This window comes from Lethenteron reissneri, unplaced genomic scaffold (genome assembly GCF_015708825.2).
Source record: "Lethenteron reissneri isolate LAM-NWPU_2019-01 unplaced genomic scaffold, ASM1570882v1 scaffold_1930, whole genome shotgun sequence".
NCBI classification, from domain to species: domain Eukaryota; kingdom Metazoa; phylum Chordata; class Hyperoartia; order Petromyzontiformes; family Petromyzontidae; genus Lethenteron; species Lethenteron reissneri.
The window spans coordinates 267,066-338,649 of NW_026891697.1; the positions used below are offsets into that span (position 1 = coordinate 267,066).

General features: G+C 51.9%; 2 protein-coding genes across 2 annotated transcripts; both read left to right on the forward strand.

Annotated features, from left to right (window-relative positions):
* The first annotated feature begins 10,932 nt into the window (after positions 1-10,932).
* On the forward strand, positions 10,933-39,342 carry LOC133339593 (glycine receptor subunit alpha-2-like). The gene is made up of 10 exons (XM_061547715.1): positions 10,933-11,006; positions 13,154-13,305; positions 16,073-16,140; positions 16,765-17,000; positions 19,801-19,883; positions 21,308-21,445; positions 22,072-22,286; positions 24,571-24,720; positions 27,030-27,132; positions 39,278-39,342. Exons 1-10 carry the CDS (start codon positions 10,933-10,935, stop codon positions 39,340-39,342), a joined length of 1,284 nt encoding a protein of 427 aa, XP_061403699.1.
* Positions 39,343-39,387: 45 nt separating this feature from the next.
* Positions 39,388-49,059, forward strand: LOC133339594 (cobalamin binding intrinsic factor-like). The gene is made up of 10 exons (XM_061547716.1): positions 39,388-39,532; positions 40,858-40,956; positions 41,927-42,128; positions 42,671-42,860; positions 43,037-43,211; positions 43,741-43,919; positions 45,633-45,828; positions 46,059-46,257; positions 47,323-47,444; positions 48,491-49,059. The coding sequence occupies exons 2-10, from the start codon at positions 40,881-40,883 to the stop codon at positions 48,550-48,552; spliced, it is 1,401 nt and encodes a 466-aa protein (XP_061403700.1). The 5' UTR covers positions 39,388-39,532; positions 40,858-40,880; the 3' UTR covers positions 48,553-49,059.
* Positions 49,060-71,584: the final 22,525 nt, after the last annotated feature.

Below are 71,584 nucleotides of genomic sequence, written 5' to 3' on the forward strand. Positions count from 1 at the left end.
ACTCCAACCCCTATAACTACCCTTAACCTCTCCCTAACCTCTCCCATCTGTTCGCCTGTCACCTTGACTACACCACCACCATTGTCTTTGAGTTGTGCGCCTTTTGGCGTCATCTGGTCCAACCCATGTGAGACTAGGCTCTAAGGAATGCTTTCTCGGGTGTGGACCAATCAACTTCAAGGACAGTGCACATTATCAGAGTTGTGTTTTTTGTTTGCATTATGACTGCAGGTATTGTGGTCTATGCAAACATGACTCTTTAAAAAAGGTGTCAGTTTTGTTGCCAGATAGAAGGGTAAAAAATCAATTATCATATTTTTACTGGCAAATGAGGTTCCAATGGTGTAAATGCTTACCCCGAGCTCTCATACTCTGATGGTGCATTGTCTTTGAGTTGTGCGCCTTTTGGCGTCATCTGGTCCAACCCATGTGAGACTAGGCTCTAAGGAAAGCTGTCTCGGGTGTGGACCAATCAACTTCAAGGACAGTGCACATTATCAGAGTTGTGTTTTTTGTTTGCATTATGACTGCAGGTATTGTGGTCTATGCAAACATGACTCCTTGTAAAAAGGTGTCAGTTTTGTTGCCAGATAGAAGGGTAGAAACCCAATTATCAGCCCCATTACTTTTTAGTATCTCAACCACTATCATCTCACGTACAATTTTTTGTTATATAATTGCTGCAAATCACCTTACAATATACATATATATAAGACGAGCTTTACTACACGGCTTCGCCCGGGACTTGGATTCTTGTCTTTGGATTAATAGACGGCCGACGCGGAGGGTGGGGGTGGTGGATGCGTGACGTCAGCAGGCACACTGCGTGACGCTGCTGCATGCGGGTGACATCACAGATGTGACGTCACCGCTCACTTGCCGTGCAAAATATATCCATTATTGCGCACTCCCCCCCCCCCCCCCCGCAAAATACAAAAGTGTATTTTTATACTTTTTGCATTGTGTACAGTCTGGAAAATACCCGCATGCCAAATTTCAAGTTTGTAGCATGTCGGGAAGTATGCTAAACATTTCGAACAGACACACATATTCACAAATTTCCCTTTTATATATGTAGATATATGATAAGATCACATCGACATTTGGCAAAAACTGCATCTCATAAACGCTGAACATTGCCAACCAACACAGCTTGGGCGTCTCACGGCGATCACGTGACGCGCGCCTCTCCTCTTCTTGATCCTGCCCAGGGTCACGACGGCGGACGGAGAGCAGTGGTTGATTCACAAAGGGAAGAAATACGCATCGGATCCTTCCTGGCAAACAGTGGTGGTTGACCCGAAGCACATGAGCAGCAATTGGAATGTGGTGGTACGTAGCGCACACCACGACACATCATCATCATTATTACTCTCAAAGTGTATTTGTTATCATTCTGCTTGCACTATTCACCTTTTGGCGTTGTTCTCCGTGCCAGCACCGGTGCAGAGACAAGGCCACACCGGAAGCTGCCTCTGGTGTTGGCCAATCAGTTCCAAGGACAATGCATGACACTGTCATCAAAGCGTGTTCGTTTTGCATGTTTCATCACGAGCGTGATGCGTGCCTCATGTAGACTTGATGATTCGATGCGATAGCTTTTATGTCCGTTTGGTGTTTGAACATCTTAACACGACTCCAGTGTCATTTGCTGGAAAGGGGTACCGGCAAAAATGGTCCAATCGATATTTGACCATACTTCACCACGCTGGTCAGTGCGGGTTGGTGAAGGAAGGAGAATGATTTGAGAGGCGCGCGAGAAACCACAGACGAGCGGGGAGCTCGGAGAGAAGCGGCGCTACCAGCAATTGCCTAAGCTCTGGTGGTCCTATATTTGGATGTTGTGTCCACTCTAAAGTCCATTGATTCGGAGCAGGAAAGCTGCAGGCTGCTGTCATTGTTGTGATGGTGATGACGCGGAGGCGACTGCCCGACAGCGAGCGAGCGAAGTGGCTGTCAGCGGCCACGAGAGCCGCTCGGTACGAGCGGTAGGAGCGAGCGCCGCCCCCTCGCGTGCGCTTCGCCAACTCTCATTGCTGCCCATCGCCCCCCCACACACCACCCTCACCCCAATCCCCTGCCCTGCCCCTTACCGCTGCAGCCATCGTCTTGCTCGGAAGCTCTCCCCGGAGTGACCGTGGGGAACCTCGTGCGCGCGGGTCAAGGCTTCTACAACGTCTTCTCCAGCAACTGCCTGATTGCCGCCAACGACATGAAGAGATACGCTACGGGCAGCGACTGCGGGGGGCTGTTGTAGTGGGGGGGGCACTTAAAACCCGGCTGTTCTAGTGGGCCCCCCCCCCACCCCGCTGTTCTAGTGCCCCCCCACACATGTTTTAGTGGGGCCCCCACCCCGCTATTCTAGTGTAGGGGGGGGCCTTAAAACACCGCTGTTCTAGTGGGGGGTCCCCCACCCCGCTGTTCTAGTGGGGGGCCCCCCACCCTACTATTACAGTGGGGGGCCCCCCACCCTGCTGTTCTTGTGCCCCCCCCCCCCACCTCGCTGTGCTTGTGGGGCCCCCCTGGCGACCGTAAACCCCCGCGTGACCGGAGAGAGGCGCCATTTTGACCGCCCCCAGCGTCGAGGCGGCAGAAAAATCCTTCAGTCGGGCAGAGGCGTTCAGATGAGCACCCCCACCCCACCAGCACTCATTGAAGAGCCGCTCCCGCATAGTGCACTGGAGTAGCAGCGGCAGCAGTAGCAGAAGTAGTAGTAAAGGCAGTAGTAGCAGTAGAGGCAGTAGTGGCATAAGCAGCAGCAGCAGCAGAAGAGTAGAGAGCAGTAGCAGTAATAGCAGCAGCAGTAGTAGACGCAGTAGTTATCAGCAGCAGAAGCAGTCGCAGAAGCAGTAGCAGGAGAATCAAGAGCAGCAGTAGCAGCAGCAGGAGTAGCAGCAGGAGTAGCAGTGGCAGCAGCAGGAGAATCAGGAGCAGCAGCGGCACCATTTGGTGGCTATTGGCTGCTTAAGGAAATGAGCACCAGCAAGGTGTTCAATGTCTGGTCAGGGCCCGGGCCTCAGTGGTGGGGTGCCTCTCCAAACACAGACGCTCGTCGTATACCCCGTGATCTTAAGAGCCGCCAGCATGACAATGTGTTCTGAACCCCTCCACCACCTGACGACCTTTGTTTTTGTTACGGCCACGTGCGTGCGTACATACGCACGCGACGGATGGATTTGGTTGGGCCGCGTCGGGTGGTGGAGGAGATTTCTAACGATAACGCATAAATTGGGTGCAAACGTAAAACTATGCTGCAGTGGTTCAAAAGCCTTCTCCAAATGTATAGGGCATTCCTCGGGTTACGAACCTAATTCGATCCTGAGGCTTCGTTCGTAAGTCGGACGGTTCGTAAGTCCCTCCCTGTCAATCATCCTCCGTTTCCCGCTCTTTCAACTTGGTATTTCTCCCTCAAATCTCTTAAATTTCTCTGTCTCTAACCAATCCCCTTTCAGGTTCCGTTAAGTATCACTCATTCCCCATCATGGCTATCACTCATTTTCCTTTAATTCAATTCATTCATGGGGCCTGCGGTTGAGAAATAGAACATACTTCCCCTCCACATTAAACCGTCACCTTCGCTCACCAGCTTCCACTCCTTACTCAACATTCCCTGTTCCCGAGCTCACCCCACTACCCCCTTAATCTCCCCCACACGAACATCAACGCGACTCATTATACAGCTATCACTCCATTCCCCTGTCGTTCAATCCATTCGTCATCATTTACTGTCACCAATTTCGCTTTCTCCGAATCCACGCATCATCATCACAGATTTGGCCCCCATTGCTTCCTCTCGTCTATTTCATTCACCGCATCTCCACCATTATATTCCCATGTTGTACCGTTGTTCAGTTTTTGTGAAGCGCCTTGGTTAAGAAGGCGCTATTTTAAAGATGAGCGTCAATCGGAGGCGCTTGCTTTTACTTTCCGATTATCCGCACCACGCGGTGTCCACCTCGTCAGCTGAGAATCGTCGGAAGTGACTCAATCTCTACATATATATACAGTAAACCCCCCAGCCCTTCTTGAAAATAGTCGCAATCGACAGATCCGTGATCCGAACACTTGGAGGAATTGTGGGGGGCAAACGAGGGCTCTGGTTCACGGTTTGTAATGCGACACCCAACCCCTCCGTCGTGTTTTATGTTGTGACCCTTAAATCAGGGGGTTGGCAAACCGAAAATGACAAGAAGAGACGAAAAAATCTAATTCGGTAACGAACACAAACATTTATAAATCCATATTTCTAGAGCCGCAACGCGACGTGGTGGATACGAGATGGAGGTCATTGATGAATAGAGTGGATCATCGATTATCCGTCTGCTTCCAACATTATCCGGCAAACCGCTCCAAAGGTTGTAACCAGTCCGGCGATCGGCACCGCGTGCGTGACAAAGTAGCTACGCTTGATTTCAATATTATGTATTATATACTCTACATCAGGGGTCCTCAAACTTTTTAAACAGGGGGCCAGTTCACTGTCTCTCAGACCGTTGGAGGGCCGGACTATAGTTAAAAAAAACTATGAACAAATTCCTATGCACACTGCATATATCTTATTTTGAAGTGAAGAAACAAAACGGGAATAAATACAATATTTAAAATGAAGAACAAGTAAAGTTAAATCAACAAACTTGCCAGTATTTCAATGGGAACTATGGGCCTGCTTTTGGCTAATCAGATGGTCAATGTCCGGTTCCACATTTGTCACTGCTAGTCGTAACAAGTGATGCAAGTGTGCATCCATTAGTCTAGATCTGGTTGGAGATTTCAAATGTTTCATTCTGGAAAAAGTCTGTTCACAGACATAAGTGCTGCCAAAGATGGTTGCCATTTTGAGTGCATGGTTCCTGAGATGAGGATATGTCTCAGAGGGGAGAGATGCATAGAAATTATGAAGGCTGCTTGACTTGAATGCGTCTTTCAGAGAGTCACAATTCTGCAGTTCAGCCAGTTCCATTTGGTAAATTGTATCCACATTTTCAATGTCAATAGAAAATGGGTTACGGAAAAGCTGTATGTCCTGTTCATGGAGATGAAGCTCTTTAAATCCAAATTGGAACTCCTTTTGCAATTTTTCCAGTGAATCCACACGTTTTGTTTGGGTATGCAACCAATGGTTTTTCCGCTAACAGATTTTTAGTTGTGGGGAGATGGCAGAAGTTTTCCTCCTTCACTTGTTTGATGAGGAGGCCTAATATTACTTCAAATGCTTTGACATGTGATTGCATATCACAGATGAGCTTCCCCTTTCCTTGAAGTTACACATTGAAACTGTTGAGTAGCTCTGTTACATCTGTCAGAAAGGCAAGGTGCCATTTCCATTCTGCATCATTGAGCTCTGGTACTTCTTTGTTTTTTTAAAGCAGAAAAGCTGTAATCTGTGGAAGTAAGTCATAGAAACGTTTCAAAACTCTCCCTCGACTCAGCCAACGGACTTCTGTGTGATACAGAACATCTTCATAGTCAACATTTAGCTCAGACAGAAATGCCTGAAATTGTCTGTGGTTTAGTGCATGAGCTCTAATGAAGTTAACACAAGATACCACAAATTTCATAACCGAGTCCCACTTCAGTGATTTACTACACAGCGCTTGTTGGTGGATGAGGCAGTGTATGGCTATTGGATGAGAATGGTTATGTTTGTCCATCTCTTGGTTAATGCGAGCAATTACTCCTTTCTTAGACCCACCATGCTAGGAGCACCATCAGTTGTCACACTGGCTAGTTTAGCCCAGTTCAGCTCCAAACCATTCACAGTTTGGCAAACCTTTTCATAGATATCCTCTCTTCTTGGTTCTTTCGGTAAAGTCACGTAGAAGGGAAGTAATAAAATAATAAAAATAAAACATAATAAAATAATTCTCACGACGTTTCGGCCACAACGCAAGCAGCCGTCCTCAGGTGAAAGCCAGGTCTGTCGGGGAGACAGCGTCTGAATGAAACAGCACACGAGCTTGGAGCATTTATAAGCTGGGTTGGAAACGGGGGAAAGAGCGCCTTGACAAATAGTTTGCATATCAAGAGGAATTTAGCATATTTATGGGACATGCAGGAATGTTATTAGTACTACATATGCAGCACGGGCATATGTAGTACTAATCACATTCCTGCATTTCCCATAAATATGCTAAATTCCTCTTGATATTGAAATTATTTTGTCAAGGCGCTCTTTCCCCCGCTTCCAACCCAGCTTATATATGCAGAATCACGAACATCATTGCTTTTGTCGAGTGCCAAGGAAAAATAGGAAAGTTTCTTTGTGGAGTTTTGCAAATGCTGATGCAAATTCGTCTCCCATTTCTTCAATCCTCCGTGTAATTGTAGGTCCTAAAAGACTCACTGTACTAAATAAATCGGCCTTCTCTGGACACATCTCTTTGGCAACAGAAAGAAGGCATTCTTTAACAAATTCTCCCTCCACGAATGGTCTGCCAGTGCATGCTATTAGCTTGGCAACTTGAAAACTTGCTCGCAGTGATGAAATATTTAGCTGCTTCTGCTTCACAAAACTATTTCGCTGAGTTGTTAATGTATTTTTCAGTTTTAATATTTTATCTTTTCTCACGTCTCCGACCAAACAAGCATATTTATCTTTATGTTGAGTTTTATAGTGTTGATGTAAATTGTATTCTTTGAACACAGACACTATATTCTGGCATATCAGACACACAGCTCTTTCCTTGTACTGCATGAAAAAGTAATCATAAGTCCACTGTTCTTTGAATATCCTACACTCCGAGTCAATTTTTCTCTTTCTTGACATCATTGTTTCCTAGGGAGTCAAAATTGCTATTAGTAAAATACTAATATATACAGCGCTACAAAAACAATATACCAGCAATAACTTTGCCCACACAGAGACATACAGACTGCACTGCCCATCAATGCAGTCTGATTGGGGGGAACTCCGCCCCCTCTCCCTCTTCCACCAATGACCGTCCTTCTCATGCAGAAAAAAAGTAACAGACAGGCAGCGGCGGCAAAAACACCCGGCGGGCCGGATAAATGTCCTCGGCGGGCCGCATGTGGCCCGCGGGCCGTAGTTTGAGGACCCCTGCTCTACATTATACACTACATACAACTTAAACAATGAAAATGCTGCATATATATACTTTGTCATGACTACCTTATTATGCTCATGAGTAGATTTTAGAATAATGCATGGATCAATAAAGAATTAATCAAGTGCTGCGATGTGCGGGAGTGAACATGCACTCAACACCGCCACCAAGTACTACCAACAGCACCGTCCGTTTCTCCACCATTTTTCTTACATCTGAGAGAGCGCCATCTAGTGGGCGCCAAGGGGTAACTGCACGAGCACTATCGGGTAACCGTCATCCAATCCTGAGCGGGGATTCTATCTGGGCCAAGGCTAACGGGCAGAGGCGGAGAAAACATTCGGGAACCATCGGGAAGGTTCCACGAGGGTTGCGTGGCTGGAGGCGGAGCTTAGCTCCGCCGGGAGGAATATCAGCAGAGAAGCCTCGAGTCTGGACCGCGTCACTGCTCAGCCTCTCTTCGCCATTGACCACGTGGTGGATCCCCAGCGAAGCTCGCCTCTCCTCCTCCCGGGCACGCCGCCAACCAGCGGCGGGATCGGAGAGAGAGGGAGGGGAAGCTCGAGGGTGGGATGAAGAGAACACCTCGTCCACGGCGGTGATAAAGAAGGAAAATACCGGAGGGAGAAGGAGCTGTGCACAAATTAAGTTAATAAAAGACAACATTCAAGAGTCGTCGTGGAAGTCGTTTATTACACATGTTATAGAGATGTATATGGCAGTGCCTTAATGCAAAGTGCTTAAAAACAAAAGTGAGTTATAGTGAGTAGTGTTGTTGTTTGACTTGCATCCCACTGGGATTTTTGCAAACTGCGTTGGTGTACGGTGTTTTTTTCTGCAATATGTTGCTGTCTTTTCTTGGATTTTCTGTTTGCACTTAGTCACATATTCACTTTAAGATGTTTTTTGTTCATGTTTTTTGTTTGTTGCGGTTGCACCCGATTCAAGAGCCGAATGGCTCACAGGGCTATACCTAAGAAATTAACTTGAACTTGAACACGCTAGACTCACGTTGTAGTGATTAGTCCGTCACACGCCAGACTCACGTTATAGTGGGGGCCGGTGCACGTGAAGCGAAAGACGTCCCATCAATGGAAAAAAACGTGTTAAAGTGAAAACGCGGAGTGTGAACTCCACGCGTTAAACGGGGACTTGCTGTCCTAGCCAGCTCCTCTAGCGCACCCATGCCCGGCCACACATTTGCTCAAATCGTGCGGAACGGCAATTGGGGCACGTGCTCTAGCAGTGTGGCCTGCACTCTCAAAATGTAGATGTGGATGTTGAACTTCTTTCGCACCGTATGTAGCCCACCCGTGACCCGAGTTCGACTCCCACTCACGGCCAACACCAGTGACGAGTATCTGCACCGCACGTGGGCCTCCCCTAGATCTTCCCCTAGATCGACTCGGCCTCAAATGAGTACCTGTGGAGGGGAGTAGAGTGCATGGCTCAGCGGTGTGTATTTAAACATCAGCGTGTGAACCTGGGTCCAATCCTGCACGTTGTGTCCAAATGACTTGCTGTGACCCGTGCAGTTGACAAATCGTTCAGTGCCTTAATGTGGGGGGGGGGGGGGGATAAATGGGTGAGAAAGGATAGAGCGTGGAGGAGAGTAGAGTGAGATGAGAGAGGAGAGTTGGGAGAGTGTGTGGAGGGTAGAGTGAGTTGAGAGGTAGGGGAGTGTGTGGAGGGGAGTAGAGTGAGATGAGAGGTAGAAGAGTGCGTGGATGGGAGTAGAGTGAGATGAGAGGTAGGGGAGTGTGTGGATGGGAGTAGAGTGAGATGAGAGGTAGGAGAGTGTGTGGATGGGAGTAGAGTGAGATGAGAGGTAGGAGAGTACGTGGAGGGGAGTAGAGTGATATGAAAGGGGAGAGGCAGAAGAGTGTGTGGAGGGGAGTAGTGAGATGAGAGGTAGGAGAGTGTGTGGAGGGGAGTAGAGTGAGAGGTAGGGGAGTGTGTGGAGGGGAGTAGAGTGAGGTAAGAGGTAGGAGAGTGTGTGGAGGGGAGTAGAGCGAGTTGAGAGGTAGGAGAGTGTGTGGAGGGGAGTAGAGTGAGATGAGAGGTAGGGGAGTGCGTGGAGGGGAGTAGAGTGATATGAGAGGTAGGAGAGTGTGTGGAGGGGAGTAGAGTGAGATGAGAGGTAGGGGAGTGTGTGGAGGGGAGTAGAGTGAGGTGAGAGGTAGGGGAGTGTGTGGAGGGGAGTAGAGTGAGATGAGAGGTAGGAGAGTGTGTTGAGGGGAGTAGAGTGAGATGAGAGGTAGGAGAGTGTGTGGAGGGGAGTAGAGTGAGGTGAGAGGTCGGGGAGTGTGTGGAGGGGAGTAGAGTGAGATGAGAGGTGGGGGAGTGTGTGGAGGGGAGTAGAGTTAGATGCGAGGTAGGGGAGTGTGTGGAAGGGAGTAGAGTGAGATGAGAGGTAGGAGAGTGTGTGGAGGGGAGTAGAGTGAGATGAGAGGTAGGAGAGTGTGTGGAGGGGAGTAGAGTGAGATGAGAGATAGGGGAGTGCGTGGAGGGGAGTAGAGTGAGATGAGAGGTAGGAGAGTGTGTGGAGGGGAGTAGAGTGAGGTGAGAGGTAGGAGAGTGTGTGGAGGGGAGTTCTCTTTTTAACTTGGTATCTCGGTTTGATGTTGTAATTGAACTGAGAAAGTGGTGGTGGAAGTTGTGGTCCGGTGCTGTCCTTTGGGTTTGAGCCTTCTCATGAGAAAGTAAAGTTTTTCTTAATCCCAACCAGAAACTACACCAACCGCATACACTCACAAAAATCCTGAACCGAGATCTGTGGGTGTGAGAGATGTCGATTTTTTTTTTATTATTAAAAAAACACAATTGGACCTGATATTTTCCACGGATACAAAAATTGTTTTAAGTCGCCCTTTGCCACGCAATCAATTAACCCGACTCCATCTGACAGCTACACCAGATTCAGCCCCCACAAAGCGAACGCAGCAACAGATAATTACCTATATTCTTTGGTTCTTTCGGTAAAGTCACGAAGGTAGAAACAACAATAGATCACGACGTTTCGATCGCAACAACAAGCGACCGTCTTCAGGTGAGAGAATCAGACTTCTGTGGACGAGGCATTATATTGGCCCGAGAGGGGGAGGGAGGGAGAGGGGGAGGGAGGGAGGGGGGCTGCCACATCGCGCAAGAGGGTGGGGCCAGCGATTGTGAGGAACCTGTGAGCATGAGAGTGCAATCCAAGAGGAAGGACGTTATTAAGCAGGTAAAGTCTTAACTGACTGTGATGTTTCCATCCTACTTGCCTATGTCAGCTGTTATTTACGACTCTCTGTCTCTCTCTCTCTGTGCATCTCTCTTAGAGCTCTCCCCCAATGATTCAAGTGCTGCTGCAGAGTCGCATTTTCTACCCCCCCCCCTTTTCTCTCCCCCCTACAGCCGATAGTTAGTCTACGTGCAGTGTTAGTCTACGTGCAGTGTTAGTCTACGTGCAGTGTTAGTCTACGGGTTAAACGTAGTGCTATGTCCTTAGCCGATCTTGGCCCAGCGTGGCTCAAAAACTCAACAAATGAATGTGAACATTTTATTTACCTTGTGGCTACCAACCTTCAGATCGACGACTTTCTTGAGGTTTTTTTTTGTGGTCATGTTTCAAGAAACAGTTTCAGTTCGTGCTTCACCATCGGTACTTTTTCCGAGTTACGGGGAATCACCGGTCCATTCCACAGCACCCCCCCCCCCTCACTCGCCCCCCCCGCAACATCTCCCATATATTTAGAGCGATTGGGGATCATTCGACTCCTCGCCTGTCCCGCTGGAGGCGTCAGGCACACACCCTCTTCGCTGGTCCGTGCATCTTGACACGAAGGTCCTCCATTACTTTAGTTTGACAGGCAGAGCGAGTGGCACCATGGACCACGCTGGGTTGCTGGATCCCGTCTCGACGATGCAGCTGCTGCTGCTGATGCTGCTGCTGCCTCTCAGGTGAGACCGATCTTAAATGGGCGCCACGGTGGCTATGAGATGTTAGCTGCCTCGCCTCGTATACAGGAGGTCGTGGGTTCGATCCCGACCCTGACGCCTGTTGTTTATTTGGAGGTTGCATGTGTGTCAGAGTCTCATCATCATCATTGTGGCCTTGAGATGTCAACTATCTTGCCAGGCATACAGGAGGTTGTGGGTTCGATTCCGACCCGGATGCCTGCTGTACATTTAGAGTTTTAGTGTCACGCATTTAAGAATATCTGGCTGCTATAAATGTCCACGTGATGATGAGCCACTTCGTTGCGATATCATTTGAGATCGCCAGGTCACTTCTGAAAAAGAGCTGCATGGCTCAATTGGCCTTCCACCTGGTACAATAAAAATAGCTTCGTTTTTAGTTTAGTTTAAATGACACCTGGCGCAGCGGTGAGCGCTCTGCACTGTGAGTCTGGTTTATACCCGGGTTCGATTCCTGGCCACGGATGACGTCATTGGCGACTGATAATTATCAATCCTATCTTCCAGCGTAGTGAAGTATGGTTGAACGGCCCTCACAATCAACGTGGCACGCGGAGACCTTATCCGGCCGTGGATTCACAAAAGACTGTAAATTACTCTCATCATTCGCTGTCAGAGCTGGACTTTTTCCAGAAACCAATATTAATGTCATTGGGTTTTTTTTATGAGCCATATTTTCTAAGCGTGACAATTTTCTCAAAGGAGGTAACAATGTCACGAATATTATTGGTTCTTTCAGTAAAGTCACGTAGAAGGGAAATAATAAAATAATATTTTATTTCTAATATTTATATTATTTTATTATTTCCCTTCTACGTGACTTTACCGAAAGAACCAAGAATATGAATCCCTGCAGTCACGAAAGCTATAAATCAAAATGTCACGAATCTTCCTCACCGGAGACAATGCAATAGTCGGATATGTATCTTCTTCTTCTTTGGCTGTCCATCGCAAGTGTTGTTGGCTGCGAAGAACAGCGAAGCAGTTCCATTTTTTCCTGCGCCCCGGTGCGATGAGGGAGTCCAGCCCTTGGAGCGGAAGCATCGGCCGCACTGTGGCCAAGAGTTTGCTGCTCGTCTGCTGAATGGGATTCGTGCCGTCGCGGCTGGTGTTGACGATGCCGCGAGGGCTTTTGTCCTCGTTTTCTTCAACCGACTTGGCCGAGTTGGCTGACAGCATCCACTTTCTCCACTGCTCACGGTTGGCTGACATTTCCTCCCCACGTGTCCCAGACATTGATATTGGGCTGCCTCGATGTGTCTGTCTCTGGACGCCTCTGTTAGCACAGTTCATGGCCACCAGGAACACGCTTTGCGTGCCCTCTTTTGAGTGCACCGTGACAAAATATTTTAGGAAGCCAATGTTCTGGCGTTACGTTTCTCTGGCCATCCCAACTGAGAGAATGTACAACTCTTGCCTCGACACTGGGAATTCTCGCTCTCGCCAGATACTAAGCGTGGCATTTGCACCACCACCACACACACACAGATGATGCGCGTGGGCGGTCGATTGGTCAGGACCGACAGGTGACGGTCGTTGGGGCATAAGACGTTGTCCCTTCACTGTGTGCTGATCTTAAAGGTGCATTGAAAAATGTTGACACTCCGACTGATTCTCCTGCTGTTGTGGAGTGACTCGTGCAGCCAGCTATGGCTGCAAAGTTTGGTAATACATGTTGTTAACGTCGTTTATTGTGAAAATTCGGTCACAGTTCCTATGATCACTATTTCATTGCTTTTATGGCTTTATTTTGGTGATTTTAAAAAAAGTTTTTCGGTTTGGCCATGTTTGTTTGTTGTAGTACATAGTTACTGATGGCCTTAATCTAAGTTGTCTTGTTGTTGTTGTTGTTGTTTGACTTGCATCCCAATGGAATTTTTGCACACAGTGTTGGTGTACGGTGCCTTTTCTGCAATATTTTGCTGTCTTTTCTTGGATTTTCTGTTTGCATTTAGTCACTTTAAGATGTTTTCTTGTTCATGTTTTTGTTTTTTTGTTTGTTGCAGTTGCACCCGATTCAAGAGCCGAATGGCTCACAGGGCTATACCTAATAAATGAAACTTGAAACTCGGCAGTGGCACAAATCCCTCAATGTGACGTCGTAATGGTCGCCATCGCCTCTCCTGCAGCTGCAGCCAATACGACGATGCCCACCATGACGGGCCAATGGACTCCATTCCCAGCAATGCGGAGCTGATGCAGAGCCAGACGTTCACGGACATGGAGAAACTCATGAAGAACTTCCGCAGATACAACAGCATGATCCGACCCAACTACCGAGGTCAGTGCGAGAAGAATAAAGAGCTGAAGGTTACGACCCTACGATTGCCTCCTCCTCCACTAGAGGGAGTGCTGCAGAGTACCGGAAGTACTGCAGCGTACCGGAAGTACAGGATCAATCCGTTTGCAATCCGTTTGAACGACAATGCATCATACACTACCAGAGCATGTGATTTGTTTGCATGTTCACCACAAGTATGTGTGGTTAAAGCAGACGATTACTTGCAAACGGTTTCAGTTTGGTATTTTAACATCTTAACACCTCCTGTATTATTGCCAGAAAGGTGAAAAGCTATTCTTATACAGCAAGTCCTCGTTTGACGCGCTAGATGCGTTCCTGAAGCATCTGTGTGTGATGGTGCAAACACTATTGTTTGTACATGTACGTGTATCACAAATCGGACACGTTCACATCCCCGACGATTGCTTTGTCTCCGTCAGGCGCGGTTCGTCCACTAGGGGGCGCTGCCCCACCAAGCAGTTGGAGATGAGGTCTTTTTTCTAATCAAAAAAGACTTTTCTATTTAAAAAAATTGTTTAACATTTTTTTAAATTGTATAATAATTATTTCAACGTGAATTGCCTAATGGAGACAACATTTAAAGGCGTTCACATTAGAAACCGCTGCAGCACCGCAGTCTGATTTGTGCCTCGGGGGCGTCTCGGGGCGGCTGTGAAGGCGTCCGAGTGAGACATTGCCCTTCAGTCACTGCAGTTAGCTTCGCATTGTAGCCGTGCCGTTGGAGACCCATTCAGGGCGGTGAAAAAGGCGCCCATGGCTGTAATGAGACGATGTCACAACGCGAGGTTGCACTGTGCAATTATAGAAGCGCACGGCCTACACGCTCTAGGAGGAAACAACAGCAATGTCTATGGCAGCAGGTGTGTGCTGTGGCAGAGGTCGCAAACGGGTTTTGATTCCTGACCCGTACCCGTACCCGGCCGCACCAGGGTCGCAATCGGGTACCCGTACCCCACCCGATACCCGGCTACCCGTACCTGGCCGGGTATCGGGTAGGGTACGGGTACCCGATTGCGACCTCTGGGATGAAGCCATGTTGCAGGTGCAGGTGGGTTGATTCTAGGAACTTGAATTGTGAGAAGAGACAAGACGTTGGGAAATGAGTGACAAACGGTGACTCACCAGTGACTCACGGCCTACCCGTACCCGTACCCGGCCGCACCAGGGTCGCAAACGGGTACCCGTACCCGGCCGGGTACGGGTAGCCGGGTATCGGGTAGGGTACGGGTATCGGGTACCCGGTTGCGACCTCTGTGGTGTGGGTTTGATGGTCATGGGGATAGCATTGGAGTGCTTCGTTGTTTTGTTTAGTATTGTTTATGAATGCCTACCGTTGGTAGATAAGACAGTTATATCACTTTTATGGGACGTCCAATAACATGACGAGGCTTTTCTTAATTAGAACACCGTCTTTTCAGAGGTCACTCACAACAGCCCCACCTCGTGGAAATGTCACGAGCCGCCATTGATTAACATTGTGACCTCCTTTGAGAACATTTGTCACGCTTATAAAAAAAAAACAATGCCTATACCGAAATAGCAACATAAAATCTAACCAGAAAAAATTATAGACAGACATATAAACCCAGAGAGAGAGAAAAAAGGTAAACTTGGAACTTCCCCGTAGAAGTGGTTCAATCTTAACTTCTCTCTCTCTGGGTTTTAATTCTCTCTCTCTGCCTGTTTATTTAGTGTAAAATTTTCTGTCTACACTCGTTTTTTGTCGTTCTTAGGTTCTGCTTTGTCTCCGTTCCTCTTGTTTTTATGTTTTGTCTTTCTTTGAAATTTTCACACTTAAATTCTAGCTTAGCAATGTTTGAAATCCGTAATCGACCAGGCTATGTGTTAATTGTGTGTTGACCGACTCTCTGTGTCGTTTTACATAAAATTTCGATACTTTGCTAGGTAATTTAATTTTAGTGTGTCTCTTTCTCCCCTAAGCCTGCTCACTCCTTTTTGGTGCACTCATTGACATGTAAATTTTGTCTCTAACCCCTCCCTCTCGCTTGCCTCCGCCCCCCTCTGTCTATTTAAGGCCACCCCACAGAGACGATCACCCCTCTCTGTACCTGTGTTGCCCGCTGTGTGTATCTTGGTGATATCTGTCTGCTTACATGTCTGTCTATAAATTTTTCTGGTTAGATTTTATGTTGCTATTTCATTATACCTGATGATGATTGCTTGTGTTGCAATCGAAACGTCGTATGTTATTATTTAATTTATTATTTTTTCTTTATACGTGACTTTACCGAAAGAACCAAATAATAATTCCTGCAGTCACGAAAGCTCCAACGTTAAGAATGCCTATACCCCTGGGCTTTCCCGAACTCGCTCACGCAACTCTGAAACATGCAAGACTGTGGGTGGGCGTTCCGCCTTTCACATCTGCAGATCCCACGGAGTGGAATGCACTCTGCCCCCTGTGTGCCATAGTCAGTGTCTGAGGGTAATCAACAATCGCTCAGGCAAGTGCAGCAGTTTCTTCAGTCCCAGTGCAAAAAAGTTAAAATCACAGTTCCTGGTGCAAGATTCACAGTAACAAAGGCTCAGCTCCGGCTGATCGAACCCCACATAAAACACCCAGATCTTCCCAGAAGAACTCCCAGAAATTTAAAGGGCTTAAATCCTTGCACCACTCTTTGCAGCTGGTCAATGTTCTTGCTGGGTGCATGGTCGTGGATGGCAATATTTTAGTTTATCGGTAGTCGTTTATTCATCTCGTTTTTTCATCTCTCTAAACTTACAGATGGACCCACCATCGTGAACGTCAGCATGACTGTCAAGAACATAGCCTCCTTCGACGTCTCAAACATGGCGAGTATTTAAAAGGCACACAGACACACACCGGGTATCATTTTTGCCATGAAAAAATGCGGTAGTTTTAAAAATTAATATAGTCAAATTTTGGCAGTTGTATTGTTGTTGTTGTGACACCGCTAACATTGCAATCAATCCCACTAAGAGGAAGATAACAGAAAAGCTATTCAGAAACAATAGCAAAAAGAGCTGGAGGAGGAGGAGGCTGCATTTGGGCGTCAACACTGATGTCCGGTAGAGCGGCGTCTGTTTTCACAGTGGGCGGTGGCGGGCAGAGGCGATGGATTCACAATGGGGGGCTGCCACACGGAAGCCACGTGATACACGGGAGGCTTGAGCTGGTGAAGATAGAAATGTGCTTGAGCTGATTACAGTCTGTGGGCTCCTGATGTACACGTCATTGGTTTAAACGTGCGACTTCCACATGCGATGACTTGTTACGTTCATCGCAAAATATCACGTGGTGATGATGACGCTGATGATTGCCTCATCTTCACATGACATCATTCCCCCTATTTCATCATCCCATTGTTCCCTCGTCATGTTCCCATCACTTCCATTCACCCCCCAACCCCTCTGCATCTCCCCCCCCCCGCCCCTGCCCCCGCATCAACAAACCAGGAATATAAAATGACCATCTTCCTGGTCCGCCAATGGATGGATCACCGTCTCCACCTCCGTCGCAAGTGGTCTGGAAGAGAGGGTTATATCGACATACCCAACGCGGCTGCAGTAGGCTACCTGTGGAGGCCGACCGTGTTCTTCAACAATGAAAAGAACTCCGTGGTCCACTCGGTGACGGCACCCAACACCATACTGAAGGTTTACAACGACAGCAGAGTCGTCTACTCCATGAGGTGAGCGCACGCTCGCGACATTCCCCTTCGAGCACCGCAGGGCCAATCCGATCTTTTGTGAATTGTCTTTGTTGGCGATTTTCATCCGGATTTCTGCCTCCGCATCCCCACCGCTCCGCGAGTTTTCTCCCAAATAGCAGTGCGACCCTTCGTGAAAAGGAGAGACAGCCACCCGAAGCCGATTTACAGCTACCTACGAGTTCTCCACAAGCGACCTTTCGTGACTGCAAGGATTCATACTCTTAGTTCTTTCGGTAAAGTCACGTAGGCAGCAGCGGTAGCAGCAGGCCCACACCTGTTCTGCTCCACAGAGGAAAGTGTGTGTCCCATCAAAGCCATCTGATTTCAATGTGATGGTGGACGCGTTGTTGTTTGTGTACAATTTCAGCCCAGTGACCCGGGGCTGTGATCATCAATTCACCATGAACTATGAACCCAGTGTAGAGTAATAGCACTGGCAGCTGACTGAAAGTGGTAACTTCCGTGTACAGCAGTACACACGTCAGCAGGCGACAGTTATCCACGGGGGGAAGACAACTAGGGCAGAGTTCATGGAGGGGTTCATCTGGAAGCCCCTGGAACCTGCTAGTAGGTTCCAGAAGGGGGGTGTGGCCATGGCGGAGCAAGGGCACGCCGGGAGCATAAGAGGCAGCCCTGAGCGAGAGCTCGGGGCTGTTGCTGGAAATCTACCCCCTTGCCATGCTACTGTTCGCCAACATCGCCGCCGCCGTCTTCACCATCGCGGGACGCCGCTAGCTAGACAGCCGACTGTTCTAGTTAGATAGTGCCGCCGGCGATAGACGGTTGTGTGTGTAATATATATAAGTGTACACCCACGTAGGGTGTGTATAGTCCCCATTGTGTGTGATAATAAAAGGTGACTCCCACTACTACTGTCTCCGAACTGCGTCACTACAACAGTTGAATCGTAGGAAAAACATTTTATGGATTCGAATCGCAGAGATTTCAGCGGTGCAGCTCAGGGTTCTTACCACATGGCCATCTCCGCTCATCCACTTTACACGACAGATGCTCAATTCCACTTTGTCGCCATTGGCTACTCTGCTCAGGGTTAACCAGAAAGAAAGAAAAACTTGGCCATGATCAGGAATCAAACCGAGGTATATGTGTCCAGAGCACAGTGGATGAACTAAGTCAATATTTGCATTCACATTTATAGACAGGGGAGGATTTTCCACACAACTCAGACATGACTTCAACCGAGAATATGGATGCAAATCTAGCAATCTTTGGAAGGACGTTGATCAACCAGGTATAGTGTTCACTGTTGTGTTGGCCGACTATCTGAGTTGCATTACATTTCTAAAATTTCTCAGTTTTTTTTCTCACTCTCACCTTGTTCCCTCTTTGAATTTCACCCCCACCCTCTCGCCCGTTGCGGGAGCCCCTCATTTGTGGTGACCTGAAACTCTCCCACTCCGACGGGTTCTTGTGGTAAAATCAACGGCGACCTCGCCGAGATTATCGACAGACACGATTTAACCCGGCAACGTCAGCGGTACGACACGTTGCTCGGGGAATATACCGGATCACATCTTCTCATCCGCCGATACGTAACTGTAACCGACGTTGTTGTCGAAGACGTGGGTATTTCAGATCACAGCCTCGTGACGTGCACAGTGGCATTGCTGATTATTCGCCGACCGGTCACAAGGATATCATACAGAGACAGGAAACGACCAGCCCACGATGCTTTCCGTCAGAAGATCCGGTCGTCATTGACGTGTCTACATCCTGCATCGACGGTCGATTCATTTGCAGCTCAATTAGAACACGACATCGCTGCTGTTCTTGATGAACTCGTGCCCATCCGAACAACGATCGTACAAAGAGAATGGGGAGAGCGCGCAGTAGCCGGCTGTCACCCGAGGCGATCACTGCAAAACAGATGCAGAGGAGACTGGATCTTTCAGATGCACTTCTGCGGCTGTCTGGAACGCTCTTTCTTGCAATATTAGTGTAATAAAGGTCGTGTAAGCGACTTCTGGAATCAGGGTCTTTATTTGTCTTTCGTTCACAACACTCCTCATATAAATTCCACTCCTGTCTTACTCCTTCACGCTGCTAACAGACAGCGTGAGAGGGATAGAGAGATTCTTGCTGCTACGTGGCACGCCTGGACCCCGCTCCTGCGTGGCCTCACCCTTCGTTCGTTCCAGATCTGACCACGTGTTGTCCGTCTCCCACCCCCCCCCCCCCCCCTTTTAATACCCGGGTCACGCGGTACCTTTCCACCAGTCCTGGTTAACCTCCATGGAATCTTCCAGACTCCATCGTACGATCTCAGGACCATGCCCCTGACTCGTCCCCCCATTGGCTGTGGCTAAAGCCAGCAGATCCAATCATCTACTTGCAGATGTCACCTTCCCATTACGTCAGGGCCACGCCCCTAGACTTCTCCCCATTGGCTATGGGCCAGGACCGGTAGAGCCAATCATCGTAACGAGGTGTGATCAATCAACCACCCGGATATACCCTCACATTACATTAGGAAGCCACTGGAGCTATACACTTTGAAATCTCGATTGAAACCCCATTTCTTTAGAACTGATTTTTGCGTTTATATTTGTTGTCCATCATCCGCACCTCCGATAAGCACAGTTGGCTACGTACAGTGTGAAATAAGTTCAACATACATACAACTAGCAGCAAGTAGATATGTCATTCGGACTTAGTGGCGAATACCAGTTGTTGTTTCATACTCGTGGTATGTGTCACCACGTGTCTCATGCTGATCTTTGCGCGTGTCCACGTGTCCCAATGTGTGTTTGTGTTGCAGAATCACGCTAACCCTCAGCTGTCCCATGTACATCCGAAACTACCCCTGGGATATCCAGTTTTGCCCCATGACCCTCACCAGTGGTAAGTCACACGAACAAAAGCCCGGGGTTCATGCCAGAATTAAGTTCAGTGGGCCATGAATCAGATATCGAAGTTAGCAGGTCACGGGTAACAATTCAAGGCCAATTGGGGATTCCTCCTGCATTGTAAACAAAACAAATCTCCGCGTGGGCTTGATAGAGGCCATTTGTAAATGTTATTTCTGGCAGCTATTTAACACAAAACTATTTCTGAATGTACTGAACACTGATGACTCTCACAAGTCCACAATGAGGACCAAACTAGCCTACGCTTGTCTCTCTGCTGACTGATGGGACGGCCACAATGTACAACTCTGTGCAGTTGGTGGAACACACAGCAACACAGTCACTCTCAGCTCTCTTGGTAGCGGGGTTTGCCCAAGACTAAAATTATTTCGTAATTGCAATGTGGCGGTCGCGTGATAATGCGCGTAATGCCTTCCCACTGCCTGTGAGGACATCTTTGCCTAGTGCGGTAAAAACAACCCCCCACCTCCAAGATGGGGGCAGTCGGAAACAATGTGGTGACTGTGAGCAATGCCACTGAGGGGAAGCCGATTCCAATCAGCTGTTCCCCTCGTGACAGTCGTAAACGTCAGTGGCCAACGAGGGCTCTGGACAGTTGCGAAGGGCAGATGACCCCTCCAGGTTCAATTAAAGTGTATGCAAAACCACAATTTGAAGATAAAGCTAAGCTTGTTCAGGAGGCACTGAGGGTACAGGCGACTTTGAAATCTCCTTGTCAAATCCCATTTGGTGGAGCCAGGAGACTGAATCCCAACACTCAGGATTCCTCCAGAAATGGCAAAAAGCCACTGCGAGTGGCCACGTGGAATGTTCAAATTCTCACTGCCTCTCTTCTGTAAGTAGCTGGACTAGTTCTGGCTCCAGTCACTTTGAGGGGTGGATAGTCCTCGACTCGGGGTAGGAAACTGCCAAACACGAACAAATGAATGGAGGCGACGTGGGAACATGACGGGGAAGTGTGGTAAGCTATAAGTCCCAGGCTACTGTGGGCTCACCTCCCCACAATAGGAGGTGAGGATTAGTGGAGGGATGCTGACAATGCCAAATAATTAATCAGATGCCTTCTATGACCTCCTGTCCCAGGTACGAGATAAAAAGTGGTCACTCAGAATAGAGTGATCCTGTCGGGTAACTTCAATGCCCGAGTGGGACATGACACCAGGCACCTGGGCTGGAGTGATTGGAAGGCATTGGCGAGATCAGAGAGTGGAGATGTTTCCATACCTGAGCAGTGTCCTTCTGACCAGCTCCAGTTTGACAGACATTTATGGAGAGTGTCGGATTTGAGTAATAATCACGTCGTGGTAACCCTAATGATGTTGCGGTCACCCATACATCCTGTCACTCCTAATATTACCACCCTCTGTCGTTGTTGCATGTGGCGGCTGTGCGGCCCAGCCAGCTACACGGCGAACGAAATGTTTCTGCAATGGGACAAGGACGAACACCGCATGATCGCCAAGGACATCAGCATCCTTCCGTTGGTTGTCGAAAACATCACGCTGTCCGACAACTGCACATACACTGAAATCATCGGTAAATCTACCCCAGGCCATAAGTATAATCCTAACCCTGTCCCTCAACAAGTGAACCAGGATGTTTACCGATCAGGCCAATGGAATCGCGATCAATTCTAGCAAGGCGGTGCGAGTGGACTCCGTCGATAAACTCTATTGCCATGAATGTGTGTAGCATCACATTTACGTGTTTTGGAGGTTCTCAGTAAATGTTTTCCGATGACAAAGCGGGTCGCTTTCAGAGAATCAATCCGCCCCTGCGACTTTGCCCACCACACCCCCGCCCCCCCCCCGGCTAATTCGCCGCCCCCTCCTCTTCCCCCGGCACGGAGTTTAAGGCCATTGTGGTGCACTCGGGGTTACGTTCTGCATGAGCCGTGCCCTTGAGTCGCGGCTGCTTGCCATGTGCCCTGGCCACAGGTCGCGTGCTCCTGGTGGGACCCGGGGCTGGAACTCCGAGGACACGTGCGGTGGACGCACACCGACACCTTGCAGAGAGTTGTTTTGACGTTGATTTACACTTTCAAACCCCCTCCACCTCGAAGCCACTGGATAAATCGATGATTTCTTGCTTATCTCAAGTCGAGCCTATTGTTAGATATCTTACTAACGTTGAGTCTTAACTCTTACCTACCTTCCTCCAAGGAAACCTATCGTGCCTGAACATCACATTCAAGCTGTGTCGGAGAATGAGCGCCTCTGACCTGCAGATGTACGTGTCGAGCGGCCTGCTCTCCTTCCTGTCCTGCATCGCCTTCCTAATCCCCGTGGACAAGACGCCAGCGCGGGCCGGCATCGGCATTACCACGACCATCTCGGTGATCACGCAGTGCGCCAACGCTCATGCCAACATGCCCAAGGTACCTGCAGCCTGCGCTCGAGCACAGACACTCACAACGACAAAAAACGATATACGCTGAAGTCGTCATTTTTCTCTGTCGAGCCCATCACAAGGTTGGCACGCACACAACCACATCACCTGTAGGACTCTGCAGTAGAAGCCCTCCTCCTAGCGACGTTCATTGGTTCCACGCAACCGGTCGTTTTGATTTGGTCATTAGGCGAGTATAGGAAAAAAACGATAAAGGCTTGATTCGTTCCAGTAGCATCGAAAGTTACCCCTTTTGTCACCTAAAAAACGTACTTTATAATATAAAAAATGGATATTGATACGTAAAGATACTGACAACATTATAAAAACACATCCTATTAAAAGAAACATCGTTAATCAATACATGAATTCATATTTATTGTACCTACAACAGCCCGTCATTAACAGGGGAATGGTCGGTAAGCGAACATATTGGGCTCTATGGAGGTCCATTGTTAAGCGATTAGTCGTTAACAGGGGCGGTCATTAACAGGGTTTCTACCCTGCACTGTACTTTTATACACTACAACAACAACCGCCATTCGCCACTAAGTGGCGGTGACGTCACCACGACGCTTGTGCCAGGCCATGTGCACCTTGATGCCACGTGAAGCGTTGAACGCCCGCTACACAATACACTACTATACACGACACTACTATACACTACACTACTATACACTACACTGCTATACACTACACTACTATACATGACACTACTATATACTACACTATACACTACACTACTATACACTACACTATATACTACACTATACACTACACTACTATACACTACACTATACACTACACTACTATACACTACACTACTATACACTACACTACTATACACTATACTATACACTACACTATACACTACACTACTATACACTACACTACTATACATGACACTACTATATACTACACTATACACTACACTATACACTACTATACACTACACTACTATACATGACACTACTATATACTACACTACTATACACTACTATATACTACACTACTATATACTACACTACTATACACTACACTACTATATACTACACTATGCACTACTATACACTACACTACTATACACGACACTACTATATACTACACTACTATACACTACACTACTATACACGACACTACTATATACTACACTACTATACACTACACTACTATACACGACACTACTATATACTACACTATACACTACACTACTATACACTACATTACTATACACTACACTACTATACACTACACTACTCTACACGACACTACTATATACTACACTATACACTACTTTACACTACACTACTATATATGACACTACTATATACTACACTACTATAAACTACACATTGGGCTCTTTAGAGGCCCGTGGTTAAGCGATTAGTCGTTAACAGTGGCGGTCGTTAAGAGTTCTACTGGACTGATTCAGTCAAAGTATGCTTGGAGGCTCTTATTGGCGAGTTCCAAGAGGGCGTGCCTTGATTTTTGACAATGGCTGTCTCAGAACAGAGTCTCAAATCCCGGAGGAAATTCCTCTTCAGTTTGTCCATTTACTTTGAAGTACCCTGTGAGCTAAGAAGCTCTGAAGTCGGGTTTCATCAATACACCGTTTCCGTGACACAACGGGGATTGATTGCAAGTGTTAATATTCTAGAACCACGCCCGAATCACTTTATTTATTAAATTATAAAAAATATCGTCCTTAAATACTAAACTCTTAACTGTGAATATATTTACTATCATAAAAACATCAGCAGAGCATTAACATTACTTAATCCCTACCAGTTAATATTAAAATAACAATGATACTAATAATTAAACAGTTATATTTATCTGTGTTTTAACGGAGCTGTTAATCTGTGTTCCCCTGTCCAGCATCCACCCGAATCTGAATAGGTGCCCTGTACCCTGAATTGATTAATCTACTGGTAGGCGTGGCCTATTGTGCTCTCACGTGACTCTATGGGTCCATTCCATGGTCACTATTTTCATTCACAATTATACTTGTGGTTTATTTACATGAAGCCCATACCGGCTACTTATAGTAGGATTCCTTATGGGGTAAACTAATAAAAGTGGCTCTTCTCATATTCTTGTCGTCAGAGTCATTACAGTAGTATATAATAGTGTAGTGGATAGTGTAGTGTACGTATGGTGAACTTATTTCGCACAGTACGTAGCCGAACTGTGCTCATCGGATGTTACAGGCTACATGGGGGATCTTTGTCTTTCTGTGTGTGGGTGTGCACATGTGTGCCTGGGTCGTGCAGGTTTCTTACATGACAGCCATGGACATCTGGATGTTGGGGTGCCTCTCGTTCATCGTCTGCACCTTCATCGTGAACATTTTGGAGACTTATTTTTGCCACAACAAGAAAGACAATTCAGCACAAACAGAAGACGTAGGTCAAACGCAAGCTGTAAGTAGCAACAGCATGGAGTAGGAAGTCACGGCCAATGGCCATGGTTACAAGCAGGCATCAGTGAATTGTTATCGTCTGCCCCTTCCATCGGTTCATGAGCAACTAAGGATCGTGGGCCATCTGATAACTCCCGTTAGTCTGTGCTGATTCAAACGGAGGATGAGCAAATCTACATAAACTCTCTCGTGCAGCGCTCTCGTCGTCGCTCGCGACATCTCAACATTGGCATAAATATCGTGAAAATATTGCAGAGATTGAGAGAGAGACCAACTCTGCTAACTTACACACATTGTTGTCATTCGCTGAATTAAAACCCCCAAATGAACATAGACCCACATGGTGGCATTCTTCTTCCGGACTTAGAAGAAGAAAAACAAAATCTCCTGCAGCCTGTGCACTTATCGCGGGTTATCGGAGCCACTCGTCAGGAGCTGTGCTTCCCGTGTAATCCGCCAATTTATTGCAGGATTGAAGGAGTTGGGCAGCTCCATCCTCCCGCAACCCGCGGCATTGCCACGGCAGTGCAATTTTTGTCGTAGAGTTCTCGGTCTCAACCTCTGCAGTGCACCGCAACATTTACAGTACATTCCAATACCATCCCCTCCCGTATCAATGTGGATTATTGTGGTTCTGTGTTTTAATGCATTGAAGCATCGGACAGCAGGAGGATGACCACAGCTTTTGATCTGCTGGAGATGACTATTGCGTTTCCCCCGTGGACAGCAATAAGGACCGACCTACGCTTACTACAGGGGATTGATACGGATCGATTCTTGTATAATGGCAATATTTCCAGGAGCTAAATGTAGAATGTTAAGGTCTGCTGGTCACGAAGAGAGGTTTATCGGAGAGATTTCGTGTATTTTCCTACTCCTCTGTTGAAAGAGCACAGATTACGGTGGATTGCTATAAGCGCCCTTGTTTGAGTTACATGGCCACAATCGTGCTACTGCCTGCGGCTTATCTTTAATTTCCCACTCACGAATAAGATCCACAACTGAGGTTTTTTGACTTAGATGGAAAATATTGGTCGCAAAAGCCTACGAATAAGATGCGGGCATCGGCCTAGTGATGGATGCTCTAATGTGGCTGAGGGTTACACCAGTGTGATTGAGGAATGTCAAAGCCAGGACACGTTCCGTGTTTGGGTTCTACAAACGTGGTTGTTTACTCTGGATGTCTGCTTTGTTCCAATTTGTTTGCCGAATGGCTCTTCCAGATCTGGGAGAAATTCTGGTGAATTGTGAATGCAATTCCCAGAAGGGAGAGTTCGGGATTGGGGTAGTTGCCAAGGTCTTTGCTTGATAACGGGTGGGTGGGTGTCTTCGGTAAAGGAAATCTGTACCTTCCTTGCACGTCTGTTATTTCAGTGGCAGAATTAGTTTGCTGAAAACGGTGGAAGTTTTTTTGACGAGATTGGTGAAGGGGCTAGACGGTGCTGTCTTAGTGAAGATTGAGGAAAACTAAAGAGAAATAGGCAGAGAGATTAGGATGGACAGATAGCATTGTGAATGTAACCGGGAGGAAAGAATATTGGAGTCATATTCTTGGTTCTTTCGGTAAAGTCACGTAGAATGGAAACAATAAAAATAATAAAATAAAAGATAATAAAATAATTCTCACGACGTTTCGGCCACAACGCAAGCAGCCGTCATCAGGTGAAGACCAGGTCTGTCGGGGAGACAGTGTCTGAATTAAACAGCACCTGAATGAAACGCTGTCTCCCCGACAGACCTGGTCTTCATCTGATGATGGCTGCTTGCGTTGTGGCCGAAACGTCGTGAGAATTATTTTATTATGTTTTATTTTATTATTTTTATTGTTTCCATTCGACGTGATGACTTTACCGAAAGAACCAAGAAGATGAATCCCTGCAGTCACGAAAGCTTTAAATCGAAAAATATTGGAGTCACTTTATCTGCGAGGTAATGAATGTTCAGGAATGAGCAGAATGATGCGAGTGTCAATGTCGTATGGAACCCCAGGATTGTACCAGCTATCCTGTCTGTCCTGTGAACTGTATTGGGAATGTGGCTGATGATGAGTCATGATGATGATGGATTATCATCATCATCATTATCCATGGAGTGTAAAATCACAACACTCTCCCGTCGGCGAATGACCGCCAATCATCAGCCTCTCAGTCGGAGGAAATGCCCGTACCATGTGCCCTGTGCATCAAGGGCCACTTCTTAAAATGTCTCCTAATTGCGTAAATTTTTTCTCTTTTAAGGCCACGTGCAGTGGTGTTATTGACCAATGCGTTGAGCTTTCGCTTCCGTAACGCGAGTGTCAATGCCCCGCAGGACGAAGAAGATTCCTCTCATTCAGGCTCAGCAGCTGCTCAGGAGGATGACGAAAACAGAGGAGGAGAACCCCCGATCGCCAGCAACTGTGACCGACTGGTAAGTGCTTGGCTTGTAGTGCATCCTGGCAGGCCACGAACCGACAGTTCAATCAACGGGCCATGGATTGTGGCCATGCAGCTCCCCCAAACTCTGCACCACACAGTAAACCCATGAAGACACATGGAGATGCACAGAGACACTTTCAAGTTGAGCCACAGGAGTGTGATTGTGGCCCATTGGGCACCACAGTGGCAAATGTTAACAACCTCGCCTGGTATACAGGAGGGTCGTGGGTTCGATCCCGACCCTGATGCCTGCTGCTGTATATTTGGAGTTTTTGCGTCTCTCTCCCCATGGTTTCATAGATTTTTTTCCGGGTTCCTTTGGATGTACCCTCCATTTAGAATCATCATCGCGCGTTTAGAGTATTTGGCTGCTGCTATACATTTGTGATAAGAGCCTATGTCCGGCTCACGTGGTGATCGGCTCTGCCGGTCCTGCTTTACAGCCAATGGGGGGAGAGCCTGGGAGCATGGCCCTGGCGTGATCGAGGGGTGCCAGCTAGGGTGATTGGTTCTGCTGGTCTTGGCCTCAGCCAATGGGAAGACAAGTCAGGGGCGTGGTCCCGGGAGTTGATGGGGAATCTAGAAGATTCGGCGCAGGCTACCAAGGATTGGCTGGAGCGTACCACGTGACCCAGGCATTAAATAAGGGGAGAGATGAACGACACGTGGTCAGACGAGGAATGAAGAGAGAGAGGGGCCACGCGCGAGCGGGGCTTCGAGTGCCATGTGGCGGTGCGTCTCTTGTGGTCTGTCTGCCCACTTCCCGTTGCCTGCCAGCAGCGGGGAGTACTTGTGAACTGGAATAAATAAAAGGACCGATTCCACAAGTCGTCTCCAAGAGTATTAGTACACATTTACACGTGGTGACAAGCCACTTGGTTCAGCCATCATTTGTGATAGACAGGTCGCTTCTGATAAAGAGCTAGATAGCAGCTCAGTGGGGCTTTACAACTAATAAAATACAAACATAGTTTAGTTTAAACTATGGAGCACATCGAACAAACCACTGTAGTCTGCGCTTCTTCAGCGGTGGAGGACCAGCCACGTCTGAACGACATTTGCATCTAGCTCCTAAACAGATTGCCAGACTCAAAATATAGGTGGGCTACGAATGATCACCGCCCGTACAGGACGACCCGCAGATGCCATTCACAACGACAGTGACAACCAAGGGCGCAACCGCTCGCTCCCCAGGCGCCCCAGATATTAAAACAGGTGGCGCGAACCAGCATCAGTGAGGAATGTCTCGTCCCTTCACCGTTTGGTGACGGCCCTCGCTTGCGACAGGGGCTGTCGCGTGGAGGTCACGAGTCGGAATTTGATACTCCGATTGATGCTCCTGCTGTTGTGGAGTGGCTCATGCAGCCAGCTATGGCTGCAGGGTTTTGGTAGTACATGTTTATGCCATTTATTGTGAAAATTCCGTCACAGTTCCTATGATTGCTTTTTCATTGCTTTCATGGCTTTATTTTGGTGATTTCGAAAAGTGTATTGGTTTAGCCATGTTTGTTGTAGTACAGAGTTAGACTGATGGCCTTAATCTAAGTTGTCTTATGGTTGTTGTTGTTTGACTTGCATCCCACTGGGATTTTTGCACACAGCGTTGGTGTATGGTGTTTTTTTCTGCAATATTTTGCTGTCTTTTCTTGGATTTTCTGTTTGCACTTAGTCACATATTCACTTTAAGATGTTTTTTGTTCGTGTTTTTGTTTTTGGTTTGATGCGGTTGCACCCGATTCAAGAGCCGAATGGCTCACAGGGCTGTACCTAATAAATGAACTTGAAACTTGAGTTCCCGAACTCGCACGCCACTCTGAAACCCGTGGCGGGCCGTTGCGGCGTTTTCTTACGTGCATCGTTGTCGATGGGTACCCTCCTGTTGAACACGTGGTAGTTCGTCGTGGCAGGGGGCTTTCGCGACCAATGTTAACCACAATAGAGGGTGTTTTTTTTTATTTTCTTGGGTAAGATTGCATTACAAATATAAATGCATCGTTAAATCCGCCACCACCCGACAGCTGATTAGCAAGAGGTTTGTCACGTAAACAAAACGTGCACAATTAGTTACTAGTTCAGCACTAACCGGTTGTTGCGTGTTGGAGAGTAAACCCACCACGACATTTACACAATCGACATCGTGACGTTTCCCTTCCTCATGTCACTGGTGGCCTATCCCCCCCCTCCTGGATCCATAATGTGACCCCCCCTGTCTGTGACCCCATCTGTCTGTGACCCCTCTGCCTGTGACCCCCTCTGACTGTGACCCCCTCTGACCCCCCTCTGTGACCCCCTCTGTCTGTGACCCCCCGACCTTTCTGAAACAGGGAGCTGCTGCTGTGGGGTGCCTCAAGAGAGTTTTACGCTCAATATTTTGCAAGCACAAATTCTTTGTTCCTTCCCTGCTTATCGGCAGCACACTTATCATTATATACTTTGTTTTAAATAATACATACTAAAACATACTAAAATGATACTTATATTGAACAGCAATAACGACAAAAATCTATCCCTGACCCAAATAATCCGTGTTTTATCGTTAATCACTCGTCCAATTAACGAATATCGAATCACTTGTTCAATTAGCGATTACGTTAATTACTTGTCAAATTATTGATCACCGAATCTCTTGTCCAATTATCGATGATTGTCGAATCACTTCTCCAATCAGCTATTATCGAATCACTTGTTCGATTGGCGATAATTGAATCGCTTGTCCAATCAGCGATTGATCATGAAAATCCGCTGCTGCGGGATATGCAAATGTTTAACATGAGACAGGGAGGGAGGGGGGAGATGGACGCACGGGGATGGATGGCCGTCGTGACGGAGACAAATCGGAGGTATAAAAGGAACAGGGCAAAGATGAGCCCTGCTCCATGACAGTGCAGCCCAAGAATATTGCAAAACACGCGCAAGAGAGATGAACACAGCGCGAGACGAGACAAAATAGAACGTAGGGGAAGTCATCCAGTGACGTTGGGAATGCGTCCAGAGATTGTGCCAGAGACTGCATTCAGAGCAGGGTGGGTGACAGTCTCCGGTCTGGCGATGTTGTGAACCCTGAGCAGCTGGCCGCCCGCTGTGGAGCGCCGTGGTGCAGTGGTCGTCTGCTTCTGCACTGCCCAAACAAAGCACTGCGTGCAAGGCCATGTTGTTGTTGTTGTTGTCCAATAGGCCACAGTGGGCACTGTGCCAAGGGCCTACTCACTCACCCAGCCACTCACTCACTTACCCACTCACTCACTCACCCAGCCATCCACCCACTCACTTAACCACCCACTCACCCACCCACACACTCATCCACCGACTCACTCACCCACCCACACACTCATCCACCGACTCACTCACACACTCATCCACTTACTCAATCACTTACCCACTCACTCACCCACTCACGCACTCACTTACCCACTCACTCACCCACTGACTCAAGCACTCACTCACTCAACCACTCACTCACTCAATCACTCACTCACTCATTCAACCACTCACTCACCCACTCACTCACCCTCCCACCCACTCACTCAACCACTCACTCACCCACCCACCCACCCACTCACCCACCCACCCACTCACTCACTCACCCACCCACTCACCCACCCACTCACCCACCCACCCACTCACTCACCCACCCACCCACCCACTCACCCACTCACTCACTCACTCACCCACCCACCCACCCACTCACCCACCCACCCACCCACCCACCCACTCACCCACCCACCCACCCACTCACCCACCCACTCACTCACCCACCCACTCACTCACCCACCCACCCACTCACCCACCCACTCACCCACTCACTCACCCACCCACCCACCCACTCACCCACCCACCCACCCACTCACTCACCCACCACCCACCCACCCACTCACTCACCCACCCACCCACCCACTCACTCCCCCACCCACTCACCCACCCACCCACCGACTCACCCACTCACTCACCCACCGACTCACTCACCCACCCACCCACTCACTCCTCCACCCACCGACTCACTCACCCACTCACTCACCCACCCACCCACTCACTCACCCACCCACCCACCCACTCACTCACCCACCCACCCACTCACTCACCTACTCACTCACTCACCCACTCACTCACCCACCCACCCACCCACCCACTCACTCACTCACTCACCCACCCACCCACCCACCCACCCACTCACCCACCCACTCACTCACCCACCCACCCACCCACTCACTCACCCACTCACTCACTCACCCACCCACCCACCCACCCACTCACCCACTCACCTACTCACTCACTCACCCACCCACTCACTCACTCACCCACCCACCCACTCACTCACCCACCCACCCACCCACCCACTCACTCACCCACCCACTCACTCACTCACTCACTCACCCACCCACCCACCCACTCACTCACCCACTCACTCACTCACTCACCCACCCACTCACCACCACTCACTCACTCACTCACCCACCCACCCACTCACTCACCCACCCACCCACTCACTCACCCACTCACTCACTCACTCACCCACCCACCCACCCACTCACCCACCCACCCACTCACTCACTCACCCACTCACTCACCCACCCACCCACCCACCCACCACTCACTCACTCACTCACTCACCCACTCACTCACCCACTCACCCACCCACCCACCCACTCACCCACCCACCCACTCACCCACCCACTCACCCACTCACTCACCCACCCACTCACTCACTCACCCACCCACCCACCCACTCACCCACCCACTCACCCACTCACCCACCCACCCACCCACGAGGACCGTGTTATCCAATAGGCCACAGAAGGCACTGTGCCTCTGGTCGACGAAAAAAAATACCCATGGTTTTGGTTTTTGATGAAAATGAACGGCATCCTTTTAAAGCTGCGTCATCCGATATGATCGTATGCAAGGTTCGTGTAGTCTGTAGGGTTTGTGTAGTCTGTAGGGTTTGTGTAGTCTGTAAGGTTTTTGTGTTGTCTGCACGTTTGTGTGTAGTCCGTAAGGTCATCAGGTGGTAAAGCACCTGATGACGCACGCTTGTGTTGTGCCCGAAACGTCGTGATTTATTTTCTTTTATACCTACGTGACTTTACCGAAAGAACCAAAGAGTATGGATTTTGTTTGCATTCTGACCACAAGTATTGTGGTTAATGCAGACATGATTCATTGTAAAAGGTTTCAATTAAGTGTTTTAACATCTTAACACAGCTGTTTTGTTGCCAGACAAAGGGGAAAACCTATTCTCAAAAGTGTATTCGATTTACGCTACGAACGAGGCGATCCCAGTTCTAATCCCGCTGTTAAACCGGTCCTGGGTCGTCCCTATGTCGACTCGGCCTCAAATGAACACGTGGTGCGATGTGTAAACATTGGCACGGGCGTGGTGCTGTCCACCCACCCCCTCGTGCACTTTGCAGGCGCTGCTCGCTAACAGCGGCTGCCCCAACGAGCTGCGTGAACGGTTCACGTCTTTATCTCAATCTTCGTTTCTTCATTATGATTATTATGATTGCAAGGTTTGCGTTGTCGCTTCGGTAAATTGATTCGATCTCGTGAACGCGAATAAACTACACACACACACACACAAAACCCCAAATGTAGTTCGTGTGCGTTCACGAGGGTGCCCTGGGGTGAAGTCTGTCCAGCACGATGCGGTCCCAACAGACTGGACGCGCGGGACGAGAGGAGCGACGCGGTGGCGAGGAGATGTTAACTACCTCGCCTGGTACGGAGGAGGTCGTGGGGTCGATCACGACACTGACGCCTGTTGCTGTATATTTGGAGTCTGCGTCTCTCTCGCATCACCACCATCATCATCTGGGTGGCTAGGAGATGTTAACTACCTCGCCTGGTACGCAGGAGGTCGTGGGATCGATCCCAACCCTGACGCCTGTTGCTGGATATTTGGAGTCTGCGTCTCTCTCTCTCGCCGCTTCCATTTTGGCGACAGTGCACGTGGTGTGTTTAGACCTCTCGCTTGGTGGTGGTTGACTCAAGGTGATCGTTGAGTTGTTTCCAGACAGCCTGAGTCTTTGGTCGATTGGTGCCTTTGATACGTGGGAAGCCCGCAGCTCTTCCAGCTACAGTTCCTACACTCTGCACTGGGATCGTGTTTGTTGTGTTGTGTGTTTGTTGCTGTAACGCTGTGACCCGCTGCTACTGGACATCTGTGACACAAGAGCTTCATAGCTCATCGGATTCCTCCTGCAGTCTAAATACTGATTATCATTGATTATTAGACCCGCACGCTGCTCCCCGATGAACACTGAACACTGATGAACACTGCTCCCTGATGAACACTGCACCCCGATGAACACTGAACACTGATGAACACTGCTCCCTGATGAACACTGAACACTGATGAACGCTGCTCCCCGATGAACACTGCTCCCTGATGAACACTGCTCCCCGATGAACACTGAACACTGATGAACACTGCTCCCCGATGAACACTGAACACTGATGAACACTGCTCCCTGATGAACGCTGCTCCCTGATGAACACTGAACACTGATGAACACTGCTCCTTGATGAACGCTGCTCCCCGATGAACACTGAACACTGATGAACACTGCTCCCCGATGAACACTGAACACTGATGAACACTGCTCCCTGATGAACACTGCTCTCCGATGAACACTGAACACTGATGAACACTGCACCCTGATGAACACTGCTCCCCGATGAACACTGCTCCCTGATGAACACTGATGAACACTGCTCCCCGATGAACACTGCACCCTGATGAACACTGCTCCCCGATGAACACTGCTCTCTGATGAACACTGCTCCCCGATGAACACTGCTCCCTGATGAACACTGCTCCCCGATGAACACTGCACCCTGATGAACACTGCTCCCCGATGAACACTGCACCCTGATGAACACTGCTCCCCGATGAACACTGCACCCTGATGAACACTGCTCCCCGATGAACACTGCACCCTGATGAACACTGCTCCCCGGTGAACACTGCTCCTCGATGAACACTGCTCCCTGATGAACACTGCACCCCGATGAACACTGATGAACACTGCTCCCTGATGAACACTGAACACTGATGAACGCTGCTCCCCGATGAACACTGCTCCCTGATGAACACTGCTCCCCGAAGAACACTGAACACTGATGAACACTGCTCCCCGATGAACACTGATGAACGCTGCTCCCTGATGAACACTGAACACTGATGAACACTGCTCCTTGATGAACACTGCTCCCCGATGAACACTGAACACTGATGAACACTGCTCCTCGATGAACACTGAACACTGATGAACACTGCTCCCTGATGAACACTGCTCCCTGATGAACACTGAACACTGATGAACACTGCACACTGATGAACACTGCTCCCCGATGAACACTGCTCCCTGATGAACACTGAACACTGATGAACACTGCTCCCCGATGAACACTGCACCCTGATGAACACTGCTCCCCGATGAACACTGCTCTCTGATGAACACTGCTCCCCGATGAACACTGCTCCCTGATGAACACTGCTCCCCGATGAACACTGCACCCTGATGAACACTGCTCCCCGATGAACACTGCACCCTGATGAACACTGCTCCCCGATGAACACTGCACCCTGATGAACACTGCTCCCCGATGAACACTGCACCCTGATGAACACTGCTCCCCGATGAACACTGCTCCCCGATGAACACTGCACCCTGATGAACACTGCTCCCCGATGAACACTGCTCCCCGATGAACACTGCTCCCCGATGAACACTGCACCCTGATGAACACTGCTCTCTGATGAACACTGCACCCTGATAAACACTGCACCCTGATGAACACTGCACCCTGATAAACACTGCACCCTGATGAACACTGCTCCCTGATGAACACTGCTCCCCGAACGCAGCTCCCTGATGAACACTGCACCCCGAACGCATCTCCCTGATGAACACTGCACCCCGAACGCAGCTCCCTGATGAACACTGCACCCCGAACGCAGCTCCCTGATGAACACTGCTCCCCGAACGCAGCTCCCTGATGAACACTGCACCCCGAACGCAGCTCCCTGATGAACACTGCACCCCGAACGCAGCTCCCTGATGAACACTGCACCCCGAACGCAGCTCCCTGATGAACACTGCCCCTGCACCTTCATATGCAAAACATCACGGCCACATTTCGCAATCCTGCAAGCTCATTGCCAAGCACCGGCGCTGGGGTTTACCCACAGGCAGCAGCAGCAGCAGCAGGCGGAGTGTTGACTTAGCACTGAGAATGAATGAAACCGCTCATTGGGTGACTCATCCCATTCGCTGCGTGACTGCCACGGCTGCCACCGTTCGTCCCGCCCTGGAAAATCCGGTTTTGAAAAGCGACCGAACGTGCCAGCCTCGCCAGGAACGCGACGAGAACGGGTTTGGGTGCCTCTAACTCAAATCCTCGACACAACAACAACAAACGCAGCAGCAGCAACACCAACAGTAGCAGCAACACCAAAGACAAAGATCCCCCGTGTAGCCTTAACACGCCGTTGGGGGCAAGTGCCGCGAGTAGCGAGCGGCGCCGACGGAGGCTACCGGCGCCGTGGCACACAATGCAGCTTGGGCGGCCAACGCCACTGATTTGAGGCTGAGTCGACCTAGGGGAGGCCCGGGAACCGGTTCAGATAATCGTCACTACTGCTACTGCTGCTGCTCGGGTGGTGGTCGTGGCCGGGAATCGAACTCGGGTCGCCGGGTTCGGAGCGCAGCGCGTGAACCGCGTGAACCGCGTGAACCGCGTGAACATTCCGACTCGCCCACTCGCGACATCGCAGACGCGCGCGGCGCCCACAACTCCTTGGCTGCTGGGCAGGCGAGGAGTTGCGCAACGGCTGATGTTGTTATTGCGTAACCACGTTTCATCGCGACTCTCTTAAATTGCTCACAATAGTGGTTGTTGGGTCACATCGCGTCAGTATAAATGTGTCGAAACCCTCCACCGCTCCGACACGGCCAATCAGTTTGGGAGTTGTCACGTAAACAAAACGCAAGCGTAGAGAATGGAGGGAATGACTGTGGCCGAGAAGACCCGAAGCTTCGTGCGGAGTGACAGACCAGGTAGCTACCATACACCGTTACACAACCGATGAAAAGATAATGCCGCTCGACTGATTCGGAGTGAGACCTCTGCTGTTAAACCGGAGCTGGTCATGAGCACACTGCCAAGGTATGGGAAATTCTCCACTCTCTCCACAACTGCCCCATCACCGATTGAGAGTTGTGGGGGCAGAGTGCCCGATGGTACAAAATACCCAGGCAGGTGCTTCGTTTGGTGAGGCTGATGGTAAGGCCCCACCTCTTCACTCCAGGTTCAGCAGCAGCGCCTCCAACACCTCCTCTGAGTGAGCAGCAATTACCAGGTCGTCGGCATACAAAACGTATTTGAACAATAGGGAGCCATCCCTTGACCGCACCCGGGCATCGATCAGCCTCCCATTGTATCTATACCAGATGGAAATTCCTCCGGACAGCTACTGAAGGCTTCACGAACTACGTGGTTGAAATAGATGTTAAATAATGTTGGAGCCAGAGGACATCCCTGTCGCACCCCAAGGTGAACAGGGAATGGCTCCGACTCCCGGCCACGTAGTTTTACCCGGGCCCGCCCACCATCATGAAGGTCCTTAATGATCGTGAGCAGTGGGTCAGGGACTCCGAAAGCACGAAGAACAGCCCAGAGCCCAGGCCCACTGATGGTATCATAGGCCTTGACCAGGTCAATAAAGCTGAGATATAGGTCTTGTTGGAATTTCCTACACCTCTGCTGTAGCAAACGGACAGAAGAAATGGCATCTGTGCAGGACCGCCCTTTCCTGAAACCACATTGGGGCTCCACAAGCCTCTCCTCAGAGTGCCTGGCAAGGCGGTGTTGAATAATCCTTGCCAGGACCTTTCCCGGCACACTGAGGAGTGAGATGCCCCTGTAGTTGTTACAGTCTGTGCGGTCCCCCTTCTTAAAGATGACGACCACCAGGGCATCATTCCAGTCCTGCGGAACCCCTCCAGTGGTCTAGACTGTTGTTATGATGTCATGTAGGGCAGTTTGTGCACAAACGCCACCCTCCCTCAGCATTTCGCTTGGGAGATCATCTCTGCCCGGTGCCTTTCCTGGTCTCAGACTCTGGATCGCCTTCATTACTTCCTCAACAGATGGCACTTCAGACAGCCACTCACAGGGAGTGACTTCCTCTTCCAATATTTGAGGCACCGCAGCCTCAGCAAGGTCATTCCCACTTTGTCTCCGCTTCCCACACCTCACCACCACGCTCCCACGCCCCCTTCATTATTTTGTTCCGAAGAAGAGCCACTCCCTGTTGTTTGGCAGTCTCCTGCCCCGAGTATAGGACTGTCCACCCCTCATGGTGGCAGGAGCCAGAGCCGGTCCACCGGACCTCCTGAATACCACAGAGATCCAGGCGGTACTGGTCCAGCTCCCGACAAAGGAGTGGCAGCCTCTCCTCCGCAGTGAGCGTTCGAACATTCCACGTGGCCATCCGTAATGGCTTTTTGTTGTTTCTGGAGGAGCCCCGAGGGTAAAGATTACATCTCCTGGCTCCGCCAAATGGGGTTTGGCCAGGAGACGTCATAGACACCTGTCCCCCCGGGGCCTCCGGTACAAGCTTGTTAATTACATTTTTCGGTCGTCGTTTAGTGGTAATTAATTGGCACACACACAAAGACACTCACACACACACAGACATTCACATCAAGCCTGGTCGTCATCATCATCGTCGTCGTCACACCGGCTAGAAAGGGGCCACACACACAGTGAGTGTGTGTTCCTGTGTCCGTCATTGAGCTTCACCACAACAGCAACCAATGCCTGACTGACTACTGCTGCTGCTGCTGACAATACAAGGCTGGTGGTGAGGAATCGCCTTGACAATGCGAGGCTCATCACCGGGGCCCCAGGGGTATGAGCACGCGCAGTTCCCAGCCTTCGTCGTTCACTCGCTCTCCCCACTGGCCCTCTCCACTATTCTCGTGTCATGAAGGAAGAGGATGAGGAGGCGTCATTGCCCGAAACGTCGCCTGTTATATACGTGGCCTTTTACGACCAAAGACAAAGATGTACCCCCATCGTGTAGCCTTGACAGACTTTTGGGGCAAGTGCTGTTCGCGAGTCGCAGCATCTCCGAAGGCCGTCACGGATACGCGAGGGGGTGGGTGGCCAGCACCACGCCCTCCTGCCCGCCTTTGTCTCCCCAGTGGCGATGTTTACTGCGCACGGCACAAGGTTACTACTCATTTGAGGCTGAGTCGACCTCGGGTAAGCAGAGGACCCGGTTCAGATAATCGTCACTGGTGTTGGCCGTGAGCGGGACACGAGAACACACACACAGAGAACACGTGTACACACACACACAGAACACGTGTACACACACATATAGCCAACTCGTGTACACACACAGACAACTCGTGTACACACACACACAGCCAACTCGTGTACACACACACACACAGAACACGTGTACACCCACACAGAACACGTCTACACACACACAGAGAGAACACGTGTACACACACAGAACACGTGTACACACACAGAGAACACGTGTACACACACACAGAACACGTGTACACACACACACAGCCAACTCGTGTACACACACACACAGCCAACTCGTGTACACACACACAGCCAACTCGTGTACACACACACAGAACACGCCTACGACCGAGGGGAGGCTGAGTTGGTTTTAGATCATCGCCATCACTGGGGTGGGTTGGTGGGCGTGAACGGGAATCAAAACTCGGGTTCGTAGCGCAGCGCTAGAATCACTGCACCCCCCCACCTCTACTCCCCCCCACCTCTACCCCCCCACCTCTACTCCCCCCCACCTCTACCCCCCCCCCCACCTCTACCTCCCCATCCCCCCCCCGCTCCCCACCCATCCGCTACTTCGCTCCCCCACCCCCCACTCCCCCCCCCCCCACCTCTACCCCCCACCTCCCCACCTCGACTCCCCCACCTCTTCCCCCCACCTCTACCCCCCCCCCCACCTCTACCCCCCCACCTCTACTCCCCCCCCCGCTCCCCACCCCCCCACTCCCCTACCCCCCCCACCCCCCGCTCCCCACCCCCCCGCTCCCCACCCCCCCGCTCCCCACCCCCACCCCCCACCCCCACCCCCCGCAGGAGTTGGTGTGCACGCGGCAGCGCTCGTTGTGGGCGTGTCGGAGCCGCACCCCCTGGGAGCTTAAATAGCGGGGAGCGCGGGGCTCGCTTTGGTCACAGCCAGCCTCGCTACACAGCCAGGCTCGCTCCACTGCTGCTGCTCTCTCTCCACAGCCAGGCTCGCTCCACTGCTGCTGCTGCTCTCTCTCCACAGCCAGCCTCGCTCCACTGCTGCTGCCGCTGGCTACTTACCGGCGCCGCTGCCGCTGAATTTTGGTGAGTTTAATGACGAGTCTGCGTTAGCGCTGTGATGAGCGCAGCAACAGCGGTAACGCGAGACTGGGACTGACTGCAGGTTCAAGTTGTTATGGTTCGGAGGTGACCTGCGAACCAAAACGACTCGAACCTGCAGTCTGCGTGGGTCTCGCTACTCACGGTGAGCCTGGGTTTGTCTGCAGGGTTCCTGCTCCCGTTTCTCTCCTGCACATTGATAATCGTGGCTTCAGGTTGTTGTCTGCTGCTATCAACAATCCCCAGGTGACTAATAAAGTCGCTCTATAGTCGAGTCTGCGATGTAGGCTTCAGGTTGTGTTGTCTGCCGCTATCAACAATCCCCACCACGTGAATAATAAAATATTCGAGTTGAGTTCAAACGTTTAGATTTCGACGTTTCGTTTTAATCGGAGACTGAAATTAGATTGGGAACACGTGGATTGGAGAGCACGCGCAGGCTAGATACCTCATCATCACCACATGGATCTCCATCCAGCAGTGGATGGACCCTGGAGATGACGATTACCCCGAGAAAGAGGGGGGGGGCACGTGAATTATTAATTTATCGCTGGTGAACGCCTCACGCGTTCACACTGTGGCAAATGTCCGAACAGGTTCTCTCCTAGGTCGAAATCTCAACGCAAATGGCAAGAACACCTCGTGTGGCCGTGTAATGGTCGCGAGTTAATGTCTCTTGGTGTCTCTGTCTGTGCCCGTGTCTCTGCGTGGTGCCTGTGTGAGTGGCTCTCTCTCTCGGTGTCTCTGTCTGTGCCGTGTCTCTGTGTGAGTGACTCTCTCTTGGTGTCTCTGTGTGTGCCGTGTCTCTGCGTGGTGTCTGTGTGAGTGACTCTCTCTCTCTCGGTGTCTCTGTCTGTGCCTGTGTCTCTGCGTGGTGTCTGTGTGAGTGACTCTCTCTCTCTTGGTGTCTCTGTGTGTGCCGTGTCTGTGAGTGTCTCTCTCTCTCTCTCGGTGTCTCTGTGCCGTGTCTCTGTGTGAGTGACTCTCTCTTGGTGTCTCTCTGTGTGCCGTGTCTCTGCGTGGTGTCTGTGTGAGTGACTCTCTCTCTATTGGTGTCTCTGTCTGTGCCGCGTCTCTGTGTGAGTGACTCTCTCGGTGTCTCTGTCTGTGCGTGGTGTCTGTGTGAGTGACTCTCTCTCTCTCTCTTGGTGTCTCTGTGTGTGCCGTGTCTGTGAGTGACTCTCTCTCTCTCGGTGTCTCTGTCTGTGCCGTGTCTCTGTGTGTGCCGTGTCTCTGCGTGGTGTCTGTGTGAGTGACTCTCTCTCTCGGTGTCTCTGTCTGTGCCGTGTCTCTGTGTGGTGTCTCTGCAGTGAGAGGAGGCTGCTCGCTCGTCATGGCTCGCCCTGGCCACGCTGTGGCGCTGCTGCTGCTGCTGGCGGCAGTCGCCGTCCTGCACAGCTCCGTCGCCGGTAACGGAGTGGGGGGTGAACGCGGCGTGGTGGTGGTGGAGGAGGATGAACACGGCGTGGTGGTGGTGGTGGAGATGAACACGGCGTGGTGGTGGTGGTGGTGGTGGAGATGAACGCGGCGTGGTGGTGGTGGTGGAGATGAACACGGCGTGGTGGTGTTCATCTCACCCAGCCGGTGTCACCGGTTTTCCGTACTTTTCCCGCACCTGGAGGAGTTTATTTTACGTCTTTGTTCACCCTCGCTCGGCTGCACCGGAAAGTCATCGCGCGCCGCTCCTGCAGGATTGGTCGTGACCGCTTAACACAGCCCCTTGTCAGGAGACCCATAGACACACACGACGATCCAACGATCAACGATCCCCCGTATAGCCTTAACAGACTGTTGGGGCAAGTGCTGTTAGCGAGCGCCTATGAAGGCCGGAACGGTACACGAGGGGGTGGGTGGCCAGCACCACGCCCGAACGCCTTTGTTTCCCCAGTGGCGATGTTTTTACACACCGCACCAGGTACTCTTAAGGCTGAGTCGACCTAGCGGAGGCCCGGGACCGGTTCAGATAATCGTCGCTGGTGTTGGCCGTGAGCAGGAATCGAACCCGGGTCACCGAGTTTATAGCGCAGTGCGCTAACCGCTGCACTACCGCTCCCCTACACAGACACACACACAGACTGCACGCTACTGTGTGTTCCACTTCTTTCGCACCGTACATAGCCAACCCTACGATGCGGGGTGGGGGGGTGACCACAACAAACTAAACGCACAAAGCGGCTCTAAAGTAACGAGTTTGTCAACCTCGGCGATGATTGGGAAAATGCACGTCTCCCAATGGCTTCCTATCATCAGAAGCAAGAGCGTTCCAGACGGCCACAGAAGCCGGTGCCCACCGCCTTTGTTCGACGGCGAGCCACTGCAGGTGGTGCTCTGAGACCCCCCCCCACCTCCTCGTGGCTCTTCCCCCACCCCTCCCCCTAGCGGCACCGGCGGCCGAGTCGGCCGTGGTCCTGGCCGTGGTCAAGGTGCTGCTCAACTCGACGCGACCCTCGGACGAGAGCTTCCTGCTCGACCCCACGGTGCTGTGTGCACTGCGCCTGGCACCGGTGCACAACCTGCGCATGGAGCGCTCCTTCCTCAAGCAGCTGCTGGCGCGCCTCGCTGATCTGCACCTCGACCGCAGGTTCCAAAGATAAAGATCCCCCGTATAGCCTTAACGGACTGTTGGGGCAAGTGCCGTTGGCGAGTGTCGGCGCTTAATGAATGCCGGCACTGGTACGCGAGGGGGTGGGTGGCCGGCAACCGCGCCCGGCCACCTTTGTCTCCCCAGTGGCGATGATTGCGCACGCCGCTCCACCCAGGTACTCGATTGAGGCCGAGTCGACCTAGGGGAAGGCCAGGATCGGTTCAGAGAATCATCACACGGTGTTGGTGGCCGTGAGCGAGAATCGGAACCTCGGGACGTAGCCGGGCTCGCAGGGCAGCGTAGCGCCGACCGCCACCACTCCCAGGTTCCATTCGGTGTTTGAACTTCTTAACACAACCCCCGTCTGATTGCCAGAATGGGTAAAACCTCTTATTTTTGTCTTGATCGTCTTCTCTTGTTGTCTTTCCCCCATCCCACCTCCACACCTCTCAACTAACACGATTAGGCTACGTATGGTGCGAAAGAAGTTGTACATGCAGACGCCGTTCTAACGCGGGTGATGGGATTTTGTCGCACAGCTGCCCAGGGCAGGTGACCGACTCGGACGAGGGGTCCCAACGCGACGAGGCCGTCTCGTCGGGGCAACTGGCGCTGGCGGTGCTGGCGCTGAGGGCCTCGTGCCTGCCCGTGGAGGCCATGCGCCTGGGCTGGGTCCGCGTCGACCTCCTCGGCATCCTGGACCAGCGGCTGGATGAGGAGCGGTGCGACGTGGGGACACGCTGGGGGGGGGGGTGATGTAGTGGCGACGTAGTTGGGGCGACGTTGTCAGGAGTCACGTCGCCGGGTCGTCGTGGTCGTGGTCGTGGTGGTGGTCGTGGTGGTGGTGGTAGTCGTGGCGGCGGTGGTGGTGGTAGTCGTGGCGGCAGTGGTGGACCCCCCCCCCCCCTCTGCGCTCTCCACCCTCAGCGCTGGCAGGGCGGCCGCTCACCACCTACTACCAGTACGCGCTCGCCACGCAGGCGCTGTGCATCCTCAACGCCAGCGTGGACCCCGACGCCGTGGAGAAGCTCGCGAGCTGGGCCCTGCTCCAGGGCTCTGGCGACAGGCCCCACTCCATCGGTGAGCGACTGACTCTGAGCGAGTGGCGAGTGACTGAGCTGGGCCAATTCTGCAGGGCCTACAGGGGTCTGCGGACGAGCATCGCTCCGAGAACGAGTGAGCTTGGGCTCTTGAGGAGACACGGGGCTGCCGTGAGCGAGTGGCGAGTAATGTGCCGGGTGAGCGGCAGAGCAGCGGTCGGTGTGCACCGCGCTACGAACCCGGCCACACCGAGCTGGATGATCCCCATTCGCGGAACAACCATCGGTGGCGCATCCGAACCGGTCCTGGGCGTCCCCTAGGTTCGTTTGGTCTTTAAATCCGTCGCCTGCTGTGGTGTCTAATAAACATCACCACTGCGGAGTCGAAGGCAGCATGGCGTTGTGCTGGACTTGATAGGTGCTGCTACTTGCTCACGGCACTTGGCCCACGTGACTTTGTAGGCGGTACGGGGGTGATCTTTGCCTCTTGTGAGAGCAATACGGAGGGGCTGGACGAGTGAAGAGTGGGCGGCTGAGCGAGCATCGACCCCCCCCCCCCCCCCCACCAGACGAGGCATCCCAGGCGCTGGTGGCGCTGTCGTGCCTCAAGGGGACTCTGCTCCTGGGACCCCCCACGCTCGCCGCTGCCGTGACCGCGGCCGCCCAGAGCCTCGCCACGCTGCTGCTGGGGCAGCGCTCGGGCAACGGAGCCATCGGCAACATCTACAGCACCGCCCTCGCCGTGCAGGTGGGGGGGGGGCTGGCTGGTGGGGGGGGGGGGCTGGTGGGGGGGGGCAGGTGGGGGTGGGGGGGATGGTGGAAGTGGGGGGATGGTGGGGGGGGGGGGGCTGGCTGGTGTGGGGGGCTGTGGTCTCAGTTGATTGCCATTTGGGTTCTGAGTCCAGTCACTGAGGGATGGACATTCCTCCGCTGGGGGAAGGAAACGGCGAGGTGGCTCTTGTGAATAACGGAATGAAGGAGGTGTGGGAGCGTGGCGGTGAGGAGTGGGCTCTACTCCCCATCGTGGGAAGCAAGGAATGTTGGTAGTGGCTTATGCCCCCACCACAGGTGAATATCCGTGGAGGAATGCAGGCAAAGCCGATTAGTTGGATGCCTTCTATGCATCTGCTGTATTGACCTGGCCAAGGCCAATATTAGAACAACCCCCAAGCCCTGGCGTATTCAATGCAAGTGCCTTATGAGACTCTGACTCTGCTCACAACAATTAAGGACCTTCATGATGGTGGGCAGGCCCGGGTGTAACGATATGGCCAGGAGTCGAAGCCGTTGGTCACCTTGGGTCCCGACAGGGATGTCTACATGCTCCGACATTATTTCACGTTTTTTGGAACCACGTAGTTGGAGAAGCGTTCTGTGGCTGTACTGGAGCAATTTCCATCTGGTACAAATACAATACGAGGCTGATCGATGCCCGGGTAAGGTCTAGAAAATAGCTCCCTATTGGTTAACCATGTTATGTATACTGGTGATTGCTGCTCACTCATAGGAGTTGGAGGCTCACCTGCTAAACCTGGAGTGTCTCAGTTGCACCAAAGCTCGCAAAGTTTGCTAAATACAGTGCAAAAGAAGTTCAACACTCCGCCTGCTCAACTCTCCATTGTTTATGGGGCAATTGTCCAGAGATAGTGGAGTTTTGCCATATTGGGCAGTGTGCTCATGACCAGCTCTAGTTTGACAGCAGAGGTCTCCCTCAGAATCGGTTGGGTGGAAATATATTTTCATCTGCTGCATAACGCTGTGTGGAAACTACCTGGCCTGTAGCTTACATAAAGTGTTACGACCTCCTCTATGCTTGGAAAACGTGGGCCACCCCCCAATGGAAAACCTGCGTTGGTTAGAAACATATCGGCTGGCATGCCTCCGATCCATCCTGGGTTTAACCAGGCTGGGTTGTCTGAACCGCTCGCATATCCTTGAAAGATTTGGGTGGTCCCATTGAGCTCCTCTCCGGCAGGCAAAGCTGCGTTGGCTGGGACATGTAGCCCGCATGCCCATCCACTGCGTGACCCAAGCAGCTTCTGTTTGCCTGGATAGAGGGGGCTAACCGGGCACGGCATAGGCTGACAGAAGAATGTTGAGCTGAGTGGACTTTCTGATAATCGATACAAGCGATGTCAAGATCGGCCTCTATGGAGGAGGCTCGTGAAGGACGCTACTGGGCAGTTGGAGGCAGTCGCCCTCCAGCAACAAAGGGCAGAGGAGCGATGCTCACAACGAGTGGAGCGCTGGGGTGGCTAAGGCATAGTCGAGGCACAGGTGGTGTGTCTGCAAATCGTCTCGGTCAACCCATGGCACCTGCAGGGTCGGTCCCGTGACCTCCTCCTGCACCTAGCCTTGCACAGCAGTCAACCCATGGCACCTGCAGGGTCTGTCCCGTGACCTCCTCCTGCACCTAGCCTGGCACAGAAGTCAAACACCCCCCCCCCCTTACCCCCACCAGGCTCTGCAGGCTGCCCAAGGGAGCGGGGTGAACGTGAGTGGCTGGGACGGAGGCAACGCCTCCCGCACCTTCCTCTTCGCCGCCGCCGTGGCCGGCGAGTTCAACGCCTCCCCTGGGGCCCTGGCCCAGCTACTGCCTGCGCTGCTGGGCACCACCTACCTGGCCGTGCCGCGCATCACCTGCGTGGGTGACGACGGTGAGCAGACCTGGGTGGTGGGGCCTACGTGGCACAATGTGTGTGGGGGGGGGGGGGTAGGGATGGTGAGGTGCGTGGCTGTGGTCAATGGTAGGCAATGCACAGGGACAATTGCCACTTGGGGTTGTAATTGGTGGTGGTGGTCACCCTGCTGCACTATGTGAATGGTGGTGGTGGTCACCCTGCGGTGTCACGAGAGCGATTTAATTCTCCTGCCGCTTGCTCTGCAGACAGCGTCCACGACCTGCGCAGCGAGCTGACGCTGCGCCCGCCCGCCGGCAACTCGTCGTGGCCCATCGGAGTGACCTACACGGCCACCGACGGCCTGGGCCACAGCTTCAACAACAGCGTCCACGTAACCGTGCCCAGCGGCTCCAACCTCCTGCGCGTGCTGGAGGCCGCCCAGGCACAGAACGCCCTCCAATTCAGGTGGGGGGGGGGGGGGGGGGGTGGTGAGGTGGGGGGGGGGTGGTGAGGTGGGGGGGCGGTGGTGAGGTGGGGGGGGGGTGGTGAGGGGAGGGAGGGGGGGGGTGGGGAGGGAGGGGGGGGGGTGGTGAGGGGAGGGAGGGGGGGTGGTGAGGGGAGGGAGGGGGGGTGGTGAGGGGAGGGAGGGGGGGGGGGTGAGGGGAGGGAGGGATGGTGAGGGGAGGGAGGGGCGGGTGAGGGGAGGGAGGGGGGGTGGTGAGGGGGGATGGAGGTGATGAGGTGTGGGAGGGAGGTGGCGAGAGGTGGGGGAAGTGAGGCGATGGAGGTGGTGAGGGGAGGGGGGGTGGTGAGGGGAGGGGGGGGTGGTGAGGGAGAGGGGGGGTGGAGAGGGGGGGGGTGGTGAGGGGAGAGGGGGGGGGGGAGAGGGGGGGGTGGAGAGGGGGGGGGGTGGAGAGGGGGGGGGGGGGTGGAGAGGAGGGGGGGGTGGAGAGGAGGGGGGGGTGGTGAGGGGAGACGCGGTGGTGAGGGGAGACGCGGTGGTGAGGGGAGGGGGGGGTGGTGAGGGGAGGGGGGGGTGGTGAGGGGAGGGGGGGTGGTGAGGGGAGGGGGGGTGGTTAGGGGAGGGGGGGGTGGTGAGGGGAGGGGGGGGGTGGTGAGGGGAGGGGGGGGGTGGTGAGGGGAGGGGCGGGTGGTGAGGGGAGGGGGGGGTGGTGAGGGGAGGGGGGGGGTGGTGAGGGGAGGGGGGGGGTGGTGAGGGGAGGGGGGGGGTGGTGAGGGGAGGGGGGGGGTGGTGAGGGGAGGGGGGGGGTGGTGAGGGGAGGGGGGGGGGTGGTGAGGGGAGGGGGGGGGGGTGGTGAGGGGAGGGGGGGGTGGTGAGGGGAGGGGGGGGTGGTGAGGGGAGGGGGGGGGTGGAGAGGGGGGGGTGATGAAGGGATGGCGGAGTGGGGTGGGGAGGGGGGGGTGGTGAGGTGTGGGGGGGGTGAGGGAGGTAAGGCGATGGAGGTGGTGAGAGGGAGTAAGGGGGGTGGTGAGGTTGTTGTGTGTGGTGTGTGTGGTGGTGGTGTGCAGCTTCAAGACCAAGTCGTCGAGCTTTGGGCCGTACCTGGTGGAGGTGAACGGACTCGTGGCGGACTCAGCTCTGCACCAGTACTGGCAGCTGCTGGATGCTCCCAGCACCCCGCTGGACAAAGGTGAGGAGCCGTTGGCCGCCTCAGGGCATGGGGGGGAGGGGGGGTCACCGGTTCGGGGGCCACCGCGATTGCTGCCGTGAGGCCTCGAGCCGAGGGGGCAGCCCCCCCCCAGTGGCAGCTGATTCCAGCCGCGTGCGACTCCAACGGAGTGCCGAGCGGCTTGAGCCGTGATGCCGTGAGATGTCGTCTCCCTCGCTTGGCGTGCAGGAGGTCTCGTGGGTTCCATCTCTGGATTTTGAGATTCTGCGTCTCCCTCCCCGTGGTTCAGACTCGACTTTTATTCGGGTCGTCTGTTTTTCCTTTCCCCTAATTTCGAATCGGCGTGCGTTGCTTAGATGATTCGTCTGTTGCTACATTTCCACAAGGATAAGCCACTTGGTTGAGCTATACTTTTGATAGCCACGTCGCTTCTGAAAAGGAGGCATTATCTCCATGAGCTCTCTACCTGGTAAAATAAAAGCGTTACATTGTTTATACTAAGACGCCAGGACTGCCTGCGCTACCAACTGTGTGAACAGGGAGGCTCTCCCATCCCAAGCCACTACCCTCAAGTGTTTCGCTGTTGTGCTGAACTTTGTTTAGTGTGGGGGGTTGTTGCTGCTTTAGTCGCGTTTGGTGAGAACCAACCCAGAGTTGATCGGAAAAGGAGATTCTTCCTCTGTCTCCTGTCCTGGTGTCTCTCTCGCTCTTGAGTTGTCACCCGGCCACTGAACACCAATCTCACTCGCGCCCTCATTCACGCTCATCCTCCTACCCACCTAATCACTCGCCCACTCTCGCCTACACACACGCTCGCTTACTCATTCAACCAGTTGCTCGCCATCTCGCTCACCCACACACACCCCAACTCGCTCACTCGCGCGAAATGAGACCCTTCCATCCTGCAAGTCAGGGTCGGGATCGAACTCACGACCTCCTGCCTACTAGGCGAGGTTGTTAACATCTCATAGCCACCGCGGCCCCCCTTTTATTTCTCTTGGCTCGACCCGGATCACGCAACTAAACCCCCACCCCCCCCTGTCTGTGTGTGGCGGTGCTGTGCGCAGGGCTGAGGGACTACATTGTGTCTGATGGACAACACGTGATCGCCAATCTCACCACGTGGTAGACGCAGCGTGGGGAGGGGGGGTGGGGGCACGACGCCGGTCAACGTTCAACAGACGTCAGGAAACGGGGACTTGACGTGTGGGGCTCCCTCGCTCTGCCTCGCCGCCGCGCCATCATCATCGTCGCCTCTCATCTCGACCATGCCAATGGCCCCCACCTGTGGTCTCTCGCCCGGGGGGGGGGGGGACCCCCCTCCCCTGGTGGCAGCTGTCCCTGTGCTGCTGCTGCTGCTGCGAGGTGAACGTGGCAGTGGGAGCGTCATAATCGCAGCTGTGACGTCATCGTCATAATCGCAGACGTGACGTCATCGTATTCGTGACGTCATCCTTGCTGTTATTAACAGTGGGCCATGATCGGTCCACTGCTGTATGAATTCCCCCCCCCCTCCCACCAAAGCCAGCCTCACGATCTTGGCGAGATGCGACGACCCCACAGATTCCCATTTCATATCCACAGATTATATTCGTACATTACGATGCATGTGACATAATAAAACATTTAAAAGTTTTGTCTATGCTGCAGCGTCATTCATGCGAGTGGCATCTCTGTGTAATGGGTTCAATTTAGGCGCACACACTTCTTGGGAGGCAACACTCATTTATTAATGAACACAACGGTTACTCAACAGTTACTCTTACTCTACACATAGGGTGGTGACCACCGACCTACCCTAGCTAACACACACTTGTCTCTTAGCTACTCCAGCGTGACCCAGCCAGGTGGCTGCTGGCAGTCTGCTCACTGGATTCCTTCTCTTCTTGGCATCTTCATTCTCCGCAGGAACAGCCTCGAACCTCCTGAGGCGGCTGCTTATATGGGGCTTGGCGTGCCCGGGCCCCACCCCGGCCACGCCTCCCTTCGAGCACCCTCTCGAAGCCCCCCCTGCTGTCCACGTGCCCCCCGAGGTCCCCCTGGACCCCCGGCCCCCACTGGGATCCGGTCACGTGTCCAGCACCGGCCCTGACGTCATTCCCTCCTCCAGCCGGGATGACGTCATGTGTGTGTGTGTAGGTCCACATGGTAGTAACGCTCCCGGCACAGTGACGTCATACGTGTGCACACAGTAATGATACCACAATCATTACATCACCCTCCCCCATGTAAAAAAAACAGCTGTCCCGGCAGTGACAATACAGAAAACCAGTGTGCCTCCAACAACAACATCAACAAATAACCGGCGACGATAATAATTACTGCGAGAACATATGTACACGTACCGAGAGGGGGTAAAAGGAAGAACGTATGGGACGAGGGGAACAACAACACGTACACCGAGAAGAACTGGTTAACCCGCTTATCCCTCAGCACAGCCCACCCATAGCAAATTGTACGCACACACGCACCGACATATGAAAGTCACTGTTTGACAATGGCGTAGGCAATCAAGAAGGTGTGAGAGTCATGCACAGCGGCCGGTCTTCGAACGAGTTTGCGTAGCTGAGCCCCCAGGGGAAGCAAGCATGCTCTCCTTGGAGGTCCTGGGGGAACTCGAAAAAGGCCACGGCCCCTCCCCAGGAGTTGGGCAACAAGATGAGCAAAAGTGATGTACGGGCGCTCCACTTCCCCCTTCAAGTCCACATCCGGTCAGCACAACCGACGACTCCAAGGGCAGCAGGTGCAGGAATCATGTGACGAGAAGAACCACCTCCTGAGGCACAGCACCACAAGCCTGCGCCTCAGCTCGTCGGACACAACCAGCCACCCGGCCCAGGGAAGTGGAGATGATTGTATTCCGCCCGGCGGAAGGAAGAAAAGCAAAAATACACAGATTCCGACGCGTTGGATGCACAACCAACACCGGTAATCAAATCAATCGCCCAACTACCCCATGGATGGCAGGGTCTCACACCGCTCTGCTACCGTTCCACCCCACAGGCGGCAATAGAGCGAAAACTGAAAGTCTAACACCCACCTACACACACCACTTAACATTCTGGACGTCTCCCTACGTCCCAGGTCGAGAAGTCGCACTTCAGGGTCGACCCATGTACTGGCTCAAGGAAGGCATGCTTCAAGGTCGAGCCAGTATTCTGCACCCAAGGTATAACGTTGGATGTCGTACAACATCCCGGGTCAAGGAAGCCATGCTTCCCGGTTGACCCATGTACTGGGCAAAAAAAAAATTCTCACTTCAGGGTTGCCCCAGTATCTACATTTTTTTTTTAAAATGTGAAATCCACGTGGTACAAAAAAAAAATGCTTGCTCTTGCCCAGAAATAGTTCACACATACAATCCCCACATTTCCGAGGCCACCCGTGTATGTACAAAATGGTGGGCGCATACACGACCCGCGTCCAAAATGGCGGCCCAATACGTGAACATCTCCGTGGTTCCCGCGCGCGTACAAAATGGCGGCCCAATGCGCGAACAAAATGGCGGCCCAACGCGCGAACATCTCCGCGGTTTCCCACGCGCTAACAAAATGGCGGCCCAACGCGCGAACATCTCCGCGGTTTCCGCGCGCGTACAAAATGGCGGCCCAACGCGCGAACATCTCCGCGGTTTCCCGCGCGCGTACAAAATGGTGGCCCAACGCGCGAACATCTCCGCGGTTTCCCGCGCGCGTACAAAATGGTGGCCCAACGCGCGAACATCTCCGCGGTTTCCCGCGCGCGTACAAAATGGCAGCCCAACGCGCGAACATCTCCGCGGTTTCCCGCGCGCGTACAAATCACGAGGAGGGCTCCCCGCGAGGCTCCATGTGGGGGTGTGTGACACGTGTGTTCATGTGGGGGGGCGGTGAGGGAAGAGCAGTGTCGGCCAGGCTGCTTGGTGGTGGTGGGATCGCAGGTGGGGCGTCAGCAGAGCGGCTCCGCTGCAGTGGCATCACAGCCGCATAGACCCAGAGTCTCGCACAGAGGCGCGCTGTGCGCGTCTCGCGGCGTGTCTCTGCGGGGCTGTGGCTACGCCGTCTCCCACCACCGGGGGGCGCTGTCGTCTCGCCGTCTCCCACCACCGGGGGGCGCTGCCGTCTCGCCGTCTCCCACCACCGGGGGGCGCTGTCGTCTCGCCGGCGACAAAGCGGCGGCGTCGAGGGCTCTCACCGAGCACCGTGAACTCGCATCGAGATCCAGAGCCTCGCAGTCCCGTAGCCAGCAGCACGCCCGGCCGCCTTTGTCTCCCCAGTGGCGACGTTTACACATCACACCAGGTGCTCGTTTGAGGCTGAGTCTACCTAGGGGTCAGGTTCATTGCGCAATGCACTCACCGGATAACACGCACACACAGCAATACCTTCAAGCACATATAATGATCGAGTTATGAACGGTTTGTGCAGTCGGGAGTTGTCTCCTTTAAAGGGACTAGGAATGTGGAATTTCCACCTGGCTGTGGGTGGCTAGGAGGGATGAGTTCCGCCCAGAGGTCAAGAAAGACAGAGAGAGAGGGACAAAGAGAGAGAGACAGACTTTGACTTTTAAACAACTTTTATTGCCGCCAGCAGCAACAGCACTGGAGGCGATTCCGATATTAAACGCACAAAGTCACCGGCAAACAAAATAAACAAACTCTGTACATCCATGCGTTGTGGCGCTAAATGCATAACGCACAACACACAGAAAAGTCACGTGGTGGTGGTGGTGGTGGTCATCGCGCACGCCACGGTGATGAGTGAGCGCTTCAAAAGGTGAACACGAGGGTGCCGTCCACGTTGGTACAGAGAGGGGCTTGTCCGGATCCCCAGCGTTCGAAGAAGACGCGCTGCACATCACCGGCATGTGTGTGGTACATGGCATGCTCCAGCCGGAGCCGCGCCTTGAGCAGGCCCCTGAACACTGGAAGCAAAGAGCAGCCGTCAGTGTCACCTTGCGGCATCTTTTTTCTCGTTCTGTACACCGCCATCTTCGCCTGAGCACAGGCGAAGTTGGCGAGGTCATGGCGCTTGTTAGCCAGGTAAGGCACCACCCCAAATACGAAGCTGCTGTTGTAGAAGGACACCCCCAGATTCCTGAAGATGTCTCCCAAAAGGCGGAACATGGATTTGAGCCGCTGGCAGCGTAAGTACTGGTGGGGCAGATCCTCCCTGGCACCGCAGGAAATGCACAAGTCTGTTACCCCCGGCGAGATTCGACTGAGCCACACGGCCAATGGCAACGTGCAGTGTGCCAACCTCCACTGGAGGTCACCGCAGCGTTTGGCTACGGGGGAGACTTGTACGTTTGTTTCCACTGGGGGGCGGCCACAATGAGGGGAGAGAAATGGTCTCTCCATTTGGTGTCCGGTAGGTAGGCCAGGTCCCGGGAATGCAGCGCCTTGACACAGCACGTGTGGAACGCTGTGTTTGGGGCGTTCTTCAGGGGCACGTTCCTGCAGCCTCGGAGCTTCAGTAGCTTGCCGGAGTCGCTGTGGCCGGGGGGCTGCGCACAGGAGAAGCGCAGCTCTGGGATAGAGGAGGAGGGGGGGGGGCGCCACCATCCCCCGGCGCCTCCAGCTTCAGGCGCAGTTCCTTCATGGCGCGGAGCACGTCCCGCAGCAGCTTCTCCCCGGCGAGCGTGGAGCGGAGTCCCGCGGTGCTGGCGATCTCAGCTGCGGTCTTCCACTTGGGCTGATGGGTCTTGCACGAGGTGGAAGACTGTCCACAGCCATGCTGATGTGAGGCGTAGAGCCAGGGTCTTCTCTCCTCTGATTCCCTGGAAAAGGCCGTTGCAGAACAAGGGCTCGTTCAGGAACTGCGCGAGGTCGCAGGGCGCGCCTGTTCTGCTCCACTCGAAGCTCCGCCACGTGTCCAAGAAGCTCTGGTGATAACTTGGCAGCCTCGTGTAGTCGACCAGGCTCAGGTCCATCAGGAAGAGCTCCTTTCCATACCCCAGGCATACCCCTGCATTCCTCAGCAGGGCGAGGGCCGGCAACTTCCAGGGTAGCTCCTCCCGCTCGTACAGCAGCCACCTGACTGTCATGAGCCTGAAACTCATGACCCTGGCGGCGACGTCCACCAGACCCTGGCCGCCCTCGCCCACCGGCAGGCAGAGAACGCCCGGCCTGAGTCAGTGTTTCCCGTGCCAGACGAAGTGCGCGAGTGAGCGGTTGACTGGTGAGTAGCCAAACAGGAGGCTGGAGGGCCTTGGTCTTGTGCCACAACACGGATGCTGCCAGGGTGTTAGCGACGAGCACTCGGCCCCTGAAGGACATCTGCGGAGCGAAGCATGCCCACGTCAGTAATTTAGCCTCGATTGTGTCGGCCAGCTCGGTCCAGTTCAGAGCGACGTCGTGCGGTTTCCCCAGGTAAACCCATAGGTACTTGACTCCGTCGTCCCGCCAACTCACTCCTCCTGGGAGGAGCACAGAGCGAACGCCAAACACAGACGGGACCTCGCACTTGGCCCAGTTGACCCTGGCGGAGGAGGCCCTCTCGTACACTGCAACCGCCTGGCAGAGCACAGAGAGAGAGAGATAAAGAGAGAGACAGAGAGACAGAGACAGAGAGACAGAGAGAGAGACAAAGAGAAAGACAGACTTGACTTTTATAAATTTTATTTACCAGCGGCAATTGCGCTGGAATTTTCCAATATATGAGCCTTTATGGCAGCACAAAAAACACAACCACCGGCCCACCTGCTGCCCCGCGATGTGCAGCGCCGGCACCACAATCCCCGCACACCATCTGCACAACAGTGTCCGATGCGCTCGTCAATCCGGGCTCTCGCGCCCCTTTGCCTGGCAGGGCAGCCCCTGCTCATCCACGCCCTCCTCCCCTAGTGGGGGGGGGGGGGGTAGGTTCTTCATCTTACCCATCATTACCTTCAACCGGTAGATCTCCTGCCAGCTAAAACCATATCTATGTGGTTCCTTGACCACCGTCCGTGCCATCTTCATGAACGCTCCCCTGTCGGGAAAACTTTTCTGCACATACACGTTTCTCTTCCCATACACACTCTTCATCCAAAGGAGGAGTCCTCGGGGCATGTACACCCCCGGCTTACCCGGTGTCCTGCATTCACTGAGCTTTTTGGGGTACTCCGTCTCGTCCCAATCATCATCATCCGAGTCCTCACACTCGGTCATCCCCTCGGCGCAGGCCCCCCCTGCCACCTCCGCCGACCCCTCTGGAGCCAGGGTCCCACTGGGCTCAGTCCCAAGCCCGGGCAACCCAATCCCCCTGGGGTTTCTCAGTCCCCTCCTCGCCACTGCTCGGGGCGGGCGAAGGGGTGCTCCCCGGAGCCGCAGCGCCGCTCGGCACACCAATGGCACCGGCGGCAGTCAGCGTCTCCTCTCCTCGCTGTGTCGGGGCGGGCGAGGCCGGGTCCGGCCGCTGCGCTCCCTCGGTCGCCACTGCCAGGTGCGCGTCGCCGCTGGCCTCCATGGCCTCCCCCTCCGTGTCCACTGAGCAGCTGGTTCGCTCGGCAGCGTTTTCCTCCCCGGCCGCCTCGGGCTCTGTACTCACCTCCCCACCACCCATCAGGACGGCCGAAGGGGTGCTCCCTGGAGCCACAGCATCGCCCGGCACAACAATGGTGCCGGTGGCGTTCGGCGGCTCTTCCTCTCTCTGCATAAGGGTGGGTGAGGCCGGGACCGGCGATCGCGTTCCCGGCTTGGTCGCATCCGCCGGGATCACGTCGCCAGTGGCCTCCATGGCCTCCCCCCCCCCCGTCTCCACCGGGCAGCTGGCTGGTTCGACGGTGTCACCAACTGTAGCCGCCCTTTTGAGCTGGCCGTTCTCGCCTGCTGGTCTTTCTCTTTTTTCCTCGAACCTGTGACGACGGTGAACCCTCCACCGTCGTCGTCGGTTCCCTTCTCAGGTGCTGACTCTCCGCGCTCCAGCACAGAGTCGGCACCACCTTGCTGCAGCTGCTGCTGCTGCTGCCGCTGCGGCAGTGGCGGCAGCCGTGGCGGCTCCTGCAGCTGCTGCTGCTCCTCCTGCCGCGACGGTGACGGCGGCAGCGGCGGCTGCTCCTGCTGCTGCTGCTGTTGCGGCTGCCGTGGCTGCTGCAGTTGCGGCACTAGCGTTTTTTCTCCTCCGTCGCTGCTCCGTCCGACCTCACCACTCCCTCTCTGGTCTTGGTGGAGCAGTTTTTTATTATGTGCCCGGCGCTGCCACACCCGTAGCACCGTGGCACAGCTGTGGCCAGGTACACCGTATGGACGCGGCCACCAGCGGTGCGCTTGATGGCCACGTCCAGTTCGGTGCGCCCGCTCTTCAGCACGAGGAACGCCTGTCGTTGGCCCGACAGGACGTGCCTCATTTCTTTGTTCTGTCCTCATGTGCAGCAGCACAATGGGCGACACCACCACGCCGTAGCGCTGCAGGTCCGCCCTCAGCTCCACGTTCGTGAGGTACGGCGACGCGCCGGAGACAGTCACCCGCACAGCCGGTGTGCAGAGAGGGCTGCACTGCACGAGCAGCCCCCCCTCCCCCCCGACGCTGAGCCACGGTTCTCCTTCTGTATTACCCGGATGGCCGCTGGCCCCATGTGTGCCGCCACCGCAGCAGCAACGCCATCAGGCGACGTCCCCGGCGGAGGGAAGCAGTGGAAGCCATGCTCATCCGAGAGAGCCTCAACGCTGCCGAGCTGAGCCATGGCACTCGCATGGCAGCAGCAGCGACAGCAACAAAAATAATCACACAAAAATCAACCAACAACAGTAATAATACTACTACCACTGCAGGCTGGAAATACAGAGAGAAACGCGCGGATGACGGCACGTTTCTCCCTCCGTTCACCTCTCTCTAGGCCAGGCTCAGGCCTCACCTGAGCCCAGGCCTCCGTCCGTACACCTGGGAAGGCTGGAGCCACAGCAGGTGCGGCCACTCCCCATGGTGCCAGAGAGAGAGAGACAGAGAGAGAGAGACAGAGAGAGAGAGACAGACTTTTTGACTTTTAAAATTTTACTAACGGAAGTACCCGGCGTTGCCCGGGTGAAAAATATATTTCTTAAAAACCTTACATATATATATACACAGATACATTTCTATACCAACAAATATATAAGAGGCTTGCACAAGTCTAAAAAGTTGCAGAAAGTGTGGGGTAAATAGTTGATGTAAAAGGTTTCCGAAAATTGTGGACCCCCCCGCCCAAAAAAAATATCTTTACCCCTCGTAGGTATATATACCTACACACCTTACATACAACAGAGGAAGTAGTATCTATTGACTCTGTAGTAGTATCTACTGAGCCAGTAGTAGCTACTGACTGTGTAGTAGTATTTAGTGACTGTAGTAACTACTGACCATAGTAGTATTTACTGGGCCTACAGTAGTATCTACCGACTATATAGTCGTAACGACTAACTGTATAGTATCTGCTGACTCTATAGTAGTGTAATAAAGGACTCTTTCACTGTGTCTGTCTCCGTTGTCCTTTATTTGGGTTCTTACAACTTTGCCCCACACGGCCCTCGCTCAGAGCCTTCCGCTTGGCAGCTTGACAGCTGCCGTCGCTCACGTAGCCTTTTCTCCCCGCTCCCGATGCAGCTCCGCTGCTGGCTTCCCTCTTAGCCTCTCCGCCTTTGTGCAGCCTCTCAGCTGCTCTCTCTGCAGCCCCACCGCTGCTCTCCGTCTCCCCCGTGCCCGGACACCGCTGGCCAACGGTGCCGAGTCCCGTCCTGTGGCGATCGCGCCACTCTCCACCCTCTGCCCTGCGTGGCCTACTCCCGTTTTTATTCTTACACTCTCCTCCCGTCTCTTCCGGTTCCCGCCCTTAAGAGCTTTCCCCTCTCCCCCACGTGACCTAACCCCTCCTCCCGTTACGTCATATCCGCAAGGCCGTTTATGCCCGCATTACAGTAGTATCCACTGACTATAGTAGTGACTACTAACTCTATAGCAGTATCTACTCACTCTATAATAGTATCTACTGACTCTAGTAGCTACTCACCGCGGTAGTATGTACTGACTGTAGCAGTATTGACTGACTGTAGTGGTATATACTGACTGTTTTAGTATCTACTAACTCTATATAGCAGTATCTAACAACTCGATTGCAGTATCTACTATCACTACAGCAGTGTATACCGACTGAGTTGGTACCTGCTATCACTACAGCATTGCATACTGACTGGTGGTACCTGCTATGATAACAGCAGTGCATACTGCTGTGTTGGTACCTGTTATGACAGCAGTGAATATTGTGGTGGTATCTGCTTTGATTACAGCAGTGCATACTGCTGTGGTGGTACCTATGATTACAGCAGTGCATACTGCTGTGGTGGTACCTGCTATGATTACAGCAGTGCATACTGACTGATGGTACCTCCTATGATGCCAGAAGTGCATACCGACTGTGGTGGTACCTGCTATCACTACAGCAATGCATACTGTGTTGGTACCTATGATGACAGCAGTACATACCGAGTGTGGTGGTACCTGCTGTGATGACAGCAATACATACCGAGTGTGATAGTACATATATTACATACACAAATACAAAAAGTTTAATGTACATAAAAGTATTTGTGTATGAATTTAACGTGTTTAGGAGAATAAAAACTGTAATACTAAATAAGCAATGGACCTGTGAACCCAAATGATGGACCACATAATAAGCCAGTGTAGTCTCCGTCTCTTCAATGGAGGAATAACAGGACTTGCATAAGCTCTCTCCTGAAGCCCTTTCGTTGCCAGCAGATCTCAACATTGACATTTAGCTCTCCAAAAGTGCCATACGCAAGAAGACAAACAGAAACTTGTATTTAATTGTAGTTAACATTTATTTAGTGCCTTTTTATACGGCTCTTGACTCAGGTGCAACTGCAACAAACAAAACATGAACAAAGAACATCTTAAAGTGACGACGCGCGACAGAAACATCCAGGAAAAAAACAGCAAAATCTTCCTGAAAAAACACCGTATATCAACGCTGTGCGCAAAGATCTCAGTGGGATGCAAGTATAACAATAACCATAAAACAAGTTAGATTAAAGTTATCAGGCTAACTCTGTACTACTACATAACATGTACATGCCTTTGTCTTTTATCAAATCCAATGAGTCATAAGTATATGGTCAATGGTAGAAAAACACGTATTTATTTGTACTATAGTAAGGCGCTACAAAAAATACCGACTATATAACTTGTAATAGGAAAAAGGGGAAAATGGGGAGAAGGGAAGTAGGGCAGGTAAGATCCGAGGCGAAACAACAACAGCGCACGGGCGGTGCCGCAAACAACCGCTGACTGCAAAACTGGCACTTTTTGCTAACCAACACCCCCCTATCAAAGAACTTCTTTGTAAACAATATTTCTGGTCCTGCCTGCTGGTGCAAAGTAATGTAAAGAATTTTCATTGCCTACACGAGAGCATCCAACATAAAGTTGGCCATGAGAAAAGCACTGATTTGCCAAATTCAGTCCCACCACTTTTAAAGATTGTCCTTGCGCCTTGTTAATGGACATGGCAAAGCTAAGCTGGATGGGGAATTGAAGCCTCTTAAATTCAAAGACTGTGTCATTTGGGATTGTAGGTATGCGATAGATAAAGACGTCCTCACCTTTAGAATGGCTTGTAATGATTGTAGCTTTGATAACATTTGAATGTAAATCTTTCACAATTAACCTTGTGCCATTGCACAGTTTAGGTGGGTCCAAGTTTCTCAATAGCAAGACAGGTGCCTCAATTTTTACTCGCAAATTGTGTGGTGGAACACCCGGGAGCTGCAGAGAATTCAAGAATTCAACTGGATAGTGAACAATTTGATCATGGTCCAACACTGTGTCAATAGATTTGTAGGACTTGCTCTCTCCAGATAATGTCTGCAACAACATAGAATTTATTCTGTGAACGGCATCATTTTTTGGAGCCAAAATGGCCCTTTCCTCTAGCCAGACAACATCTTGAAAGTGTTGTTGCATGTTTGGGTAAACTTTTTCCTCCAGTTCCTCTTCTGAAGTGGAAAGGATGCCTTTAGGCATGGTGATAAGTCCATCTGTGCCGTCAGCAAGAATTCTGCCATTTCCAATATCAAGAAGAGCTTCAGCAAAGTTTCCTGCCTCTTGGTCTCCATAGAGATATACACGCATGTTTGTAGTTAGTCTCAGTTTCATTACGTGCCTCCAGAGGAATGAAGACTTGATGCAGGCATTTAACTCATCAGCTTTGGTTCCTCGAAGTACCACAGGTAAGGTTTGTCGGAAGTCACCAGCCATGAGAAAAGTTACACCACCCATTATCCTGGAATTGTTGCGGAGGTCCTGCAAAGTTGTGTTGACAGCCTCAAATGCTCCCTTGTGGGACATGGTGCATTCATCCCACACTATTAATTCACAATTAACCAGGACTTGTGCAAGGGCAGTCCCCTTTGAAATATTGCAAACAGTGTTTTCTTGTCGGGATAGATCTAATAGAAGCTTGAATATGGAATGGGCAGTTCTTCCTCCAGTAAGCAGAGTTGCTGCAATCCCTGATGATGCCACAGCCAGGGCAATTTTCTCCTTTCGGCGAACCTTAGCCAAGAGCAGGTTGAGGACAAAGGTCTTCCCAGTACCGCCAGGTGCATCAAGGAAAAAAATGCCTCCATTTTTAGACTCAATGTCTTCCAAGATGTTTGTGTAGTCTTCTCTTTGTGCATCCATCAGCTTTGGTTCATTTTCCTCAATAAATTTAAGAAGCTCTAAACCATCATAGGATGTTTCACGTAGGATCTCTTGTGCAAGGCCATGCATGTTTTCCCTGGAGGGTGTGGGTAGTCCGATAGCCCGGAGGTCTTTCCCAGCAATGGATTGAAGTTTATTCTCCAGGAGGATGAGGGTCTGGTTAAAGATGTCATTATTAAAGTGCACATCGATGTTTGGATTTTCTCGTTGAGCTTTGTGGAGGATGTCCTCACTCATGACCTCTTTGTATTTTTCCCAAAGTCCCGTGTGGTTTGAAGGGCTGCAAACTTGAATAATAATGCAAAAGAGGACTGACTAACAGAAGCCTCTGTCATAGCTTTGTCAAGATGCTGGTCATCCTCAGGTATTCCACGAAGACTGCAAGCTTCCCTGTATGTTTCGCACATAACACATAAGCACAGTTTTTAGGTCTTGGAAAGATTTGGGCCCTTTGACAACATGGAGAAGCATTCTCAGAAAGTAGCACTCCTGATAGTTGGGATGAACCGTCTAGACTCTTCCCAAAGCATCAGATGCGCCGTCACCAGCACGCCATTTCCATTTTTTTTACGCAGTCCACGTGTAATGCGGGCGTAAATGACCTCCCGGAAGTGACGTCATGGGGGGAGGAGTTACGTCACGTGGGGGAGGGGGTTCAGGTCTATAAGGGGAGAAACCGGAAGAGGAGGGGGAGTGATCGGAGACGAGAAAAGAGTGAGGCCACGCAGGGCGGAGGGTGAGAGAGAGAGTGGCGAGATCACCACATACACGGACCCCGAGGTTCGGCTCCGTCGGCCAACGGTGACTGACCCCGGGGCAGCAGGAGCAGCGAGGAGGCTGCAGAGGGCAGCGGGTCTGCAATAGGGGAGTTGGGCAGCGGGGGTCTGCACGAGGAGTTCAGCAGCGGGGCTGCTAGGAGAGAAGGAGTTCAGCAGCGGGGCTGCTAGGAGAGAAAGTGGGCTACGTGAGCGACAGCAGCCTGGGGCTGCCGAACGAAGAGTATCTAAGGGAGTGCCGTGAGGGAAAAGCATAAGAACCCAAATAAAGGACACGGAGACAGAGAGAGCGTCCGAGTTCTTTATTACACACATATAGTAGGAGGGAACCTCATGGTAGAGCAGGTTAGCAGCAAATGGGTCACTTTGGCACAAACCAAAAAACGCCATGAGGGTTGTATCACGTGGAGCCAGGGCTTGTTGTTGGGCATTTCTTTTGCTGAAATAGATGCGTTGACCATTTTATAGGTGGACTGCCAATTGGACGACTGTGGGGTAACGTTAATGGATGGGGAAACCTAATATTCTCCAAATGGCCTCATTGCTGCTGATGTATCTTCCTTTGACAAAAAGTTCAAGTTCATCCACACTTTGGCCCTCTTTTTGTAAGGCAAACACGGCCATGTCAGAGCCTTTGTTGATGTATTTGCAAACATATTTGATGGCTTTCACAAAATTGCAGAATTCGACGTTAATGTGCCCCTCGAAGATCTTGCACAGAAGAGGGCAGTACGGAACGATCCACTGGTTGTCAATCTTCATTTCAGAGTTTGTGCCAGGTCTGAGCGTAGTTTGAAATCCACCATCGTCAGTATTTCTGCGACGATATAGAGGATAGCCATCATGGCCTGCCTGAGTGTCTTTTAGGAAGTGTCTGGGATACTTTTTGGTACACTTGCGGTCTTGCATACATGGCGAATTAGGATTGAACTCTCCACATGGGCCATGGACCATTTGCTTGTAGACGACATTAAAGAGGGCAGGATCTTGATCGGGGTCTGGTAGCTCGGCACTGATAAAAGTGTCTATGTCACTTGCATGTATTTTGTCCCTCATCCATAGCAATATGTGAGCATGAGGAAGACCACGTTTTTGCCACTCAATGGTGTGCAAGTTACATCTTGTCTTCCCAAAGACGCCGCCTTCCTTTCTCGTGAAAAGCCTCACGAGTGCATCAACTTTGAGTTTAAAAACCCTTGCTATGATGTCATGTCTATCGGTTGGTTTTTGGTTTTGATAAAGCTCAACCTGTATCTCTTTCCATTTAGGATTGCAAGTGAAAGTGAAGAAGAGATCGGGCCTGCCATATTGCCTGATGCAGGTCATGGCATCTTGAGTCCTCTCGTGCATGTATCTTGGTCCACCTGTGAAGGATGAAGGCAAAATAACTAATCTCCCCACATTCTGAGCATTTGCATCTCCGTCAGCATTGATAGCATCCCTGAGATGAGCATATTGTTCAACACGCAGGCGTGTTTGATTGAGTCGAATGTAAAGGCGCTCACTCTCAATTTTGGCATACTCATCGACAACATACTGATGAAAGAGGTTGGCGCACCTGAGTATGTGGTTTCCTCCTTTTCTGTGCACTATCATGAAGGAATAGAAGTCTTTAGAGGAAACAGTTTTGTGAGGATGACTTAGTCCTGTAGCTTTGATATTTTGAGGTATCTGGATGTGGTAGCCATCTTGTCCTTACCACAGAATAATGGGGTATTGTAGGGCATCATATGCTGTTTGTCTCCGAAATTCGCTTGATGGTGTTGTCTTGGTAGCGAAGCACAATGTCTCTATTACCATGTTCCTTACCCACCATAATAACAGCAACCTCACCACAAGTTGGGGCATTGAACCTCCGTGCATGCTCCCCAATTGGGACCTTGGATGCACTGATGACAACCTGATAATCATGCGAGGTGACTTGTTGTGCTGCATGTTTGAAACTTGAAATCAATAAATTGTGTTGGCTGAGCATCCCTTGGAGTGAGAGGACAATTTTGAGTCTTGCACCAGGAATATTGCTGCAGCGCTGGTTGCCTTGCTGACCGTCATCTCCCATGAAGTATATCTGCAAAAACTTTGGTTGTTCGCCAGTTAGTGGCTGAATGAATCTGATTCGATGATAGACTTGTCCCTGAACCTTGAATGTGGGCATAAAGCCTGTCTCCACTATCTCCTTAGTCGCACCAAAAGAAGTCATTTGAAAGCAGGAATTGTACTTCCTGATGTTGGTGAGAAAGTGTTTAGACTCAGTGGTTTGTCCCAAGACTAAGGATTTAAGTGGCTCAGGGGAGCGTCTGCACAAGGCAAAGTTTTACTTTGCCATCACTGCAGCACATTCCCTTGCTTTCTGCTATCCATTTTTTTGCACCACAATCTACGCAAGTAATCGACATACAGCCTTATATGGCCATCGATTGATAATCAATATCTGGTTGGTAGATGAAAGCTACTCTGTTCCATTCCGGTTTATTTGCTCTTGTTCTAGATGCAGCAGCATGACGGACTTGCGTTATGCGCACCAACTGGAGATGTTGTGTTTCGTCAGCCCGTGCTGACGCAGTGGATGTGCGGTCCCTTGTTTAGCGAGATGCACGATATTCAGGAATTTCGGCAGCCCTTGCTGCTGCAGTGGATGTGCGGTTTCTGACTTGCCGAGATGTACACTGTTCAAAAATGACCTCATCTTGGACTGCTGCAGTGGCTGTGCATTCAGTAGCTTGTTTTTGTGCACGCTGCTCTACAGATTCCCCATCCTGTGCTACTGAGGTGCCTTCGGTGTTTATTTGTACAAGTTGTTGCTCCTGCAGTGTTTGTTTTGCGTGGCACAGCACCACTCTCTTTGTGTGTGTTTTTTTCTTGGAGAGGCTGGATTGTTTTCTTTTTGACATTATTTCCACGAAGAAAAACCTCCCTCCTGTAACCACGCAGCAAACTCCTAACTGGCTTGGCCTATCTCTCTCCTCCAGTGATCTTTATTTACAATCGTTCTTCAAAGGGGCATTCGTGCATCTGTAATTATGAGCAGATACACACCAATCAAGACCAAATCACATCACTGCACTGCTCAACCACTGGACTGATGGGATAGAGTGCAAATATCCTAGAACCATAACGGAAACAATTTATGTCTTAAATGATTAAAATCGTGTTTAAATATAAAGCTCTTAACTCTGAATATATTTACTATCATTAAACAATCATAAGATAAACAACACTGCTTAATCCCTGTCAGTTAATATGAAAATATCGTAAATTTTATTTTATTGTACCAAAAAGTACACATTTATTAGTCCCTGGGTAGTAAGTGTTACTTTCTATGCGCTGACATCTCAAAAGTTACAAATGGGCGAAAATTCCCCTCAAACTTAGTTTTTTGTGACACGGACAGTGATATTTACAAATGGAGATATTTTCCTAAGAGAAAACTTGTGCATTTGTGTAATTCTTTCCTTTATATAAAGTTCTGGTCACAAAATCAACATGTATGGGGAATAATAGCCATCTAATATACTAAGGAGGCTTAAGCAATTTAAAAATAACACTTTTTACCCTGGGAAAAAAATCGTGGTGCATCTAACCTATATAATTCATTTTTTTGTCTGTCTGTCCGTCTGTCCGTCTGCATACGCTCGCTTCCGGGGAATTTGGCTCTCGGACCGTGGGGTTCGCCGAGATTAAATTTTGCCTGTGGGCACAACCCCGGCCCGCGGTGAACTTAGGCATTTCAGATTTTTCGTCTCTAAACTTTAAATCGGACCGATTATCGATTTAGTGCAATTTCTCTTTATTTATTTATTTATTATTGCCGACCGGTACATGACGAAGCACGCTGTTGCGCATGCGCAAAGGCGGTTGCCCCTGGCAACGGGCGGTTGGCCCCTGGCAACGGGCAGCAACGCCGTCGCTGCGGGGTGGATGCCATTTTTAATTCTTGTTAAAAATATGCGCACGCATTAACACGTGACGCTGAGGTAAATTCATCAAAGTTTCACGTCTTCTTCACTCCCCCCCCCACCCCAATGTGTGCAATTACTATTATAGGGTCGGTAGATAATAAAATGATAGCGATTAGACAGTATTATTCTAGTGCGGGGGGGGGGGGGGGGGTAACGGCCCCAGTACCCAGCCTCGGCCGGGTGGGCAATCTAGGCGAGGCCGGAGGCTCTGCACGGTACTAGGCCTCGACACCCCACACGTCTCAGGCGACGACTTTGTGGTATAAACTCGATATACCCAGCGTTGCCCGGGGAGAAAATACATTTAAAATCTTCTGAAAACTTTAAAACATAACATACCAATGAAAATACAACTGTGTAATTAAAATTCTAAACCCGACCGCGCCAAGAATCGATTCACTGAATCGCAAAAAGGAATCGAAGGTTGTAAATTCATTTAGAATCGCCCTATTCCCGTTTAATATAAGTTTGTTATAGAGTCGATATAAACTGCTACGAATGGGAAATATCCGGCGTTGACCGGGGCAAAAATATAATTAAAAAACTCCTGAAAACTTTTAAACATAACATATCAATGAAAATAAAACTCTGTAATTAAAAATGTAAACCTCCTACGCGCCAGGAATCGATTCTTTGAATCGCGCAAAGGAATCATCGAAGGTTGTAGATTCCTTTAGAATCGCCCTATTCCCGTTTAATATACTTACGTGTCGCCACGTTTGCTTAACATTTCCGACACACACATTCACACATTTAGCTTTTACATTTAACATACAAAACGTCAGCATGTACTGCTGTCATCATAGGCAAAAATATATACACCTTCACCACTCTCCTTCACCACTCTCCCTCACTCACCATCACCACTCACCCTCACCACTCACTATCTCTCACTATCACTCACCACTCACTATCACTGACCACTCACCACTCATACTCACCAATCACCACTTACCCTCACAACTCACCCTCACCACTATTCCTCACTACTTACCCTCACCACTCTCCCTCACCAATCACCAATCACCCTCAAGCATACTTGGCGACACGTAAGTAAGTTTTTAAAACGGGAATAGGGTGAGTGGTGGTGGTGAGGGTGAATGTTGAGGGTGAGTGGTGAGTGGTTAGGGTGAGTAGTGAGGGTGAGTGGTGAGCGTGAGTGGTGAGCGTGACTGGTGAGGGTGATTGGTGAGGGTGAGTGGTGAGGGTGAGTGGGGAGGGTGAGTGGCGGTTGTTAGTGGTGATTAGTGAGGGGTGAGTGGTGAGGGTGAGCGTGAGTGGTGAGGGTGAGGTTGAGTGGTGAGCGGTGAGGGTGAGCAGTGAGGGTGAGTGGTGATTGGTGAGGGTGTGATTGGTGAGGATGAGTGGTGAGGGTGAGTAGTGAGGGTGAGTGGTTGTTGTGAGGGTGAATGGTTGTTGTGAGGGTGAGTGGTGAGAGTGAGTGGTAAGAGTGAGTGGTGAGGGTGAGTGACAGTTGGGAGAGGTGATTAGTGAGTGGTGAGGGTGAGTGGTGAGGGTTGGTGGTGAGCATGAGTGATGAGGGTGAGTGTTGAGCGTGAGTGGTGAGAGTGAGTGGTGATTGTTGAGGGTGTGATTGGTGAGGATGAATGGTGAGTAGTGAGGGTGAGTGGTGAGGGTGAGTGGTGAGGGTGAGTGGTGAGGGTGAGTGGCGGTTGTGAGTGGTGATTAGTGAGGGGTGAGTGGTGAGGGTCAGCGTGAGTGGTGAGGGTGAGTGGTGAGGGTGTGATTGGTGAGGATGAGTGGTGAGTGGTCAGGGTGAGTGGTGAGGGTGAGTGGTGAGCGGTGAGGGTGAGTGATGAGGGTGAGTGGTGAGTAGTGAGGGTGAGTGGTGAGCGTGACTGGTGAGTGGTGAGGGTGAGTGGTGAGAGAGAGTGGTGAGGGAGAGTGGTGAGGGTGAGTAGTGAGTGGTGAGGGTGAGTGGTGAGGGTGAGTGGTGATTGGTAAGGGTGAGTGGTGAGGGTGAGTGGGGAGGGTGAGTGACGGTTGTGAGAGGTGATTAGTGAGTGGTGAGGGTGAGTGGTGAGGGTTAGTGGTGAGCATGAGTGGTGAGGGTGAGTGTTGAGCGTGAGTGGTGAGGGTGAGTGGTGATTGTTGAGGGTGTGATTGGTGAGGATGAGTGGTGAGTAGTGAGGGTGAGTGGTGAGGGTGAGTGGTGAGGGTGAGTGGCGGTTGTGAGTGGTGATTAGTGAGGGGTGAGTGGTGAGGGTGAGCGTGAGTGGTGAGGGTGAGTGGTGAGGGTGAGTGGTGAGGGTGAGCAGTGAGGGTGAGCAGTGAGAGTGAGTGGTGATTGGTGAGGGTGTGATTGGTGAGGATGAGTGGTGAGTGGTCAGGGTGAGTGGTTAGGGTGAGTGGTGAGGGTGAGTGGTGAGCGGTGAGGGTGAGTGTTGAGGGTGAGTGGTGAGTGTTGAGGGTGAGTGGTGAGCGTGACTGGTGAGTGGTGAGGGAGAGTGGTGAGGGAGAGTGGTGAGGGTGAATGGTGAGTGGTGAGGTTGAGTGGCAAGTGGTGAGGGTGAGTGGTGATTGGTGAGGGTGTGATTGGTGAGGATGAGTGGTGAGTAGTGAGGGTGATTGGGGAGGGTGAGTGGCGGTTGTGAGTGGTGATTAGTGAGGGGTGAGTGGTGAGGGTGAGGTTGAGTGGTGAGGGGAGGTTGAGTGGTGAGGGTGAGTGGTGAGCGGTGAGGGTGAGCAGTGAGGGTGAGTGGAGAGGATGAGTGGTGAGTGGTGAGGGTGAGTAGTGAGGGTGAGTGGTGAGCGGTGAGGGTGAGTGGTTGTTGTGAGGGTGAGTGGTTATTGTTGAGGGTGTGATTGGTGAGGATGAGTGGTGAGTAGTGAGGGTGAGTGGTGAGTGGTCAGGGTGAGTGTTGAGGGTGAGTGGTGAGTGGTGAGGGTGAGTGGCGGTTATGAGTGGTGATTAGTGAGGGGTGAGGGTGAGTTGTGAGGTGAGCAGTGCGGGTGAGTGGTGAGTGGTGAGGGTGAGTGGCGGTTATGAGTTGTGATTAGTGAGGGGTGAGTGGTGAGGGTGAGCGTGAGTTGTGAGGTGAGCAGTGCGGGTGAGTGGTGAGGGTGAGTGGTGAGGGTGAGTGGTGAGGGTGAGTGGTGATTGGTAAGGGTGAGTGGTGAGGGTGAGTGGGGAGGGTGAGTGACGGTTGTGAGAGGTGATTAGTGAGTGGTGAGGGTGAGTGGTGAGGGTTAGTGGTGAGCATGAGTGGTGAGGGTGAGTGTTGAGCGTGAGTGGTGAGGGTGAGTGGTGATTGTTGAGGGTGTGATTGGTGAGGATGAGTGGTGAGTAGTGAGGGTGAGTGGTGAGGGTGAGTGGTGAGGGTGAGTGGCGGTTGTGAGTGGTGATTAGTGAGGGGTGAGTGGTGAGGGTGAGCGTGAGTGGTGAGGGTGAGTGGTGAGGGTGAGTGGTGAGGGTGAGCAGTGAGGGTGAGCAGTGAGAGTGAGTGGTGATTGGTGAGGGTGTGATTGGTGAGGATGAGTGGTGAGTGGTCAGGGTGAGTGGTTAGGGTGAGTGGTGAGCGTGACTGGTGAGTGGTGAGGGAGAGTGGTGAGGGAGAGTGGTGAGGGTGAATGGTGAGTGGTGAGGTTGAGTGGCAAGTGGTGAGGGTGAGTGGTGATTGGTGAGGGTGTGATTGGTGAGGATGAGTGGTGAGTAGTGAGGGTGATTGGGGAGGGTGAGTGGCGGTTGTGAGTGGTGATTAGTGAGGGGTGAGTGGTGAGGGTGAGGTTGAGTGGTGAGGGGAGGTTGAGTGGTGAGGGTGAGTGGTGAGCGGTGAGGGTGAGCAGTGAGGGTGAGTGGTGAGGATGAGTGGTGAGTGGTGAGGGTGAGTAGTGAGGGTGAGTGGTGAGCGGTGAGGGTGAGTGGTTGTTGTGAGGGTGAGTGGTTATTGTTGAGGGTGTGATTGGTGAGGATGAGTGGTGAGTAGTGAGGGTGAGTGGTGAGTGGTCAGGGTGAGTGTTGAGGGTGAGTGGTGAGTGGTGAGGGTGAGTGGCGGTTATGAGTGGTGATTAGTGAGGGGTGAGGGTGAGTTGTGAGGTGAGCAGTGCGGGTGAGTGGTGAGTGGTGAGGGTGAGTGGCGGTTATGAGTTGTGATTAGTGAGGGGTGAGTGGTGAGGGTGAGCGTGAGTTGTGAGGTGAGCAGTGCGGGTGAGTGGTGAGGGTGAGTGGTGAGGGTGAGTGGTGAGGGTGAGTGGTGAGGGTAAGTGGTGAGGGTGTGATTGGTGAGGATGAGTGGTCAGGGTGAGTGGTGAGGGTGAGTGGTGAGGGTGAGTGCTGAGTGGTGAGGGTGAGTGGTGAGGTTGAGTGGTGAGGGTTAGTGGAGAGTGGTGATTGGTCAGTGGTGATTGGTGAGGATGAATGGTGAGTAGTGAGGGTGAGGTTGAGTGGTGAGGGTGAGTTGTGGTTGTGACGGTGAGTGGTGGGGGTTAGTGGTGAGGGTGAGTGGTGAGGGTGAATGGTGAGAGTGAGTGGTGAGGGAGAGTGGTGAGGGAGAGTGGTGATTGGTGAGTGGTGAGGGTGAGTGGTGAGGGTGAGTGGTGAGGGTGAGTGGTGAGGGTGAGTGGTGAGGGTGAGTGACGGTTGTGAGAGGTGATTAGTGAGTGGTGAGGGTGAGTGGTGAGGGTTAGTGGTGAGCATGAGTGGTGAGGGTGAGTGTTGAGCGTGAGTGGTGAGGGTGAGTGGTGATTGTTGAGGGTGTGATTGGTGAGGATGAGTGGTGAGTAGTGAGGGTGAGTGGTGAGGGTGAGTGGTGAGGGTGAGTGGCGGTTGTGAGTGGTGATTAGTGAGGGGTGAGTGGTGAGGGTGAGCGTGAGTGGTGAGGGTGAGTGGTGAGGGTGAGTGGTGAGGGTGAGCAGTGAGGGTGAGCAGTGAGAGTGAGTGGTGATTGGTGAGGGTGTGATTGGTGAGGATGAGTGGTGAGTGGTCAGGGTGAGTGGTTAGGGTGAGTGGTGAGCGTGACTGGTGAGTGGTGAGGGAGAGTGGTGAGGGAGAGTGGTGAGGGTGAATGGTGAGTGGTGAGGTTGAGTGGCAAGTGGTGAGGGTGAGTGGTGATTGGTGAGGGTGTGATTGGTGAGGATGAGTGGTGAGTAGTGAGGGTGATTGGGGAGGGTGAGTGGCGGTTGTGAGTGGTGATTAGTGAGGGGTGAGTGGTGAGGGTGAGGTTGAGTGGTGAGGGGAGGTTGAGTGGTGAGGGTGAGTGGTGAGTGGTGAGGGTGAGCAGTGAGGGTGAGTGGTGAGGATGAGTGGTGAGTGGTGAGGGTGAGTAGTGAGGGTGAGTGGTGAGCGGTGAGGGTGAGTGGTTGTTGTGAGGGTGAGTGGTTATTGTTGAGGGTGTGATTGGTGAGGATGAGTGGTGAGTAGTGAGGGTGAGTGGTGAGTGGTCAGGGTGAGTGTTGAGGGTGAGTGGTGAGTGGTGAGGGTGAGTGGCGGTTATGAGTGGTGATTAGTGAGGGGTGAGGGTGAGTTGTGAGGTGAGCAGTGCGGGTGAGTGGTGAGTGGTGAGGGTGAGTGGCGGTTATGAGTTGTGATTAGTGAGGGGTGAGTGGTGAGGGTGAGCGTGAGTTGTGAGGTGAGCAGTGCGGGTGAGTGGTGAGGGTGAGTGGTGAGGGTGAGTGGTGAGGGTGAGTGGTGAGGGTAAGTGGTGAGGGTGTGATTGGTGAGGATGAGTGGTCAGGGTGAGTGGTGAGGGTGAGTGGTGAGGGTGAGTGCTGAGTGGTGAGGGTGAGTGGTGAGGGTGAGTGGTGAGGGTTAGTGGAGAGTGGTGATTGGTCAGTGGTGATTGGTGAGGATGAATGGTGAGTAGTGAGGGTGAGGTTGAGTGGTGAGGGTGAGTTGTGGTTGTGACGGTGAGTGGTGGGGGTTAGTGGTGAGGGTGAGTGGTGAGGGTGAATGGTGAGAGTGAGTGGTGAGGGAGAGTGGTGAGGGAGAGTGGTGATTGGTGAGTGGTGAGGGTGAGTGGTGAGGGTGAGTGGTGAGGGTGAGTGGTGAGGGTGAGTGGTGAGGATGAGTGGTAAGGGTGAGTTGTGAGTGGTGAATGGTGAGGGTGAATGATGAGTACAGTCAATATGCACTGCTGTAATCATAGCAGGTACCACCACCACAGTATGTACTGCTCTCATCAGAGCAGGTACCACCACAGTATGTACTGCTGTCGTCATAGCAGGTGCCACCACACTCGGTATGTACTGCTGTTATCATACCAGGTACCACAACCACAATATGTACTCCTCTCATCATAGCAGATACCACCACAGCAGTATGCACTGCTGTCATCATAACAGGTACCAACACAGCAGTATGCACTGCTGTAGTGATAGCAGGTACGACCTGTCGGTATACACTGCTGTAGTGATAGTAGATACTGCTATCGAGTTGGTAGATACCGCTATAGTAAATACTAAAACAGTCAGTATATACCACTACAGTCAGTCAATACTGCTACAGTCAGTATATACTACTATACAGTCAGTATATACTACCACGGTAAGTAGCTACTAGAGTCAGTAGATACTATTATAGAGTGAGTAGATACTGCTATAGATTTTGTAGTTACTACTATAGTCAGTGGATACAACTATAGAGTCAGCAGATATTATATAGTTAGTCGTTACGAGTATATAGTCGGTAGATACTACTGTAGGCCCAGTAAATACTACTATGATCAGTAGTTATTACAGTCACTAAATACTACTACACAGTCAGTAGCTACTACTGGCTCAGTAGATACTATGGTACAGTCAGTAGATACTAC

Bases quoted from the DNA above. Each gene is read 5' to 3' on its own strand.
- LOC133339593 (XM_061547715.1), top strand. From the start codon at position 10,933: ATGGACCACGCTGGGTTGCTGGATCCCGTCTCGACGATGCAGCTGCTG. The intron at 11,007-13,153 runs GTGAGACCGATC...CCTCTCCTGCAG, and splicing joins ATGCTGCTGCTGCCTCTCAG to CTGCAGCCAATACGACGATG. The intron at 22,287-24,570 runs GTACCTGCAGCC...TGGGTCGTGCAG, and splicing joins CTCATGCCAACATGCCCAAG to GTTTCTTACATGACAGCCAT.
- LOC133339594 (XM_061547716.1), top strand. From the start codon at position 40,881: ATGGCTCGCCCTGGCCACGCTGTGGCGCTGCTGCTGCTGCTGGCGGCA. The intron at 42,861-43,036 runs GTGGGGACACGC...ACCCCCCCCCCC, and splicing joins TGGATGAGGAGCGGTGCGAC to CCTCTGCGCTCTCCACCCTC. The intron at 43,212-43,740 runs GTGAGCGACTGA...CCCCCCCACCAG, and splicing joins CGACAGGCCCCACTCCATCG to ACGAGGCATCCCAGGCGCTG.